Raw genomic sequence first — 72,089 nt, forward strand, 5'->3', positions numbered from 1 at the left:
TATTGGCAGCACTTGTAAAAAATACAAACGCAGAAAAAACATCATTATACCCATGCCGTTTTATAAAGGTGAACTTGTCATCTTTACTTATCAGCATTATTTATTTTAAGTTGCCCCAGACCAATCTGGGAACCCAGAGCCAATCCAGGCGCCAATCCAGGAGCCAATACAGGAAGAATTACTGATTGAGGTAAGGTGGTTAAATAAGTCCATTTGAAATACTAAACATTGCCATTTAATGGTGGTTACAAATGAAGAATACAATGTATAACACTAGAATTAAGATTGCTATTTTGTAAGATGGATTTCAATGCTCCTTTCTTAACAATAGCAACGGCCAGAACTCTCACTGGAAACGGAGCGAAGACTTGTCCTTGAAGAGCAAGTCAACACAGAAATACAGCAGAAAAGGAGGATGAGAGCACAGCTTAATCGGGAAAAGGCCAGCAAAAAGAGACTGCAAGCCAAAGTCAAAAGCCTTAAAGCACAGTAGGAATTCCTTTACAGTAGAGCTGATGTGCTTTGTGTGTTTTTATCTTAACCTTTTAGCTTAACATTCCTACTGTCTTTAAAAAGAAAAGCTTTTTTTTCTCAAGGCTTTCAGCCGAAAAGGCTAAAGCGAAAAAGAAGGTCTATGATGCCCTGAAAGCTCTTCCTCCAGTGACTGCTGAGTTCATAGACCATCAATTGAAAACCCGTGGCCGAAACCAGAGAGGAAAGGCATTCCCAACATCTGTCAAACAGCTGGGTGTGAAGATTCTGCATCACAGCCCCAATGCCTAGGCTAAAGGACACTGAGGAAGCACTTTGTCCTTCCATGCCCAACAACCCTGAGATGCTTCATAAATAGAAATTTCAGCCATTTCCATGTAAGTAGTTCAAGAATGGATCATGACAAAAGTATGTGTGTTGCAGTTCATAATAACATATCCAGTATTGTTGTGCTTTTGTTCAGCCATAACAAATCTATGAAAAAGTGTCCTTCCTGCATTGACCTTCCAGATGTTTTTGTCATTCCATTACACTAACATGCTACTGCTCCTTCGTTTTATAGCCAGGTTTCCTTGATGCTGTCCTGATCCACATGGAAAAGCTAGGGAAAATGGTAAAGCCAAGTGAGCCTGCTGTTTCCCTTGTTTTTGATGAGATGGCAATAAAACAACATGTCGACTACAATAAGGCACTGGATTGTGTAGATGGTCTCACAGCAAAAGGAGAGGTGGCTAACCAAGGCAAGCCATGGTACTGATGGCTCGAGGAGTGGCCTCGAGGTGGAAGCAGGTGAGTCGAAAGTGACCACTACACATACAAGATACAGTTCATTTCACTGAAAGGGCTCACTAAACTCCAGTGAGATTTATAGTTTTAAACTCTCTAAAGCAGGGGTTTTCAACTGATTGTGAAACAGGGACCACCACCCTGATTAAGAATCAACCTGGGGACCACTGTTTTTGTTGGGTGAGATTAAAGCTAAGATTAGTGCTTTGCTAACACTTGCTACTGTATGCATGCATTCCATGATACATCCTACTGTTTCTCAACCAGTGGTCCATGGACTACACAGACACATACAATTATATGGCCACATTTCCTAATAATGATGACTCAATCAGGCAATCCGGTGCACTTCCCCTTCTTGAGATTCCCTTTTCTGTGGAATTTCTTGACCTCCGACTTCCCAGAAACTGAAACTGAAATTGACATGTCATCATAGGTCACCAGGTGGGTAATATGCACTGTTCCATGGAACAAGAAGAAAAAAACATATTGCAACATGGTCAGGGACCACATGCAATACCTTCAGGGACCACAAGTGGTCCACGGACCACCTGTTGAAAACCCCTGCTCTAAAGGGATCTAAGATGTTGTGCTTACCTCGACAACAAGAGTTGTCCCTATCTACTTCAATGGACTACTTTGTTCGGGCTGTTTGCTGGATTCTTTTTTCTAAACGAGGCAATATTGGACACACACACACACACACACACACACACACACACACACACACACACACACACACACACACACACACACACACACACACACACACACACACACACACACCCCGTCTCGTCCCGTCCCGTCTGCACTGACACAGACTGAGTGGTTGTTTTTTTATGTGCGCGACAGATTTCAGCGGGGATTGTTTTCATCGAAAATGTACTTGAGTAAGAGTGATAAGTATCAAAGAAATCTAATACTCAAGTAAAGTACAGATCCTCAGAATATGTACTCAAGTAAATTTACTCTGTTACTGTCCACCTCTGCATGTCACCATGATGACTCAGCCATAACATAAGGAGTTCCCATGCAGGTTCAGTCGTCAGTACACACACGGGGGGAGATCGTTTTAGAAATCTTTAAGTAGCCATGATGGCGGCGGGCCTGTCTGGTGTTCTTCTGTTTGTCTTCTGTGTATTCGTCATCCCCACCGCGTCTGAGGACCGCCACTGTAAATCCTACACGGATGCGTTTGGATCCCATGATGAACTATCGTGCAACAGGGGATGTTTTTTCTGCGGAAGCAAAACCATCCCCTCATGTGACATGAGTCATGTCACCATGATGACTCAGCCATAAGTAACATAAGTAGTTCCCATGCAGGCTCAGTCGTCAGTACACTCCCGTAGGCACACAGGTGAGACTGTTTTAGGAATCTTTAAGTAGCCATGATGGTGGCGGGCCTGTCCGGTGTTCTTCTGTCTGTCTTCTGTGTATTCGTCCTCCCCACCGCGTCTGAGGACTGTAAATCCTACACGGATGAGTCTGGATCCTATCATGATGAACATTCATGCAACAGGGGATTGTTTTGCTGCGGAAGCTGCAGCAACAGATACTGCTGCGATGACGACTTTTGGCGTTTCAACGGCGATAAACAGGACGATTGTGACCGTTTTTTTGTTGCAGCTGTTGTCATCTTCTTCATCATCTTCTTCATCTGCTGCTGCTGCTTCTGCTGCTTGTACCGCAAGCTACGTTCTGTAGCCACCACCACACATACTCCTCTGTGGTGGCCCCAGCAGCCAACGGTCCATGCACCGCCACCACAGTCCTACCAGGGGACACAGTACCCAGGCTATGGAGCCCAGCCCATGCCCCAGGGCTACGGGGCCTACCAGGGACAGCCTTACCCACCTCTGTATCAGTAAGCTGCTGCTCCAGGCTACTCTCCTGCTCCGATGCCTTATAGCCAGGCAATGTATGCACTCGGTCAACCAGCATATCCTCTACAGCAGAGGTAACCAACCAGTCGATTACGATCTACTGGTAGCTCATCAAAGCCTTCTAAGACGATCGCGGGTTGGGCCGGGTGGCAGACGGCAGCCATCGACAATGAATACACAGAAATGATTTCTTACGGCGAAAAAATATTACTGAATGTTTAGCAGACATACACAAACAGCACAATCCAATCGGTAAAACACCGTTGTGGGGAGAAGTAGAGCGGCCGCGTCCCTCTCGTAACACACTGTTTGAATGGAGGAGTAGAGAGCTGCTTCTCTCTCAGTAGAGAGCGCAGCTGACATTCGTCCCCGAACCCTCGCCCCCCCCCCTCACGCACTGTCTGCGTCTCAAGTAGGCTACATAGGAAGGAAGGAATACTAACTTTGTAACCAAGCTTTGCCGTTGTCATCTTGAATTAACCAAACTAGAAATCCATGTCAGAGGGTGTAACATTAGTAGGTTAACCAGGCTACTTAAAAGCCTGTATGCGCAGTGCAAGATAATTACCAGCTGTAAACGCTTCTTTCTTTGATTGTGTGTGTGTGTGTGTGTGTGTGTGTGTGTGTGTGTGTGTGTGTGTGTGTGTGTGTGTGTGTGTGTGTGTGTGTGTGTGTGCGTGCGTGCGTGCGTGTGCGCACGCATGCATGTCTTGCTAAAATGAAACTGAAAGTGACTTGGAAGGAAGGAATGGCAGGCCTAACATTATTAATGCATTTTGGCTATGTGCAATAATGTAACTGCAGACATTATATTGCCTTTTGTTAGGCTATTCCATATTTGTTTTAATTTTTTGAATTAATATTTGTATATTTGTAATGTTTTGGGAGTGGGACATATTGTCTTTTATTTCTACACAATAGTAAATAAATAATTATACAGAATAAATAAATATATATTATAAATAACTGATCTCAATATGGACCCATAGTGATTATAAGTTTTGCCATAATCATGTAGCTCTACAACAGAGCCACAGCCATGATGACAGCAATGGAACAAAACAAATGTTTAAAAAATAATCAAAAAAGATATTTCATTTTCGGCAGGTTCCGGTTGTGCTTGTAGATCGGCTTTCAAATAGCCGATGTATATAGGTTTGAAGTGCTCGTGTGGCCTATAGTCGCTTCTTTTGGGCTTGTTTTCATAGACCTGGTTGCGTATTCCTCTCACAAAATGTGGCAACACTGATCATATGGCTTTGAAGATGAGCAGATCTACAAGCTCTCAATATGTAATGCTGCAAAGCGTTGTGGGCTTGTAGATCGGCTATTTTGATTATAATGAAACATATAGTGAAAAAAATAATAGTCTTAATTTTTATTTTTTTTACGTTCAAATCCCGTGCCATCGAACAAAGCTTCGAAGCTCCAAACTACTTGGGTCAGCTCTTTGGGTCAGCTTAGGTCAATATGTTTTTAAATGGCCCTATTCTCTAAATAAGAAAATATATATAAAAGAAACTTAACAGTCACATTATAGTGTTTTTATTTTATTTTTTTGTGCTTTATGTTAAACAACCAATCAAACTAATGGTTCTATGATTAAATGTATTCCATCTCATCCATATGAGCTCATTTTTACACGGACAAGTGACTTTAGTGCCCGGACAAGTGAATGGGAAATTTACTTCAAAAAGCTAATCTTGAGAAGGTCTCACAAAACCTCACAGACAAAACTGCTTTTCATCCCAAACAATTTTGTGCCCAATTGAACAAACTGAAATCTGAATTTGACCGTAGATTTTTTGAGGTAGGCATGAATGAGTTAAGTAGCTGCTTTTGTATCAAACCCTTTCCTCAGTATTGACATTGAACAGCTGTCAGTTAAAATGCCTTTGTCATGTCCTTTGTGTTTTGTTTTATTAAAAAAATGTTTTTTGTAAAAAATTGTATTTTTGTCCTAATATTTATATTTCTAATCGTTTTTCTTAATATTTAGGAATTGATGATATAACTATCAGTGTTTATTCTTATTTAAACTACTATGTGTCTATGTCTTTGTATGTATGCACATGCATTGAGCCTCTCAGAAATTGCAATCGTGACAAGTGTTTTTTTTAAATATATTTTAGTGGTAGATCATGGCTTACCAGTTGAAATAAAATGTTCTCTTGGGCTTGAAAAGGTTGGTTACCACAGTCTACAGCCACCTGCTACGGCCCAACCCCAGCCCAATGCACCACCACCACCCGCACAGCCACACTACCTTGCCCAGCCCGCCTACAACCCGGCCTACGCTCCACCTCCGCCCAAGACTGGCCATTAGACCATGCCACAACATCCTGTTCAATGTGCTGGACTTTTTTTTCAGATTCAGATTCACTTTATTGTCACTTAGCTGCACTGTTTAGGTATTCCTAAACTTACGCTCGGAAGCTCCAGTACAATAAAACCATAAAAACATGATAAAACCACTTAAAAACACTCAATAAAAGTAAACACAGGGCAAGAATATCTGTACAGGGCAAGAATATCGTACTGGAGGCAGCGCCTCCAGTACGATATTCTTGCGATAAATCAACATTTCCCATCTGGCAACACTGCCTTTCAGTATCATCATTTCATTTCTGCTTCTACGTCTTGGTGGCACCTCGGCCCATGATGGACTTCTTAGTGTTTTTCTCGGGTTTCAAAAGCATTATGTAACACTTTGGTCCAAACAGCGCCACCAATATCCCAAAAGTAGATGCTAAAATAGCAAACACCTCCACTACATCTGCATATTTGCCTGGAGAGCTGATATATGCTGGGATGAAGGCTATCCACACGGCACAGAAGATCAACATGCTGAAAGTGATTAACTTGGCTTCGTTGAAGTTGTCTGGCAGATTCCTTGCCATGAATGCTAAGAGGAAGCTGAGGAGTGACAGTAACCCAATATAACCCAGTAACACTGCAAAACCAACCGTTGATCCCACATCACACTCATAGACTATCTTATCACTTTGATATTGTGTGTTTTTATGAGGAGCTGGTGAGGCAGACACAAGCCAGGCTGTGCAGATTGCTGCCTGGATGGAAGTAAGAACCAGAACCGTTCCTCTCTGCTGCATAGCGCCAAACCACTTCATAATGTCTGCACCCCCGGGCTTGGAGGCCTTGAACACGGCCAACACCACCATAGTCTTTACCAGGATACACGAGACACACAGCACAAAGCTGATCCCGAACGCTGCATGCCTCAGCTGACAAGTCCAGAGCCTGGGATAGCCGATGAACAGAAGCGAACACAAGAAACATAGTTTGAGGGACAACAGGAGAAGGAAGCTGAGTTCTGAGTTGTTGGCGCGCACCATGGGCGTGCTTCGATGATAGATGAAGATGCCCAAGACGATGGCACACATAAGCGTGCCCAGCAATGATATGGTTGTCAAGGAGATGCCCAGGGCCTCGTGGTAGGAGAGGAACTCCACGCTCTTCGGGACGCAGTGGTCACGCTGGGGACTGGACCAGAAGTCCTCTGGACAGCCGGTGCACTCTGTAGAGTCTGACAAAGAGGGCAATATATTAAAGGGACAGAGAAGTACAGCCTCACTCAAGATAATCTATTAAATAAAATAACCACATAATGTAAACCTATACCAGTCTCATTGCTGATCTCTCCCTCAGAACAAGCAATGCAGTCAAAGCAGCAGACAGGTTCTCCTTTCCTTCTGGCCGCACGGGTTCCAGGGGAACAGCTCTCACTGCACACTGACCGAGGAGGCTACAGAGGAAAGGAACAATGTATTAAACTAAATTACATACACATATGAGCTCAATATTAGCTACTTTAGAAAAAGTGACCTTTGTGGATTCAAAGCTCCAGAAGATGTTGTCTTCGTCCAGGATGAGCTCTTCTTCTCCGGAGGCTGACTTCTTGAACACGCCCACATTTTGAACCTTCGCACTTCCATCTGGGAGCCACGCCCAGTTCATGACATCATAGATTGGTAAAGCGTCACCATTCTCATCAAATGTTACATGATCACCAAACGAGGTGGTGAAGTTGATCTTTTCCAGGTAATACACAAGCTAGAAATGGTGTGATGAGCAAATTTACAAATACACACTTACTGCCTGGCAACTGCTTTGACTATATATCACATATTTACATATTCATTATTATTTTACAGGTAAACTGTGAATTGATATCACACCTGCCATGGCTGTATTGTCTGCAAACTGGCACAGCTGTGCCCAGGGAAAGGCCCTCTTCCTGGCACACACTGCAACATGTCATGGAGGGCATGGGCCAGGGCATACACAGCCTTGTATATATTATACTCTGGCCTGAGGTCAGACACTTCCAACAGGGTGGTTTCTGCTGTTCCTATGTCCTCTTGTCCAGTACACACCCGTCCACCAGCATCCAGCCACTCTGACGGAAGGGGTGCAAATTTACACCCAAACGTGTGCTCCCAAAACTGCCTCACCTGAAGAATAACACCATAAACAAGAATAAATATAATGCCTTGTGAATATTTAAAACCCTATGTCAGTTTGAAATTGCTGCTTCACCCATTTAGACCGGGAAAGAATCTGTGTCATTTTTTTCTTTGACTATCATTCTTTTAATCGTGATTTTTTTTAAAATATTTTTAAAGCAAACATTTGTGACTCAAATCTTTGCTTCTGGGGATTCTACAAATGTCTTCTAAATCCTAACACTTTTCTGAAAAACGTATGTTGCTGTATAATATCAGTGGTGCTCAAACCTTTTCATGTCAAGGACCCCCAAAATGATATGTATTTGGCCGCAGACCCCCATCTGAAAATATTTTGTTCCAGTGACCCCCAGAAGCAAAGATTTGAGTCAAAAATATTCCCTTTAAAAAAAACATATTTTCATAAATTTGCACAACTTTTCAAGATTTTTCAAAAATAGCAGATCTACAAGCTCATAGCGCGGGACTCGCGCTATGAGCTTGTAGATCTGCTATTTTTGAATAGCCAAAGCATAAAATAATGGTTTAAGTATATACACAGAGTTTAAGAGTCCAAGTTTAAATGGGTTAAATACTGAATTAGACTCACAAAGGTATTTTCGTGGGTGTTGTCAGGGTCATTGTCAGGATGTATTTTTAACAAGAAGTCTTTGAGATCTGCTATCTCTCCACGACGGATGGCCAGACTCAGGACTCTGAGGTGAGGCATAAAACGAGGAGTCTGGAGTAGATGAGCTTTCATCCAGCCCACGTCTGATATCCACTGCAGACCTGTCACATTCTGCCTTACCACCTATTGATTAGGGGTGTGTGTGTGTGTGTGTGTGTGTGTGTGTGTGTGTGTGTGTGTGTGTGTGTGTGTGTGTGTGTGTGTGTGTGTGTGTGTGTGTGTGTGTGTGTGTATGTATTGTGTATTTGTTAAAACACCATTTAAAAAAGACATACATTCATTTAAACTAAAGGCAAATGAGCACAGCTATAATCCATTGTTCTATAGATTATCAAGACAAATGCAATTTAATATCAATACAATATAACAATTAGTATTGAAAGTGAGATTTGTGAATGGTGTGATTTTTTGGTACCGTACACATTTATGAACCTATAAGAATGGTGAAAATTCAGTGGTGTCAGTTCAGCAAAAGCTAAGGTATGGCAAGGTTAGGGTCGACAACTCCCAGAGATTAAAATAAGGGACACCTATCCTGGAAATTATTTTGGGGATCAAACCCCCCAAAATCAAGATTGGTCAATACAAACACAATGGTCTAAACACCTGCATTAGGCTACTATTCATATATTATTATTTTTTTCTGGAGCCAAGGTACGGCACTTGCCACACCTTGCAATACCCAATTGACGCCCCTGGATGAAATTGCATTTCACTTAATAAAAAAAAAAGTACTTGCAATTAAATTACAAACTAAATATTTTTATATATTTTCATGTCTTCACTTCAATGTCATTCCAGATTCCTTATAATTATGCATCATACCCAACCTCCTCCAGCAGACGGACCACATTGATCCCGTATATGAACTCAATGACAACGCGAGCCGTGGATTTCTTCATCACGGCGACGATCCTCTGGAGTTCGGCCGGGTCGCCGTCCCAGGGAACCACCTCCACGTAGGCCACACAGCCCAGACCGGACCGGGCCAGGTCGGCCTGGAGGATCCGGGCGGCATCGTGACCATAGTCATCGTCACTAAACAGCACTCCCACCCAGGTCCATCCCAACCGCCTCATGATGTGGAGCATAGCTCGTATCTGATTGGATAAAGAATGGAAGGAGAAGTGCTTATAGGATAGATTCTGCACATAGTGGTAAATCAATGAATCTCCTACACAGATTCCATATTGGAGGAAAGAAAAGTCTAATCATTCACTTTTGACATAGTCAGTTCCGAACATGGAACACATCTTTTAAGGTCACCTGGGATGCAGAGCTGGGGATGGTCCTGAAGAAGGAAGGAAACTGATCCCGGTCACTCAGACAGGAGCACATGGCATAGTAACTGACCTGCAGAATGGCACAAAACAAAGCAGAGCATAAGGCCTATGTCACAATTATTATGTAATCTCCTAATCACCTTTTTTTTTTGATCATCGCAACTGCTTTGCATAATCGTCATATTGTTTCCATGTTGAAACCATTTTCATTCATCTACATCAGGAGTGGGCAACTGTCGGGCCATTCTATGTCACACAATGTAGCAAAAATAGCAGATCTACCAGCTCAAGACGCATCTTAGCGCGACACGTTTTGAGCTTGTAGATCTGCTATTTTTGCTATTTTTGAATTGGAATCCTGAAAAGTTGCATTTTTATTTAATTTCAAATGCATTTAGTTATACATATGTTAACATATGTTAACAACAATATACATCGTTTATCATTATTTGTATAACCAAATAACCAAAACTAAGCATAATACAAAAGGGTGTTCAAGGAGAAGTCTTACCATGGGAACTTTGTACAAACCCAATATTCTAGAGATGGCGATAGAATGTGACGAGTGATCGACCACGATGCCGAGCACCGGAGGAGAGCCGACACAGCTCTCGTCCAGGTCAAAGTGCTTCTCTCTCCCGCTGGCCATGGACAACGATGCGCGGAACGCCACGCCAAGCGTGTAGCAGGCATCGTAGAGACTGTACCCCAGGGTCACGTTGGCTAGCAGCCTGGGGTCTCTGTTGATCTCATTGATAGCAAAGGCCATGGTCTGGGCCCACCTGAATCCTAGAATGTTAAAACTGACAGACAAAAAATGCCACTAATACAGGGGTCTTCAACGTTTTCAGGCCAAGGACCCCCTAGCTGAGAGAGAGATGAAGCAGGGACCCCCTACTCTATATTGTATTTTTTTTTTAAAGTACTTAGAGGCTGCTCTTTTTTCCCTCTACACCTCTAGCCTCTTTGCCAAAAATAGCCGATCTACAAGCTCTCAACGACTCGCAGCGCGAGGCGTTGAGAGCTTGTAGATCTGCTATTTTCGGCTAATGTTCCCCTCAGAAAAGGAATTCTAGGGTTCTAGGTGGTTAATGTAAAAAAAACTAAATCCTATCACACAAAGAATTGGCGGACCCCCTATAGTAGCTCTGAGGACCCCCTAGGGGTCCCGGACACCCTGTTGACGACCCCTGCACTAATATTTATCTTTGTATGAATATATGCAACTACTCCTTATGGTAATAATATCTATGAAAACAAGCTCGATGTTTTCTTGTTTGTTTGATTGATTGATTTTATAAGGCAAAAATGTAAAGAGAGCACAGCACAGTTACATTTAAAATACTTTGTCTAAAAAACGTCCGTTCAAAAAAGTCCTTGCGATCTTGTTTCCATTGAGGTCCTTGGTATTCAATTCATAGTCATATATAGTGGCACCAACAGTTCAAATATCATCACAAAAAAAAATACAGATAAAAAAAGAATATTACTATATTATGTACAAACAAAAGCAAAACAAAAAAAGCAGGGGGAAAACAATAATACAGTATGTACAAACAATCTTGTTATTTATTTGTTGTGTGATATCTGTGTGTACTATATGGACCCCCTGTGTGTCTGGAATGAAAGTTTGAATTGAATTGCTTACTGTTGTGTTCTGTGATACCCACCCGTAGCAAGTGGTGTCCTGGGGCTTGTAGGAGAAGGACAGCTCAGGGAAGACAGAGGTGGTCTGGATGGGGAACAGACCACCCAGAACAAAGTCTCCAGCCTTGTGAATTCTGTTGAGATTAAACTGTGCCTGTAACTCACAAGAAGAAGAGGAAGGTGAGGAGGACAAAGGAGAGAAGGAGGAGAACAATATCAACGTCAAGCACAGAGGAGCCCTCATGACCGTCCTCCTCTGTCTGACCCGTCCCCAAATTGCTTGTCCAGTTGCTAACATTTATACACAGGGCTGTCTGTGCCATCCCCTGTGCCATCCGCTGAGTCATCAGACCCGCACCCTTACAGGTACTCCCAAAGGGCAGTGGTGGAAAGTAACTAAGTACATTTACTTAAGTACTGTACTTAAGTACAATTTTGAGGTATTTGTACTTGAGTATTTCCAATTTCCAATACTTTAACTTCTACTCCACTACATCTCGGATCCAAATATTGTACTTTCACTCCACTACATTTATTTGAAAACGTTAGTTATTAGTTACTTTGTAGATTTTTTGTAGATTATTATTACAAAACTTACATTAACCACCTATATATATATACATTTCGGCCATTTGAAAATAGCCAATCTTCAAGCTCACAATGCGTCGCGATGCGACGCATTGAGCTTGTAGATCTGCTATTTACAAAAGATCTGCACACATTTGAAAACTTGAAATGTGACATTCTGTCTCCGGTAGGAGACACAAAGAGTCTCCTTTGTGTCTCCTACCGGATGCATTAGCATCTTTATTATTATCATCAAATTATTGGCTCAAGAATGTGACAAAAACAAAACAATCTCCATTAATTCAATGCTTCATGGGGTGTGTAATTGATAGAAAATAAGTAATTGTTTGGGTGAACTACGCCTTTAACCCTAACTCAGTAACTCATTGACATGCAAAAAAAAAAACTCCATTATTATTTTAGCCTTACTCATCCATATAGATTAAATGCTGTTGAAGAATTTAATAATGACACTCACTAACACTAACCCTAACCCTAAACCTATAACCCTAAGGTAAGTGGGGAACATAGAACCCAGGGAACATAGGGATGACCCCCCTTTCGATAACCTTTCAATCCTAACCCTTTGAGTCCGGCTAACAGCCCCTTGCCCCCACCTGGACGAAAGTGGTTTGAAGATACATACACATACAGTACTAAGTTTACATTTTGGCCTCAGGGTGGCGTTAGAATAACAGACCTCACTCAAAAAAAAATATCCGTACAACCCTTTAGCTCATTATGGAGAGAATTCCACATTTTATCTCTTATAACTGGAGGACACGTGTGCTTTAGTGTGGTCTGTGCAAACAGACACGCTTACAATTAAATTCCCTCTATACTATCCTCATTTTCTGAACTAAATATATAAACAGCTTTTGTAAATGAGCAGAAATGACAGTAGAGGTGACAGCATGTTCTGAGTGACAACCTCTCACAGGCCTAGAGGCCCATGATGCAACACTCCTGGAAGACAAAGACATCAGGTTGCTGTGGTGACTGCGACGGAAAACACAAAATAGCAGAGGATTAGGATGTTAAAAGGGTTGTTATTAGCCAGTTACCCAGTTTCATGTCCAGACCAGGACTCCCAAATGTATGTATTTGTCCACGGACCCCCATCTGAAAATGGATTTATGCCAGGGACCCCCGCACAAGATTTGTTAAAATGTTTCAAAAATATTCCAAAATGTCTCAGATTTTTTTCAAGATACATGTGTGAGCTTGTAGATCGTCTATTTTCAAATTAGAAAATGCGGGTTAAAGTGGTTGAACTGATTTTCCTGGGGACCCCTCCATGGAGCTTCAAGGACCCCTGGGGGTCTTCGAACCACACTTTGACAACCACAGAGCTAGTTAACTTGGCTGAGGTGTGTGAAAACAAGTGTGATTGTGAAGCCTAAAGGCATCGTCAACTCCCAGATGACAGTCCATCTGCCAGGCAGCTGCAAACACACAAACATGTTGTTTTTAATTAACCCAGGTCTTAGATACATATCAACAGGCCATGTAAAAGCAACAAGCCTTTAACAAACAACACCACGCAATAATACTAATTAAATATCACATGGGTCAATGCCTCGCTAAATCAGCTGTTTTGATTTGTCCCCTCTCCGCCCGGCCCGAAGGCAGGCGACTATGTTTTCCCTCCAAAACTAGCTGATCGCCGGCACCACTGGACCGATCCGATTGGCATGCAACTTTACTAGGGGCGGCAGTGGCTCAGGGGTAGAGTGGCTGGTAGAGCGGCCGAGTGGCAACCGTGAGGTTCCCAGTTTGATCCCGAGCTCCCCCAGAGTTAGTGTCAAAATGTCTTTGAGCAAGACGCTGAACGCCTAATTACTCCTGAGTCCTGATGAGCAGGTTGGTGCCTTGCATGGTTTCCTCCGCCATCGGTGTATGAATGTCATGCACATATAATTGCACCATTTAACTAGGTAGGTCAAGAAAGAACCTCTGCCCAAAATATTTCTATTTGGCCTCATGGACAGCCCACTTCACATTTTGCCTAAAACTCCTGAACCGTAGGTAATACAATCAAACCCCATGCCTTGTGTCCTGGACTTTTGTGCTCATATATGGGTATATCTGTATCTGTCTGTCTACCTGTCTCGCTTTCATGCCCATATATGGAGATATATGTCCCCGGGGCAGAGCAGATATCGAACCTGTGTGAATACTACTGTCCCAAATGTCTCAAGCCTACTGCCAGCCATTTTAGTAGAAATGTATAGATCTATTTATGTCTATTTATGATTCTGCTCCATACCATGTGATGGTTCTTTGCAAGTGTGATCATAAGTAAACCAAGAACCTATCATCAGTCTAACAGCAGAATATTAAAAAAAATCAATAATCTGTACATTGAAACAATACACACTATAGGATGCCAGGTCAACAATGAGTTTATGTTAATTACCGAGCCTAGTGGCAGAGGGGATGAAACTGGCACTGCCTTTTGTCTCCTTGAACAAAAGGGCAGTATATACCCGAGGACAAGACCAACTCTAACCTCATCCTCCTAGATCTGTTGAAACACTATGGAATGTCCCAAAAAGGAAGAGGAGACCGAGCACTAAAAGAAATATGGAGGAGAGGAGGTAAATTTAAAAACAGAAAGCGTATCCTGTAAAAAAAAAATGCCAACATGTTTCGACCATTTATCAGGTCTTCATCAGGGCGAGAACTGCACTGAACTAATGGGGATGTCCCTTGACGGCGAGGCGGGGGACACGGGGGGTGGACTTCCTGGTTGAAAATGGCAATCCCTACGGTGGTGGCGTGGCGTGTCCACGGGGCCATGCAATCATTTGGCCCTTGGTCGTTTTGTTGCTCGTCTGATCGCTGTTGCTCTTTGAGGCGTGCCGAAGGCAGCAGCTGCAGCATCACCGGCTTCCATCAGCTCGGCATAATCAGTAAGGGTCCGATTGGAGACCAACTGGCAGTGTTGATTTTAACAGCAAATTTTGATTTAGTGTTAAGTCATAGTCTTTTGAATAACATTCCATTTAGTTTCAGTCATATTTTAGTCACCTGAAATGTTTGTCTAGTTTTAGTCGACTAAATCTACAGTTGATTTAGTCCACTATAATGTATTTTGCCGGTGCCTGATGGCGTCGTAATGGCTGAGTTTACACTTGGTTGCATGCTGAAAACAGCCGATCAACAAGCAGTGCGACGCGTTGTGAGCTTGTAGATCTGCTATTTTCAGAGCGCAACACCCAAACATAAAATGACTTGTCTTTTAGTTCCATTAGATTTCTCCACTAGTCCCTCACTAACATTTTAGTCTAGTTTCGTTGAAATTTCTATTTGCTATTTTATTTTCAGCGAAAGCTTTCCCCACAATACTGATGCTGGTGTTTAGGGTAAGGTAATGTTATGTTAGGGTTACGGGCCGCTGTGCTAATGGGTCTCTCTGTCAGTCACTCATAGAAACCAAAACATTTAAAAAAATAGACTGCCGTTATCCTATATATTATCAGCACATTATGGCTGCATATTTTTGAAACTGCTGCTAAAACATAAGCTACTGGACCCATCTAGGACAAGACCCTTACTCTTCTTTACATGACATTAGTATTTTATAGTTATTGTATGTTTTTCATTGTGTGTTTTTACTTTATTGTATTATTTCACGTCCCATCAACATGTTGCTGCTGCTTGTACAAGTTAGTGACACAATTGAAACCTTGATTCCCCATTTTAGGTCTGTTTACCTCAGTCCAGCTGATTAAAGACAAGTGTATTTATATTCAAATGATTAGAGAAAAGTCATAACCTTGATTCCCCATTTTAGGTCTGTTTACCTCAGTCCAGCTGATTAAAGACAAGTGTATTTATATTCAAATGATTAGAGAAAAGTCATTGAATTTAATAGAGATCATATACCATGTGCTATTTACTGTGTAGTTTACCTCACACCTTGTGCTTTCATAAAACATAGTATAGAGTATATAAAAAAAAACATCTTAATGTTGAAAATGTGTCTAACGTTATAAGTAAAAAAAAAAAATCAATAACAGTTAGGCTAGAATCACGAAAATCCACTACCTCGCTATAAAAACTACAACTTCAGATACGATTTCTATAATCAGACTTTTATTTGGAATACAGTGACATTACAAAAATTATTACATGATCAAAAACAGCACCTTTTACATATCTAATTGAAAACAAACAAACCCCAACGTCCCCGTTCAGGCCATGTCATAATAGTAAAACTTTTTTTTTTGAATAGCTGAACTAATAGTTAGCTGATGTCAAGTAGTTTCTTGACTTCACAAAACATAACAGGATGGTTCAGGAGCATGAAGACCAACGTACTGTTAAAACAACTACCAGCTTGACTGTCTTTTCCAGAGGTTTTCCCACAGTATAGTACACAACACAATCATGGAGAATCATCATCATCATCCTCCTCATCATCAGTAGTGTCATCATCCTCAAAACCATCATTCTGCTCCACAGTTACACGGCTCCTCCTGGGCAATATCGTCAGAGGCCAATCATCAGAAGTGTAGAAGAATGGAATGAATGTGTTACTCACAGCGTAGACGAAGCAATACAGGTGTTCGTTTGCCTCAACGTCAAAGAATGACAGCTGTCTTTTGATGCAGTTCAGCCGTACTCTGATCGTCGAGATCAGAGTCTGCTCCAAAAAAAACTAGAGAGTGCCTGGCTCACTTGAGGATTTTGCTCTGTATTTACCTTATCGATATTTACCTTTTCGGCCACCCTTTTACAGCCTTTTACAGCCGCCCTTTTCCGCTAACAGTGGTCAGATCATCAAACAACACGAGACTTGGATGGCCAATGTTGCCCAGGTGTTTGGTCACATCCAGGTGTTCTGCCACGTCTATCAGTTCTACGGAGACCGGCTGTGGGTCCTGCAGTGTGAGCTGCACTCTTTCCTTCGTGGTCTTGTACTTCTGCAGGAACGAGAGGTGTTCAGCTCTCAGCTCCTCCTCTATGGCTCCGATTGTGTGTGAAAGGCTTGATATCTTTCCGACCAGAGCCTCAATCTTCTCCCTCATCATCTGACACTTCTGCTGCTCTTCGTCTCTCAATGCTTTGATTCTGGCCTCCTCGTCCATTTGTAGAACCATATGAAGCCACTTAAACTGACTCTTAATCTGACTCTCGGTTTTCTGGGTCGTGGTCTTAAAGTCTTCTAATACTTTGTCACAGGTTGTTTTGAATGAAGTGAAAACATTCAGTTTCTCCTGTAAAGGTATCAGTGATTTCTGTATTTCATCCTTGTGGTCCAGTGCAGCTTCATCTATGGGTCTGAAACTGTGCTTGGTGTGTTTTTCTGAATGAAGACACACAACACAAGATGGCTCTTGACATTCCAGACAGAAGAGTTTGAGTTCCTCAGAGTGCAGACTGCAGAGATCCTCAGACCCTGATGAAGTTCTCTGACGCTTTGAAGCTCTCTGGCGTCTCTCCTGTGTGAAGACATCACACAGGTTCTTCAGAGCCAGGTTACAGGGTGGATCCTCTGTTGAATACTTCTCTTTTGGATATTTTTTCTTACAAACTGGACATTGCGTTCCGCGCTTCCCTCTCCACCATTCCTGCTGCAGACAGGCTTTACAGAGGCTGTGGCTACACGGCAGGAGGACAGGAAAGATAAAGATGTCGTGACACACAGGACAGGAAAAATCCTCTTCTGAAAAAGCAGACTTTGAAGCCATTTTGTCTCCCGAGTGAAGCTACAAACAAGCGCTAAATGAGCCCAGTCTGTGGTGGCAACACTCCCTATAGCTTACTCTAGAATGTTCCCTGAAGTTGACTTTCACTGTGAATGCTGGTTCTTGTTAAAGTTCAGTCTGCAGTAGGTTCCAGTGGTCTGGGTCAGTAATATTCCCTCCACCTGTAGCTGTGGATGGAGAGACAGTCTGTCCTCCCTCACTGAAAGTTGTTATTCTGGTCTGAAGCCTTTATTCTCTCTGATGAGTCTGGCAGGGGGGCAGAGCGTTAACAGACAGATACACAGTTTAGTTGGGGAAACAAGAATGCATAAATAAAAGCAGTGCATTTCCTGAGGACAACACATGAAAGGCCCCCAAAGGAAACCAAATAGGAACCATTTATGGTCCATTTGGTTCCATTTCAGGGTTCATCACCATGCTGGCTTGAGGTGGACATTAGTCAAAATTCTAATTTCTGCCATGGACATACAAATATTACCAGAAACAGAGCTAGCCCTAAATGTATAGTGCTGCGGTGAGCTGATGGGTCCATTTGTACACTCTCAGGGAACCTTGAAAATAATGAACGACTGTCCTAAGTGGACTCCTAGTGCCATACATAGTGTCATAGTAAACTAGTAAATGAGTGTCATACATATTCTGAAGAAAACCTGGAGACTGAGACATTCAGTAATTGAGTCCTATCAAAAGAGGAACATTATAATGTTATGTAAAAACTAAATCTAAAATGTTACAAGCACAAGACTTGCCACGTTTGTCCGTGTATGGACACATTGATGACCCCTGTTCCGTATGCTCTCAGAGTTACAAATGACTAAAGTAGTTGAAAAGAAATACATTCTGAACATTTTTACCCAAAATGTTGGACACACCAACCCCCATTTTCACTTCAGAAGCCACTAATAGACATTAGATTTACTCCAAAAACACTTAATGAAATGAAGGGGGGTGACAAATGTTTCCTAACTTAGCATTGCTTTCCTCTCTGGAGTTACAAGTGGATAAATGAACAGCGAGGATAATAGAATAATAAAGATTAGTTTACAAAAAAATAACATGTATTAGGTTTATAATATGTTTTTATATTTACCTACTATATTATCTTTAAACATTTCTTTAATGTATAGATAGAACAGCATTTTTTTTAGGTCATTATCACAACTATTCCATATTTCTCTTGCCATAACCGATGTAAATCTCTTTTTGATATTTGTTCTAGTTGTAATAATTCCAAACATAATTATACCCCTCAACTCGAACTGATTTTCTTTCATTTGAAACGGATTCTGAATGCAGCTTGGAAGCAGTTTCTGTTGTGCTTTGAATGCTAATAAAACTGTTTTCTGAGCTACTATATCATAGACTTTTAAGGTATTATACTCAATAATACTGTCTTCATGCGCGTTCATGATTCAAATGATTCAAATCAATTCAGAACTTTTTCCAACCTCCACTAGGGTGTTGTCACTGGTAACCAAAACACTTACTTAAAGATGAATTGTCATGAATGACTCAGTGCTTTGCACAGAAGTGTCTCATTCCTCCAGACCATCAGTCTGATAATCAGGCTAACTCACTCCAGCACTATGAATATCTATAGTGTCCCAGCAACGTATCTATATAGCAATATCTATAGTGTCATCAATGTCTTAAAATGTGTGGTTGGTTGTGAGGCCTGTTCCACCAGACACCTGGATAAATCAAGTCTAGAGGTCATCATCCCAACCAGCTGGTCCACATCAGACATAACATGACCAGGGTTGCCAGATCTGCTTATTATAATTTCCCCGCAAGATTTTATTTGAAAATAGCCAATCTACAAGCACACAAATCGCGACGCGTTGTGAGCTTGTAGATCTGCTATTTTCAAATAGCTGATGTATGTGTAAAAGGATGTGGCCCATATTCGCTTCTTTTGGGCTGGTTTTCCTAGACCTGGTTGCCTGTTTCTCTCACAGAAGCTGGCAACACTGAACATGACATTGATTCAAACGTGAATGAAGTCAGTAACAAACAAACTGTCTGGTTTATGGGTCTTTCAGTGCATTTCCACATTTTAATTTTGGGGGTCAGGATGCTTTTGGTTTTGTCTTAATTTAATCAGAAATAATAATTATACATCTGAACTGAAATGAGACAAAACCAGACGGATTTAAATCTGTGATCAACATGCAAATGATTTGTTTCGCCTCACTCACTCCAATATTCAGCTCCACAGCTCCACCCTGTGGTGGGGGAGGGGAGGCATTGCTCCATTGTGCAGCAAAATGCTTCACACCAAATCCAGCAGATAATAAGACAAGAACTCCATGCTGGGACACTAGATATTCATATTCATAGTCCTGGAATGAGCCACTTCTGTACAAAGCTCTGAATCATTCATGAACACACATCTAAATCTAATCAACATGTCAATCAGTGGCTTCTCAAACATTACATTACATTACATTACATTACATTACAGTCATTTAGCAGACACTTTTATCCAAAGCGACTTACAATAAGTGCATTCAACATAGGTAGGGAACGAAACTACTAATCACCAGAAGTCCTAAGTGCATTTCCTGCAAAAACAAGCAACAAAGAGTATAAGGTAAAAGTGCTATTTATCAGCTACCTACTTTCTTAAACAGATGAGACAAAATAGCAAAATCAAAAGAGCACAAGCTAATACAAAAAGTGTATGGACTAAACAAGATCCAATAAAACAGTACAGCAATAAAACAAGAGTTCGTACAACTAGTTAACAACAAGTAAGCCAGACAAAGAGGAAGGGTAGTGTTTCCTGAAGAGGTGGGTTTTCAGCCTGCGGCGAAAGATAGGCAGTGACTCTGCTGTCCTGACATCAGTGGGAAGTTCATTCCACCACTGTGGGGCCAGAACAGAAAAAAGTCGTGACCGCGTCGATCGACCAGAAGGACCCTTGAGTGACGAGGCAATCAGTCGCCCCGAGGTGGCAGACCGAAGTGGTCGGGCAGGGGTGTAAGCATCAACCATAGCCCGGAGGTAAGAAGGAGCTGTTCCTTTCACTGCCCTATAGGCTAGCACCAGGGTTTTAAACTGGATCCGAGCTGCGAACTGTTAATAAAGTATTCAATCAATCAGTATTTTTTGGGGGGGGTGTCCAGGGTCTCCAACATTTGAGGGAAAAGGTTAAGAATTTCTGAAATTTTAATCAAAGTTGAATTGAGAGTATCTTGTCTAACCTACATGTACACAGTAAAATCCTCATGTATCCATGTGTAACTCTGAGAGAGTTACATTGTGGGAGATGTGATACATTTTCCAGCCATGTTCAGAATTGTACTATTGATTTGAGTCGGTCACGTCTCATTCATAGCAGTGAATATACCAATCAATAGTGGCAAACACCACTAGTGGAGCTAAAAGTGAATGTCTGTTGTGGCATTCCAGGACTTTTGTTGCCATAGTGAGTTCATATGTGTCATAGTTTTATTATGTGGATTTTGTCACTGATTCTCTCTTACTGTAGAAGATGTGAAAAACACTTGAGAACATTTAGAAATGTCTCCAACCACTGATAAACTTTAAGATAAAACTTGAACAGTTCAACAGTGGAGTGACATTGAGTATGAATGAAGCTTCAGTATGCTGACTAAACCGCGTGACTCCATAGGCTAAACCAGTTGTGCATGATTGGCCAATACGCTTGTGCAAGGACGCGCTGTGATTGGCCAGTAGCCACTTTGAGTGACAGTTGGGGCAAACGCTCTCACCAAAACATTATATACTATTCTGTCTCTATCGGTACACAACTCGAACGGCGCTGAGTCGACTAGCAGACCATTGGCCGGTCGACGCGGGCACTCGCGCCTGGAGGCGCTCGGGCGCGTCTCCTCGGCCTCAAGGTCTGCTGAGTCGGCGCGCCTCCGTCATGGTCCAAAACTACACTTTATCGGCGAAAAAAAAGAGTCCGCGGTTGTTTGAAAAAGGCACTTCCGCGTTGACCACAGAAGGGGGCGTGTTTATAGCACAACTGGTTTAGACTTTGTAATGTCGCGACTAGACCAGGACCATGTCTGATTTGTGTGTGTGCCTGCATGCAGACTTCAATGCGTGGGCAGCGTTGCCAACAGCCCCTACACACACGCGCACGCACGCGCACACACACACACACACACACACACACACAATCCCCCCCCCCTCTCCTTGTTCGTTTTGATCACATAACCCCTCAGTTTACACTCAGTAAAATCCTTATTTGCTGTTCTGTATTGCTTCTCCCACCCCCCCCCCCCCCCCCCTAATATGTGTAATAAGACACTGATACAATAATTGATGTACTTTTGGTGTTACAAAATACATTTGTATCACCATTTGCCCATAATAACTTTATTTTTAAATTATAGCTTATAACAAATAATAATAAAGGAACTTGGTAAATCAGGCAGTCATGCAAACTGCATACAACTTTTACCCTGGAGTTATATCACTGGTTTTTCACATGCAATAATTAAGACAATCATAATACTTGGCACCAGAGAGGGCCCCTGAACAGTCTGGGCATCAAATGCGAAGGCTTATTTTTATTATTTTATCATGCATCCATATTTGTGATAGTATGCTTTTTTTAATTGTGTTAATGTGTCTGTTAAAATGGAGGTCTGAGTCCATGACTACACCAAGATTCTTGGCTTGGGTTGTGGTTTTTAACATTAATGATTAAAGCACACTTTTACAGGTATGTCTAAACAGAGTCACTCAAGACTGCATTTGGATCATTGCACCATACCAGCCTTACAACCATTCACACAGGCTGAAGTTTTGTGATTTACATTAACCACTAAAGAGTAAAGACCTATACTTTGTCATATTATGACAACTAGCGAGAAAATAGCAGATCTACAAGCTTAAAATGCACAATGAAGCGCGGTGAGCTTGTAGATTGTCTATTTTCACTATTTTATACAAATCTTACATGAACATTTGTGAGCATCTTTGAATATTTCCCCAAATATATAGGGCCTCTTAAGGATCTCTCCATCAGTCACTCCTCATTGTGGTGGGTCTGTTCACCTCAGTCCAGCTGATTGAAGACAAATTCATGCTGAAAGGATTAGAGAAAACTCTTTGAAATGAATAGAGATCATACCATCCAGGTGTTATTTACTGTGTAGGAGTTTGCCATGAAGGAGTGTAAAACCCTACTCTCCTTCAAAACTGCCCTAAAAGAGTACCTACAGGCGGCTGACATTCGAAACTGGCCCCTGTAAAAGTCAAAACCTAGCCCCCCCCCTCTCTAACTGTTAACTGTATATATTTGTAGTTTCTTATTTTTAAACTGTTTTTACGATGTTCTGCTGCATAGTATTGTATATCTGTCTGTCATTTAATGTCACTATAAATAGAGTACAAAGGACCCCAATGGAAACAAGTCAATGGCTTTGTTTTGTTTGTATTCCTATTAGCTGACCTTGAATTGAACTGTACTTTCATGTGCTTTTTTCTACTCCTAATAAAGTATTCAATCAATCAAGGTAGTTTACCTTACAATCTTGTTTGCTTTCATAAAACATCTGTAATATTTTAAATACTGACCTCTGCAATATATATAAACATGCCATGTAATGATGTCATAACATATATATATATATATTTCTTAATCACGTTTATTTGCATTAAACATCATGAAACTGAAACTGTGGTTGGTGTGTTCTGAATGCAGACACACATCACATACTGGCTCTTGACATTCCAGACAGAAGACCGTGAGTTCCTCAGAGTGCAGACTGCAGAGATAGAGATCCTCAGACCCAGATGAAGGTCTCCCCTGCATGAAGACCTCACACAGGTTCTTCAGAGCCAGGTTACAGGGTGGATCGTCCGTTGAGGAGATCTTCTTACACTCGGGACATTCCTTTATCATCTTCTCTCGCCACCATTTCTGCAGACAGCCTTTGCAGAAGCTGTGGCTACACGGCAGGAGGACAGGATCTTTATAGACGTCACGACACACGGGACAGGCAAAATCCTCTTCGGAAAGAGATGACTTGGAAGCCATTTTGAATGAAAGCCACAAACAGTCTGCTCAAAGCAGACAATCAGCCAGTCGGTCAGTGGTGGCAATTACACTTCCTCCTGGGTCAGTATTCTCTCCTGTAGCTGTGTATGTAGCTGTGTATGGAAAGACAGTCTGTCCTCCCTCACTGACTGGAAGTTGAGTTGTGTGTTTTGACTCTGGTCTGAAGCTGAAGCTTTTATTCTCTCTGATGAGTCTGGCAGGGGGGCGGGGCGATTAAGGATGGTCTCTCAAACTGATAGTTATGGTAATTCTACTCCAGAACACACCGTAAGAGCTATAGGAGGGGAAACGGCAGACAAAACAGAACAAATATTAGAAATGATGCCTATAGTGACAAACAAAACCATCCTCCTCCAACATAACCAGGCAGGCCTTAACATGGAACCCTCAGGGGAAAAGAAAACCAGGAAGACCCAGAAACAGCTGGAAAAGGTCGGTCGAGGCGGAACTCATGGAAAAAGGAACATCTTGGAAGCAGAGAAGATTGCCCAACACTGAACTAATTTAGCTGGAGGAAATTCATAAATTACCTATGCTCCCCAAAGAGCAAAAGGGTTTAAGTCAAGTAAGACAAACAATTCTGACAAAACCCATAGCCTACTGTAAAAGGCTGAATGCTCTATATATGAAGTACAAATCATCAATTAACATTTTACAGTGAGCCTGTGAGTTACAATATTAAAACAGCATGAATTGTTTGTAAACAAAGTGACAATTTCCTTTTAGGGTGCAAACATGAGAAATGGCTAAATAAAGTAGCCTTTAAATCACAATGATAGGAACCTTAAACCTTTTAGTCGTTTTGACAAATATGAAATGTATGTTTGTACTCCATGGATTATGCTCTGTCATGTATTACCAATCTAAACCCAGGCATTTATTTGATTATATTATTCACGTTACTGAGGCTTCTCGATTGATTCTAAAAAATTAGATCGGCAGAATGACATTCAAAGTGACTTTTAACCTGGTGACAATATGCAATGGATACAGCCAGTGGTGGTTGTATGTATCCATTGTGGTTGGATTGACTCAAGTACTGTGCTTAGAACTAAATCTAAAATTTTACAAGCACAAGACTGGCCACGTTTGTCTGTGTATGGACACATTCATGACCCCTGTTCCATTTGTATGCTCTCAGAGTTACAAATGACTAAGGTAGTTTAAAAGAAATACATTCTTAACATTTTACCCCAAATGTTGGAAACACACCAACCCCCATTTTAACTTCAGAAGCCACTAATAGACATTAGATTTACTCCAAAAACACTTGGGGGTGACAAATGTTTCCTAACTTAGCATTGCTTTCCTTTCAGGAGTTACAAGTGGATACATTAACAGTGAGGATAACAACACTGTCTTCGTGTGCGTTTATGATTAAAATGATTAAAATAAATTCAGAACTTTTTCCAACCTCCACTTGGGTGTTGCCACTGATAAGACATGTTGATTAGATTTACAACCAAAACACTTACTTAAAGATGAATTGTCATGAATGACTCAGAGCTTTGCACACAGAAGAGGCTCATTCCTCCAGAGTCCAGACAGTCTGATAATCAGGCTAGCTCACTCCAGCACTATGAATATCTATAGTGTCCCAGCAGAGAGTTGTCATCAATGTCTTAAAATGTGTGGTTGGTTGTGAGGCCTGTTTCACCACACACCTGGATAAATCAAGTCTCTAGAGGTCATCATCCCAACCAGCCTCAGCTGGTCAACATCAGACATTCATCATCATGATGTGTGTGCATGGGGATCTCATCTTAAACAAGCTCAGTGCTTAATGAGTCTCCCAGTTTAGTTCCATGTACTGATGTTCTCATGTCTTACTAAATAAAGTACATAAATCAATCAATCAATCAATCAATCAATCAAGGGTTGCCAGATCTGCTTATTATAATTTCCCCGTAAGGTTTTATTAGCAGATCTGCAAGCTCACAGTGTGCTTGTAGATCGTCTATTTTCAAATAGTTGATGTATATAGATGTGGTCCATATTCGCTTATTTTGTGCTGGTTTTCCTAGACCTGGTTGCTTGTTTCTCTCACAGAATCTGGCAACACTGAACATGACATGGATTCAAACGTGAATGAAGTCAGTAACAAACAAACTGTCTGGTTTAAGGGTCTTTCGGTGCATTTCCACATTTTTATTTTGGGGTCAGGGTGCTTTTGGTTTTGTCTTAATTTAATCAGAAATAATAATTATACATCTGAACTGAAATGAGACAAAACCAGACGGATTTAAATCTGTGATCAACATGCAACTGATTTGTTTCACCTCACTCACTCCGAAATTGAGCTCCACAGCTCCACCCTGTGGTGGGGGAAGGGAGGCATTGCTCCATTGTGTTGAACTCAGCAAGATGCTTCACACCAAATCCAGCAGATAATAAGACAATAAGAACTCCATGCTGGGACACTAGATATTCATATTCATAGTCCTGGAATGAGCCACTTCTGTACAAAGCTCTGAATCATTCATGAACACACATCTAAATCTAATCAACATGTCAATCAGTGGCTTCTCAAACTGGAGGTGGAGCAGAAAATAAGTCATTTTTTGGGGTTGACCTCAATGTCAATGCTTTTTTCAAACTGTTAATAAAGTATTCAATCAATCAGTATTTTTTGGGGGGGGGGGGGGGGGGGGGGGAACGGGGTCTCCAAGATCTTTGAATATTTCCCCAAAGATATAGGGCCAACAGGGTTAAGGATCTTTCTGTCAGTCACTCCTCATTGTGGTGGGTCTGTTCACCTCAGTCCAGCTGATTAAAGACACATTCATACTGAAAGCATTAGAGCAGGGGTCTTCAACGTTTTCAGGCCAAGGACCCCCTAGCTGAGAGAGAAAGATGAAGCAGGGACCCCCTCTACATATTGTATAAAATTGCGTTTTAGATTAAACTTTTTTTGTTTACTTGGTCTGCTCTTTTTTCCCTTTATACCTATACCTCTTTGCCAAAAATAGCTGATCTACAAGCTCACAACGCCTCGCAGCGCGAGGCGTTGTGAGCTTGTAGATCAGCTATTTTTGGCAAAAGTTCTCCTCAGAAAAGGGGATGCTAGGGTTCAAGTGGTTAAGGTAAAAAAAAAATCCTATCACACAAAGATTTGGCGGACCCCCTGTAGTAACTCTGAGGACCCCCTGTTGAAGACCCCTGGATTAGAGAAAACTCTTTGAAATGAATAGAGATCATACCATCCAGGTGTTATTTACTGTGTAGGAGTTTGCCGTGAAGGAGTGTAAAACCCTACTCTCCTTCAAAACTGCCCTAAAAGAGTACCTACAGGTGGCTGACATTCGAAACTGGCCCCTGTAAAAGTCAAAACCTAGCCCCCCCTCTCTAACTGTTTACTGTACATATTTGTAGTTTCTTATTTTTAAACTGTTTTTACGATGTTCTGCATAGTAGTGTATATCTGTCTGTCATTTAATGTCACTATGAATTGAGTACAAAGGACCCCAATGGAAACAAGACAATGGCTTTGTTTTGTTTTTATTCCTATTAGCTGACCGTGTACTGAACTGTACTTTCATGTGTTTTTTTCTACTCCTAATAAAGTATTCAATCAAGGTAGTTTACCTCACAATCTTGTTTGCTTTCATAAAACATCTGTAATATTTTAAATACTGACCTCTGCTAACGTCACATTAAAATGCCATGTAATGATGTCATAACGTATACATTTTTTATTCACGTTTATTTGCATTAAACATCAATCATTCCATCATGTACAGGTGTCTTTACAGAGTGCTACATTAATCAGAAATGCCGTTTTGTTTTTGTATGCAGGATGTAAAAAATAATAAATGGTTCAATAAAACAATGTGATATTCATGCAAAAAAAGTACTGTGTATATTGTATGGAGAAGTGTAGAAATAGATTAATGGTTAAGGACTAATTAGACACTTTCAATCAAAAGCTAGTTTTATTTTCGACAAAGGACGTTTAATACCCAATACAAAAAAATGAATGAAATGAAAAAAGACAACTACTGCATCAAAAGTAATCAACAAACAAACTATAAAAACTGGTCAAACATTGGCCAAATAATATAAGAAAGAGACCTCAACTCCTAGTCTCCTACAACAACAAAAAATCTACAAAACTGAGTAATATTCACATCAAAACACTCCTAATAGTTAATACAGAGGACAAATATCACCCGTGAAAATGTAGTGACAAATACCTGTAAAAACCCTAAATGGGACTAAATGATTAATCATTTTGTCTCAACATCATCATCATCATAATTTCCCATAGTTATACAGACCTTCCAAGGTAACATCGTCAGAGGGAGATTCTCATCGAAAGTGTGAATGAATGGAACGAGTTTGTTAGTGAAAGTGTGTGTGAAGGTGTGTATGTGTGTGTCGGTGTCAGGATCAGAGAACGACAGTGTTCCTCCGTTCCAGTCCAGCTCGACTCTGATCTTCTGAGGTCGCTGCTGCAGTGGGAGATCAGTGTCTGGCCCTGGTGTGCAGGCTACACTGTATTTACCTTTGGAAAACTCTATACTCCAAGATAGACGTGGCGTGTCTTCTGTGTAATTGTGGCGTTGCTCTTCATACACGCCCACAGACCAGTCTGTATTGTCTCCAACCTCAACCTCCCAGCTGTGGGTCCCTGAGTCAAAGCGCGCTGAAGACCCGACAACCATGTGTTCATAGTCTGGTGTAGGTTTCTGGATCTCTAGATCATAGCTCAGACTGGTCAGATCGTCAGACAGGACGAGTCTTTCATAGACAGTGTTGGGGTTCAGAAGGACAGGATGGTAGGAGACCATGGCCTTCATCTTTTCCCAGATTCTAAAGGTCAGGTTGCCCAGATGTTTGGCCGTGTCAAGCAGATCCCATGGGCCGTCCCGTGGGTCCTCCAATGTGAACTGGACTGTTTCCTTCGTGGTCTTGTAGTTGTGCAGGAATGAGATGTGTTCAGCTCCCAGTTCCTCCTCTATGGCTCCGATTCTGTGTGAAAGGGTTGATATGTCTCTGTTCAGACCCTCGATCTTCTCCTTCAACATCTGACTCTTCTGCTGCTCATCTTCTCTCACTCTAGTGATCCTAGCCTCCTCTTCTTCGCGAAGGAATAGACGAAGGCTCTTAAACTCTTCCCTAATCAGCATCACTGTGTGCTGGCCCTGGCCCTTGATGCATTTTGCTGTCTTCTTGATGCATTTAGTTTTAAATTCATTAAATACCTTCAGTTTCTCCTTCAAAGCCTTCAGTGATGTCTGGATTTCATCCTTGTGGTCCAGTGCAGCTCCATCGATGTGTCTGAAACTGTGGTTGGTGTGTTCTGAATGCAGACACACATCACACACTGGCTCTTGACATTCCAGACAGAAGACCGTGAGTTCCTCAGAGTGCAGACTGCAGAGATAGAGATCCTCAGACCCCGATGAAGTTCTCCGACGCTTTGAAGGTCTGTGTCTCCCCTGCATGAAGACCTCACACAGGTTCTTCAGAGCCAGGTTACAGGGTGGATCGTCCGTTGAGGAGATGTTCTTACAAACGGGACATTCCTTTATCATCTTCTCTCGCCACCATTTCTGCAGACAGCCTTTGCAGAAGCTGTGGCTACACGGCAGGAGGACAGGATCTTTATAGACGTCACGACACACGGGACAGGCAAAATCCTCTTCGGAAAGAGATGACTTGGAAGCCATTTTGAATGAAAGCCACAAACAGTCTGCTCAAAGCAGACAATCAGCCAGTCGGTCAGTGGTGGCAATTACACTTCCTCCTGGGTCAGTATTCTCTCCTGTAGCTGTGTATGGAAAGACAGTCTGTCCTCCCTCACTGACTGGAAGTCAAGTTGTGTGTTTGACTCTGGTCTGAAGCTGAAGCTTTTATTCTCTCTGATGAGTCTGGCAGGGGGGCGGGGCGATTAAGGATGGTCTCTCAAACTGATGGTTATGGTAATTCTACTCCAGAACACACCGTAAGAGCTATAGGAGGGGAAACAGCAGACAAAACGGAGCAAATATTAGAAATGATGCCTATAGTGACAAACAAAACCATCCTCCAACATAACCAGGCAGGTTTTAACATGGAACCCTCAGGGGAAAAGAAAACCAGGAAGACCCAGAAACAGCTGGAGGGGGGAAAAAGGAACATCTTGGAAGGAAGCAGAGAAGATCGCCCAACACCGAAATAGCTGGAGGAAATGCATAAATGACCTATGCCCCCCAAAGAGCAAAAGGGTTTAAGTCAAGCAAGACAAACAATTCTGACTGAACCCAGTCTACTGTAAAAGGCTGAATGCTCTATATATGAAATACAAAATCATCAATTAACATTTTACAGTGAGCCTGTGAGTTACAATATTGCTCAGCATGAATTGTTTTTAAACAAAGTGACAATTTCCTTTTAGGGTGCAAACATGAGAAATGGCTAAATAAAGTAGCCCTTAAATCACAATGATAGGAACCTTAAACCTTTTAGTCGTTTTGACAAATATGAAATGTATGTTTGTACTCCATGGATTATGCTCTGTCATGTATCAAACCTAGGCATTTATTTGATTATATTATTCATGTTACTGAGGCTTCTCAATTGATTCTAAAAAATTAGATCGGCAGAATGACATTCAAAGGGACTATATATATATACATATATATATATATATATATATATATATATATATATATATATATATATATATATACATATACATATACATATATATATATATATATATATATATATATATATATATATATATATACACACACACACACACACACACACACACTTTGGCTATTTGAAAAATCTACAAGGCTGTGAGCTTGTAGATCTGCTATTTTTAAAGGATTTTTGTATACATTTGAAAACTTGTGGAATGGGACATTCTGCATAATGACTACTTTTACTTTTGGTACTTTAAGTACATTTTGATGCCAATACTTCTGTACTTTTTCAAGTATATTTTTATGGTTCACATGACGCTCGTCTGTCACAAGCGTCATGGCGCTAATTGTTCCTGGTTTTGAAACTTTCTCCATTTAGAACCCGTACATCTATATAAACCATCAAATTTCAAATATAAAGTGTTTACCCCACGGCCAGAGATGTAACAAGTAGAAACGCTTGGGTCTAAGTACCAGTATCTTCCGTATTGTTCAATAAAAAGCATTTTAATCCGATTGCCGGCCATTTTCTCATAGCGTTATAATGTATCAGAATGCAATACACCTACCAACCGATAGGGTCGCGTAATTGAAAGCATATGAAGGACATCTTGAGAAAATGGCCACCAATCGGATTAAAATGCTTTTTTTATTGAACAATACGGAAGAACCGGGTACTTAAACCCAGGCGTTTTAACTTGTTACATCCGTGGCCGTGGGGTCATTACTTTATATTTGACATCTGAACGTTTATGTAGATGTACGGGTTGTAAATGGAGAACGTTCCAAAAACAGGAACGAGTTGCGCCATGACAGTCATGTTTCAGGGCTATAAAACACAATGCATGAAATAAAACATATATTTGTACCCTCAGCGAGGTGCTTAAACCAAATAAACCTTTCTGTATGAACACTGGTCTGGTCTGTTCTCTTCTTACCGTTGTTTTCATAGACATAAAAATGTTCTATGGTTGTTTTCGTTCATTTAGTTTCATGCTGCCGTGCTTCTTTTTCAAAGACGCACTAAAAGCACTAGATGTACACATCCGGATTACTTCCTGTATCTGCGTGACGTTGGTGGACCGCCTTTTTATGAGAGCGGAAGCAGGTTGGACTGAGTTATAAAAAATTAAAAAAAAAGCTGGTCTAAAGTAACTAAGTACATTTACTCAAGTACTGTATTTAAGAACACTTTTGAGGTACTTTTACTCTACTGGAGTATTTCAGTAACCTGTAAAATGATTGTAAGTACATTCTGTATAGTAGTGTGTATATCTGTCTGTCTCTTATATGTCATCATGATTTGTGTGCATGGGGATCTCATCTTAAACAAGCTCAGTGCTTAATGAGTCTTCCAGTTTAGTAGACCTTGTATTGTGAATTTGTACTTCCATGTACTGTTATTCTCATGTCTTACTAAATAAAGTACATCAATCAATCAATTCCAATTGTCTATATTTTTTACTTCTACTTCACTACTCAGAGGCAAATATTGTACCTTTACACTACAATTATTTGTTAAATTTAGATACTAGTTACTTGCAGATATTATTACATTATAAAATATACATTAACCACTTTAGCCCTATTTTATACCTTGAAAATAGTCAGATCTACAAGCTCACAATGGTGAGCTGACTATTTTCAAACATTTTAGTACTTTTGGTTCTTTAAGTACATTTTGATACCAATATTTGTGTACTTTTACTCGAGTACAATTTGAATTCCGGACTTTAACTTGTAACTGAGTACTTCTACATTGCAGTATTGATACTTTTACTTAAGTAAAACATGTGAGTACTTTTCCCACCGGCTGAAGTCCATCTGCAGTCTGACAGACGGACGATAGAGGGCGCTCGGGATGTATCCTGAAGCTCAGACACATTGGAGTGTTGTTGTTGTTTCCTGCGAGCTTTACTATATGGTAAGCAATAAAAGCCTGGAGTTTAATTACATATCTATTACTATGTATGTATGTATGTATGCGTATGCTTCTACACAACATTACACAACGGGTATAGCGTCGTTTTTGAGCTATCTAACGAATGACGCAAAAAAACAGTCCAAGAAACTTTGTCATGTAAAGAAAGTTATTGATTATAGTTTTGAATTCGCCTACTGATTCAATGCTGCACTTAAGCGTAATAATTGTTTTACAACCGTTCTTCTAGTGATCTATTGTCGACATAAGCTGTAGAATACAACCCTCGTAGACGTATTTATGATTCTGACGTTTTCAATCTACGAGAGTTGTAGGGTTCACCCCCAATGGACACAGGCACTTTCAGCACTATACCCCGTAGACACTCCAAACATGTACACATTGAAAATAAAGGTGCTTAACCCCAAGCCCCAAATGTTAACTCTCGCTACGGGGTAGTAGTTTAATGTAATAATCCATATCTTTCAATAAAGAAGTGTTTTAATGCCGTCTGTGGCCGATTCTGTCGGAAGTTCCCAATGGGCGGTAGTGACGCGCCCCATCTGGTGAAACCCGGAATTACACTCAATGTAAACAGGAAGTAAACGAGGGTGGAAAAATGTCGTTCGGCCACAGACGGCCCCTTATTCTTAGCTTGATTGATTGATTGATGTACTTTATTTAGTAAGACATGAGAACAGTACATGGCAGTACATAACAGTACATGGAAGTACAAATTCGCAATACAAGGTCTACTAAACTGGATAGCTCAGTTAAGCACGTAGCTTGTTTAAGATGAGATCCCCATGCACACAAATCATGTTGACATATAAGAGACAGACAGATATACACACTACTATACAGAATGTCATACAATCAGTTTACAGGTTACTGGTATGAAGTATGAAGGGTGAAAAATATGTACAAAAAAGAAAGAGAGGGGGGGGGGGTAGGTTAGGTTAGGACATGGGGTAGGTTAGGACTTGGACAGGGGCCATTTTTGAATTGCAGCCTCCTGAAGGTGTATCTTTAGGGCATTTTTGAAAGTAAGTAGGGTTTTACACTCCTTTACTCCTTTTGGTAGGGCATTCCACATTTTAGATGAATAGCATGAGAAAGAGTTCATTCCCTTTGTTGTGCCAAATCTGGGTTGAACATGGTTTGTGGAGCTGCCTCTGGTGTTATGATCATGGACTTGATTAACATTTTGGAAGTATTTTGACAAATACAGGGGGATCCCAATGTTGTGGTGTATCTTAAAGACCAGGCCCATAGCAAGTTGCTGTACTCTGTCCTCAACCCTAAGCCATCCAAGCCTAGCAAAATGGGCATGGGTTAGATGGGCTTTGTAATTGAGGCCAAGAAGTAGCCTTACAAGTTTGTTTTGGGATGTTTGGAGCCTTGTTTTTAGGGCCTTGGAGGTGTTGTGATACCACGAGGTGCATGCATAATCATAATGACCTTGTATGAGGGCCCCTACAAGAATCTTCAGAGTATTCTTACTGACTTTACGAACAAGCCTCCACATCCTCCGTGTTATTTTGTGGACCTTTTTGATCGTCTTTTCAGCGTTTTTGTCACCTGAGAGGTTTGCCTCCAAGATGGAACCCAGGTAGGTAATTTCCTCCTTTCTTGTGATAACATTTTCACCCACTTTGATCGTGAAACTCTCAGCCTTTCTAAGGTTAGGGTTGGACCCAAAGAGGATGGATTCAGTTTTACCCAGGTGTAATGAGAGTTTGTTGTCGGAGAGCCAGATGCAGATCTTGTTGAGTTCAGTGCTGAGAGTTTTCTCAACCTGCAGCCTGTCCCTGTCCGAGACCAGCAGAGCCGAGTCATCTGCGAACAGGAACAGTTTGCAGTCGCAAGCTGAGGACATATCATTCACATATATCAGGAACAGTAGTGGTCCTAGTATGCTTCCTTGAGGAACACCACAAGTCACTGGGAGGGGAGGGGACTGGGTGCCGTTTACTTCCACCACTTGCTCCCTCCCTTCCAGGTAGGATCTCATCCAGTTCACCGACGTGTCATCAAAGCCTATTGCTTTGAGCTTATTGATCATAATTGGGTGATTAACGGTGTCAAAAGCCTTCTGGAGGTCCAGCATGACCATGCCGCAATATTTGCCCTTGTCGACATCTTGTTTGATAGAGTCGTTCAAATAGAGAAGGCATGTGTCAGTGGAGTGGTTTGTTCTGAAACCAGATTGGAATTCGTAAATTAGATTTTTTTCGGCAAGGTACTTATCAACCTGTTCATAGACTATTTTTTCCATGACTTTCGAGATGGAGCTAAGAATAGAAATAGGGCGGTAGTTGCCAGGGTCTAATTGGTTTCCTTTTTTGTACAGAGGGGTCACTCTTGCTTTTTTGAAGTCGTTAGGGACCCGTCCCTGTATGATGGAGAGGTTTATTATGTGGGTAATGATTGGGGCAATGGAGGCGGCTGAGTCTTTTAGAAATTTAGCGGGGATGTTGTCGGGACCTGTGGCTCTGTGTTGTTGGAGTGCACTCAATTTTTTAAACACCTCATCTGTTGACACAGGGGAGAGTTTAAAATCATCTTTGCGTACACCCTGTTTATCGTAAAATGAATCAACATACTCTCCACCATGACTCCCAGAGTGAGGGGGTAGTTTTTCAACTAACTCTGAGGCCACGGTCGTGAAGAATATGTTGAGGATTTTACTCACTTCCCGTTTGGATGAAATGAGAGTGTCATTCACCTTGAGGTTTATGTTTGTAAACCTGGTTTTCAATTTCTTGCTGCAGCCTAGTAGGTTGTTGAATAGCTTCCAGAGCTCACGTGGTTTGTTTTGATTTTCCTCAATTTTGCCATCGAGGTAGCTTTTTTCTGCTAACAACAGCATGCCATTAACCTTGTTTCTTAGCATGTTTTTCTCTTTTTTGAGTTTCGCTACGTGGGATTCGAGACCTTTATTGAAGCTTTTGGCAAGTTTGATCCTACTTTTATGATAGTCAGAACACTTTTTGTCTCTGACTTTCATGGTAGCAAGGATATCCGAATTCATCCATGGAACCGAGCGGGTTTTGACCCTGATGGTTTTCATGGGAGCCACACTGTCCAAAATTTGAATGAATTTGGTTAGCTGAGAGAGAGATGAAGCAGGGACCCCTTAGCTGAGAGATGAAACAGCCAGGGACCCCTTAGCTGAGAGAGAGATGAAGCAGGGACCCCTTAGCTGAGAGATGAAACAGCCAGGGACCCCCCCACAGCCCACTACATTGTTTACAAACGTGTTGCAGGTTCAACCATTTTCATAGATTTCATAGATGGCTTCATTGACTATCATCAGTGCTGTGTAAATGTGTAAATGTATGTTTTTTTGTTCATTTCAGACATTTAACTACTTAAACCTTCACTTCTTATTACTTGATTTGCTCCTTTTCCCCCTCTACACCAAACCTCTTTGCCACGAGGCGTTGTGAGCTTGTAGATCTGCTATTTTCGGGCTAATGTTCCCCTCAGAATAGGGATGCTGCTAGGGTTCAAGTGGTTAATGTTAAAAAAACATCCTATCACACAAAGATTTGGCAGACCCCCTATAGTAGCTCTGAGGACCCCCTAGGGGGTCCCCTGTTGAAGACCCCTAATGTACAGGATTAACTGCTTAAAGCCCTATTCATAAAGAAAAATACAATAGTCCCTTTGTCAATACTCATGAGTATTGGTATTAAAATGACATACATGGACATAACATAAGTATCCTACAGCAGTGGTTCTCAAACCTTTTCAACTTTTTGTCAAGGACCCCCAGATTGACACTTATTAGCCTGCGGACCCCCATTTGAAAAGATATGCCAGGGACCCCCACAAGAGAAGATTTTTACGGTAGCAGTGATTCTCAACCATTTTGATTTCAAGGACCCCCTGTTTGACATGCATTATGCTACAGACCCCCATTTAATGGCATTTCTATCTCTGAGACCCCACTTTATGTTGTAAAATCAGCTACAGAGTTACAGACCCATGAAGGTCTATTTGGTTCCTAATCTATCATTTAGCTGGGGACCCCCTGGAACTCTGTCAAGGACCCCTGGGGGTCCCAGGACCCCACTTTAGAACCAATGGCCTACAGTAGGCTGCATCATTTTGAATGGCTATAGTGAGAGTGGTGGGTGAAGTTGAATGGCTATAGTGAGTGTGGTGGGTGAAGTTGCAATCTGTGTTTCCCCCCACAACCAAGAGCGGAGATGAACGAGGACGTGTTTGAGGTCCCAGAGAGGACAGAGTACTGCTACCTGGTCCAGGAGGAAGGAGAGGAGGAGGAGGTGCAGTATGTCCACCACAGACAGAGACACTACGTCAGCCCCTTCCTCGTCCTCTCCAGACGCTGCATCTTCCTCATCTGCATGGGGGTGATGTCTCTGCTCGTCCTGGCGGGTTACCTGGCCTACGTGGCCCAAACACTGCCCCCAGGCCTGGCCCAGGTGGTCACCGACTGTGGAGAGTACAGAGGACGACATGTGAGTTTTACACTCTTCACACAATTATCTCACAATACAAGTGTCTAAAGATTTTGGGGGCACATAAGGCGTTTTCCTAGGGAGTTGAAGGCAAGGGGGCCGGGGGGCGCCTGCTTAGATGCTCTCAGCATTAGGAGCAATATTCTCACTAAATAAGTGTAGAGGAGTGGAGTTTCTGCTACAATGCATCCCAGAAATATATAGCTTAAAAGGATTTGTAATTTGCAATTTGTAAGGAAATGTAAATATGGCAACTCATTTAGATGTAGGCCTATGTAGGTTTATTTTTTATGGTTTCCCAAGGACTATAGCCGTTTCACTCATGATACAATTTCTCTTTCATAACAGATACATACATGTGCCTGATAATCCCCACACCGAGAGAGTAAAAAAAGAAAAAACGTTTCAGTCATTGATTGATTGATTGATTGATGTACTTTATTTAGTAAGACATGATAACAACAGTACATGGAAGTACAAATTCACAATACGAGGTCTACTAAACTGGAAGACTCATAAAAGCACTAAGCTTGTTTCAAATGAGTTCCCCACGCACACAAATCATTCAGTTCGACTTCACTGTAGCCTATAGTAGCCTTTTCATAAATGATATTTGTACTTAGGCGTGATAGGTTTATAATATTTAGAGAAATGTAAAGTTTCAAATACAAAAGTAGTAGTAGTAGTAGTTGTGAATTAGCAAACTGGACATTTAGACTGAATGTTTCCTTTATCCTCATCTTGCGCTAATGCATGCAACTGTTTCACCAGGTTTTATTTTTGTTGTTTCTCATAAGCGTGCATCCGTTGTCCGTCAGCAACACAGCCGTCTGTGCTTTGATTTATTTGCGCTGACTCTCTCCCCACCCGCATAAAAAGCATTTCAACAACACGATATTAACAGCCTCTGATCTTAGAAGCATTTTGAGATTTTGTCTGACTCTTGACTAAAGGCCTTTGCAGACAGGGTGCGATTTTTCGCACATGAAAAAACGTATAATTAATATATATAAATATATATTTTTTAAAGAACACATGGTTCTCTATGACCTCATGCACACAGCTCCGAATTTGCCGTGCGGCAAGTGGCTGCGACGATGTGTTTTTTTTTCTCAATCGAACCCAGTTCGATTCGTGCGTCTTTTCACATGTGGTTAAAACTGCTGGTTAAATCGTACCCTGTCTGCAAAGGCCTTTACTCCAACATATCATGTGACCTGTTAGTCCTATATCTGCTTGTTTGGCATTTCTGTGACGCTATATGACACTGTCCTCCCTTTCCCAGATAAACGGCGCTTACTCTTTCAAGGGCATTCGCTACGCGGCGCCTCCCACCGGCGACCAGCGCTGGGCCCCGCCGGCTCAACCGGCGTGCTGGACCCCCGGCGTCGTCACGGACGCCGCCCGCTTCGGCAGCATGTGCCCACAGGTGCGCCCGCTGTCGGAGACGGGGACGGTGATGGGTCAGGAGGACTGTCTCTTCGTCAACGTGTGGACGCCCACGCTGAACGCCGGCGCCAAGCTGCCCGTCATGGTCTGGATCCACGGAGGCTACCTGCACATGTGGAGCGGGGCCGAGGAGGGCTACTCGCCCACCGAGGAGCTGGCCGCCGAGACGGGCATCGTCTACGTCAGCTTCAACTACAGGCTCAACGCCTTCGGCTTCATGGCGCTGGAGATTCTGAGCAACGGCTCCCCCACCCACACCTCAGGTCAGTCCTCTGCACTGTTAACCCATTAAGACCTGAAGCCGATTCTACAAATGTCTTCTAAATCCCAACAGTTTTCTAAAAAAACTTATGTTGCTATATACTGTATCAGGGGTTCTCAAACTTTTTCATAATTGTCAAGGACCCCCAAAATTATATGTATTTGGCCACGGACCCCCATCTCAAAATATTTTGTTCCAGGGACCCCCCAGAAGCAAAGATTTGAGTTAAAAATGTTCACTTTATGAGAATATATACATTCATAGATGTGCACACATTTTCAAAATGTTTCAATAATAGCCGATCTACAAGCTCATAGCGTGGCACTCGGTGCCGCGTGATTATGGATCCCACCAACGCTCCAGGATATAGACCCGCCTTACCTGTCTGATTGGCTCCCTGGCAGGCATAGTTTTACTGAGGTTAGGGTTAAGGTTAGGTTTAGGCATAGTTGCAAAAACGAGAACTGTCAAACACAGCGACTACTGACCAATCACAGCAGGGTTTGCCAAGAGCTGGCGTGGGATCCATAATAACGCCTCGTGCCGTGCTATGAGCTTGTATATCTGCTATTTTTGAATAGCCAAAGTGCAAAAGAAGGCTTTTTTTGCTCAAATCTAAAAATGACACAGATGAGTTCCAGTTCTTAATGGGTTAATGATATAACAGTGGTATTAACTTTTGTGGAAGTCCAAGTGTATGCAGCTTTTCATTGCAACAAAACCTTTCATACACTAGAAAGGTGCTCTCAGTGGAGCGCAAATGTACAACGAGGAGGCATGCCCCAACAGTAATACTCACACAGGGAGAACTTAAGTCATTATTGTAATCAACTGTGGGTAGAGATGGGCTAGAATGAAAACCTGCCCATAGAGGTTAGTTAGACATCCAGGGTCCGTAATTGAATACCACTGATTTTGTTACTTCTTGAGGAGTGCTAATGAGACACGGTAAAGCCTAATTTTATTACAACACGTTAGCTTGTAGATCAGTTATTTTTGGCAAGCAACAGTATCATGCAATGGAGTATAAATTAGAGCTTGTTTAAAGGATTGTTAACCTCTGCATTACATTGAAACACACGCACGCATGCACGCACGCACGCGCGCACGCACGCCCGCACACACACACACACACAGACTAAGTGGCATGTGTTTGAAGTTGAAGTTAAATGTAGCGTACAGATCCCCCTGTAACCGTGATATGAAATTAGTCATGAAATCTGATATCTTTCCTTGCATGGCACAACGGCTCGTGAAACCACTGTTTTCTCTCTGTACACCCCCTCCCTCTGTCTGTCTGTCTGTCTGTCTGTCTGTCTGTCTGTCTGTCTGTCTGTCTGTCTGTCTGTCTGTCTGTCTGTCTGTCTGTCCGTCTGTCTGTCTGTCTGTCACTCAGTCACTCAGTCACTCACTCACTCACTCACTCACTCACTCACTCACTCACTCGCTCGCTCACTCGCTCACTCACTCACTCACTCACTCACTCACTCACTCACTCACTCACTCACTCACACTAACACTCACATGCCTGCACACGCACACACACACTTTTAATTTTCAATATTTCTGAATGTGTGGCCTGTTCCCATGTGCCTCTGTTTTTCAAATGAGGTTTTGAGTATTTCTGGAACGCTACAGTAGCTGGTTTTGTGGGCCATAGGCAGAACGAGGCCATGTTGGTAATTGCTGTGTAACGTCGCTACTCGCTGCCTCTCCCCAGGGAACTACGGCTTCATGGACCAGATAGCGGCTTTGCAGTGGGTGCAGAGAAACATCCACGTGTTTGGAGGTGACCCTGCAAAGGTCACCATCTTTGGACAAAGTTCAGGTACGAGATTAGATAGAGATGAAGAAAACCGTGTAGAGAGAGTGGAGATGACACGAGTGGATTTGAACCCACAACCTCATGTTTGGGGATCGTTTCTGTTCAACCCATTGAGACCTGAAGCCGATTCTACATGTCTCCTAAATCCCAACAGTTTTCTGAAAAACGTATGTTTCTATATCAGTGGTTCTCAATCTTTTTCATGTCAAGGACCCCCAAAATTATATGTATTTGGCCGCGGACCCCCATCAAAATATCTTGTTCCAGGGACCCCCAGAAGCAAAGATTTGAGTTAAAAATGTTCGCTTTAAAAATATATATATTCAAAGATTTGCACACATTTTCACGAATTTTCAAAAATAGCAGATCTACAAGTTCGTAGCGTGGCACTCGGTGCCGCGCTATGAGCTTTTATATCTGCTATTTTTGAATAGCCCAAAGTGTAAAATAATGCTTTTTAGCTCAAATCAAAAAATGACACAGTTCCAGGTCTTAATGGGTTAAGAGATAGTGGGCGGTCGACTTCCCCTTTTGGAGTTCTTCTTCAATGAAGGTACAATATGTAACGTTTCTACTGTTACTAGCACAAATAAACTAGAAATGATCTGCAGGAAAAGTAAAAAATGTTCTCACCACTATTGTACCATATAACTGAGATGTTTGTGAAGAATTCATTCTGTGACGAAATTTGGCATTCAACTTCATTCCATCTCCAGGTATCTCCGTCTTTTAAAAGTACATGCAGTGCTTATCCTCGTGTTTCTTTTAATGTTGTTGCATTTTGGCCAAATTAGACAAATTTTATCTGATGGTGCTGGGCATTTACCACAGGATTCTGCCACTATATTGTCAGGTTGACGGGTTTGTAAACACATTCCATCACTGGGGTGAATATTTATATTTAATATATACACTTGTGTTGAGTGTTGAGACTAAAACTATGACGTAAAAGGTTGGTTGACTACCTTTCTTCACTGACGACTAAGCTATGATGACTAAAACGGAGACTAAATATATTGATATATATTATTTATTATAAATATATTTCGTCAACAAATAAAAACTAGAGTAAAATGTTACTGAGGGACTAGTGGAGAAGAGATCCAGTAAGACAAGTTGGTTGCGCTCGGGTGTTGCACTCTGACAATAGCAGATCTACAAGCTCACAACGCGCCGCGCTGCGACGCGTTGTGAGCTTTATATAGATCGGCTATTTTCAGCCAGCATAAGTGTATAATCAGCCGTTACGACGCCATCAAGGCGCCGCCAACGTACATTTTAGTCGACTAAATCAACTGTAGATTTAGTCGACTAAAACTAGACTAACTAACTAAATGGACTTGCAAAAGACTATGACTGAAACTAAATACAAATTTGCTGTTAAAATCAACACTGCTGTTCATCAGAAGCTTGGTTTTAATATTGAACCCGTCCGTGTAGGCGGGACGTCTGTGTGGGCCCTGATGATGTCACCCCTGGCAAAGGGTCTGTTCCGCGCCGCGGTGGACATGAGCGGCTCATACGTGTTCAACGCCTCCCTGAAGCAGGCCGAGGCAGACAACCTGGTGTTCCTGGAGAAGACGGGCTGCAAAGACCTGGCCTGCCTCAGAGGGCTCCCCATCAAACACATTCTACAGGCAGGACACGCACACGCACACGCGCACACGCACACACACACACACACGCACGCACGCACGCACGCACGCACGCACGCACACACACACACACACACACACACACACACACGTCATGTGTTCATCCTATATTCAAATTGGTTAATGGGAGGGGCCAGCTGACGGACCTATGACTCAGACATAACCATAAACGAACCCGATACGCCCATATAGGCATGTATGGCCGAGTCATTCGGATCGGCGGTTGTCCGCAAACTGCCGATCCAACCGATATGTATATCCATATATAGGCATACATGGATATCCAGTTGTCCAGAACCGCCGTTCACCTGTTTCCTAGGCTGTGTGTTTTCCACTTCCTGTCGATTTGATCCAATGAAATCGACAGGAAGTGGAAAACACACAGCCTAGGAAACAGGGCATTAAAGGGACATAGACTGACAGATACAGGGCACAAAACGGACACAGACAGATGGGTACAACAGGTATCTGACGAGGCACCCCTCACTATGACTTAGACAAACCGGTCGGATCGACAGTGCGACTTAGGTGTGAGGGCTGCATACAGTGCATAGCGGCCCTAGGACTTTCACCAACTAGTCGACTAGTATAACCACTAGTCGACTAGTATAACCACTAGTCGACTAGTATAACCACTAGTCGACTAGTATAACCACTAGTCGACTAGTATAACCACTAGTCGACTAGTATAACCACTAGTCGACTAGTATAACCACTTGTCGACTAGTATAACCACTAGTCGACTAGTATAACCACTAGTCGACTAGTATAACCACTAGTCGACCTTGTTGGTACTAGTCGAATAGTTGAAAAAATAATTCCCATTGTTTTAATGCCATAGTAATGGCCCATTACTATTATTATTATCCTCCTGCCTTTATTTTGATCAAAAGGGGGTCAAAAGTATGGCCAATAGTAGCCTATTATTGGGCAATAACCCCCTTTTGAGGATCCTTGGAGATGCTGCTGTGCCAGAAGCGCTTCCCTTAAAACGGCATAAAAATAAAGGTAGGAGGATGATAATAATAGTAATGGCATTAAAACAATGGGGGTCTAGTCTAGTCGACTAGTCGACTACCACTGGGTCAAATTAGTCGACCAGTAAAAATCTCTAGTCTTGAAAGCCCTAACCTCTAGTTTAACAAATGTAGCCAAATGGATTTTTGCCCATTTTGTTACATTTGTACACTATCAGAGTTACTAATAGAAGAATTACAAATGATTTTACTGCATGGCACAAACCACCATTATTAGTGTCACTATGGAGAGAGTAATCTGTTAACAAGCGGTTTTCCTCAGGCCATCCCATGGCAGAAGTATCCGTCATGGGCAGCGGATGACCTGGTGGATCTCCCCACTAAAGGGAGGTTCTTCGGCCCTGTGGCGGTGGTGGACGGACACGTGCTCACTGCCCCGCCTTTTGAGACATGGGAGACTGCAGGGGGAAACTTCAGCGATGTGCCGTTCGTCATAGGCACCACATGGCAGGAGATGGACTTCAGGTGACTCTGCTCTGGCCAGGTCAAAATGTAGTCACAAAAAGTTTCACTATTGTTGTGTATCGCAGTGTTGATTTTGACAGCTAATTTTGATTAAGTTTTAGTCATAGTCTTTTGAATTCCATTTAGTTTTAGTCATATTTTAGTCACCTGAAATGTTTCACTGTTAGTCTAGTTTTAGTCGACTAAATATCATAAGATTATAGTCGACTAAATCTACAGTTGATTTAGTTGAATAAAATGTATTGTGACGGTGCCTTGATGGCTGATCTTACACTTGGTTGCATGCTAAAAATAGCCGATCTACAAGCTCACAACGTGTCACGCTGCGACGCGTTGTGAGCTTGTAGATCGGCTATTTCCAGAGCGCAACACCCGAGCGCAACCAAACATAAAATGACTTGTCCTTGGATATCTTCTCCACTAGTCCCTCACTAACATTTTAGTCTAGTTTTTATTTGTTGTCAAAATTGTCAATATATTTAATCATAGCTTAGTTTTTATTTCGTTTTCGTCAGTGAAAAAAGGTAGTCGACGAACATTTTTCGTCATGGTTTTAGTCGACGAAATCAACACTGGTGTATTGCAATCCCAACAGTTGATCTGCGTTTCCTTTGTAGCCCCCCGTATGAGAACATCTCCACGTGGACATGGGATGATTACCGCTGGTTTGTGACAGGTGAGAGATACGCTATGGACAACATTCTGACCTCTAAGATTGAAAGTATTGTAATGATGCTGACACCAGAACCGCTGCACAGGTGAACTGCACCATGTCAATGTTGCCATGCGCAGAATAATATATAGCGGGTGCAATAATTATACCTGGGCCCCCAATTCATTATTATGAGTAGGGGGGGTCCACAACAATTCCGTCACCCAGGCCCCTTGTGGAAGACTTGCGTACCACACTGGCTAAATTACTTTGAGTTTATTCATTTTTTAAATAAAAAATAATTTTAAATAACACACACACACACACACACACAGGGCCGAGAGGGTGATATCTGATTATCCCAAGGGCTGATATGATTGTAGCTGTCATGGCCGCCATGTTTTCTGCATGCTGTTTCCGCCTCGTCTTTGTGACTAAATAAGGTAGTGTCATGTGATGAATTAATTATCACATAAAATGACATTACATCTATATAGATACTTACTTATTGTATTGTATTCATGTATTTATATTTCCCCTTCTGTGTGTGCTGTGTCCAACTCAGACAAACTGAGGCCCTTTGGTGAGGACCTCCCTGAGCTGGCTTTGGAGCTGTACCCCAGCTCTGCTCCTTGTCCCACCATAGACCGCTGTCCTGAGAGGATGTACACCACCATGGTGACAGACATGAGGTGGACCTGTCCCAACAATGACCTGGCGAGGAGGGCTGCAGGTACGCTTGCATACATAACACTGATTTAAGACCATGGTTCTCAAAAGGTGTACCATGGACGATGCAAAAACGTTGATCCACGCTTTTGTTTTCTCTGGGCTTGATTACTGCAATGCACTTTACTCTGGCCTGCCAAAGAAAACAACTGACAGATTACAACTTGTTCAAAATGCGGCAACCAGAGTTTTAACTAAAACTAAGATGAGAGAACATATTACTCCAGTTCTAGCTTCACTGCACTGGCTCCCGGTTGCTTTTAGAATTAATTTAAAAAATATTTTACAAGTTTATAAAGCTCTAAATGGTCTGGCACCTTCCTACCTATATGACTGCCTGCCTAGATATGTTCCAAACCGCCCCCTCAGGTCTTCCAAGTGCTGACCTGCTGGAGGTGCTGCCTACAATGACTTATAAAAAACACAGCATTCTGCTTCTACGGACCGACAGCGTGGAATAAACTCCCATTACACCTAAGACAGGCAGCCTCTGTCGACCTACTTCTTCACTCTTGCTTTTAGCAGATTTTTTTTGGTTGATTTTTAAATCTCTGTGTTGTTGTCCATGTCATCACTGTATTGCCCGATTCACTGCCCTTTGCTATTATTTTAATGTTGTTTTATGCTTCTGCTTTTCTTTTCTGCTTTATTGTTAAATTAGTTGAAACTGTAATTGTATTCTCGCTCTGTAAAGCACTTTGAGCTGCATGTCATGTCATGAAAGGTGCTATACAAATAGAGTTTATTATTATTTTTATTAAGTGCAGGTGTGCCTTGGGATTTTGTGACAACCACAAATTATTACAAATCATTACATTATTATGAGCTTGTATATCTGCTATTTTTTTAATAGCTCAAAGAAATCTAAAATGACACGGATGCGTCCCCGGATTGAAAGGGTTTAATAAATCCATCTCTGTTCCCAGCGGCCTTGCGCAGTCCTGTGTATCGGTACGTGGTGACACACACTCCGTCCGGCCCGGTCGACACGTCAGCTGCTGGCGGCCTCTTGAGCTTCCCGAGCCGCTTCTCCTTCCACATGCTGGATGCGGTGACCTTCTTCGGCAAGCTAGAGTCCCTCCTGAAGAAGACCTTCTCTGTGGAGGACAAGGCCTTCCAGCAGCTGCTCACACAACAACTTGTCAACTTCGCCAAAGAGGGTAAGAGGACACAAACAGGCTGATTACCGTGTGTGTGTGTGTGTGTGGGGGGTGTGTGTGTGTGTGTGTGTGTGTGTGTGTGTGTGTCAGGAATGGAGAGACGCAGAACTATTAGTGTAACTCAGTGGTAACCAACCTTTTCAAGTCCAAGACCACTAAAATATGTTCCAAAAGAACCCACTTGTCACGATTTCCATTTCTGACAGACTCAATGCATGTGCATAGTGCATACATCCACACAAAGACTAGTAGTTTAAATAAGAATACACACTGATAGTTATATAGTCGATGCCTAAATATTAAGATTAGAAAAATAAATATTAGGACAAAAATACAAATAAACTTCTGTGTTGATTTTTTATTTTTTTATTAAACTAAACACAAAGGACATGAAATAGATTGCTTTTACAGATGTCTTCTTCTCTTCAATGCACAATATTTAGTTTCTCAGTTCGATGAATTTTAACATTTACAGATATTCTGTTCAAATGACAAAAATGCATACATGACCATATATTTGCACATATATGGTGCCAGATCCAATACTCTCAGGGTCAGCCCACCTTTAATGAGACTTCTGTGACTGACTGCACATTATCTGCAAGCCTTTTGAAATCTGGTTGATAGTTAGTGATTGCCAGTCTGAGGCAGTCATTAAGATGTGAGTCAGTCATACGAGTTCTAAACTTGGATTTGATTATTTTCATTTGTGAAAAGGCCATTTCACATAAGTAAGTGGAGCCAAAGTATGCATGCAGCTTAAGTGCACAAGACACAAGCAGGGGATACTTCTCTCTGCTCACAAGTGACCAAAAGTCCTGGTTTCTAGCTCTGCTGCCCACCAATAGATGGTCATTTACTAGTACGAAAATCTCTTCTTCAACACCTGTAGTTAATGGAAACACGTCCTGCATTTTAACTGACAGCTCATCAACGTCAATGCTGAGGAAAGGGTTTGACACAAAAGCAGCCACTTGACTCATGCCTTGCACCTCAACAAATCTACGTTCAAATTCTGATGTCAGTTTGTTCAATTGGGCACAGAATGGTTCGGGTTGAAAGGCAGCTTTGTCTGTGAGGTTTTGTGACACCTTCTCAAGATTTGGGAAGCGTGTCAGCCTTGCACGTCGTATCTGAGAGCCCCACCAATCCAGCTTCATTTTGAATGCGTTGACTGCACTGATCATGTGACCAATGCCTCTGTCCGGTAACCGCCCAACTCACTCCAAATCCAACTCACTCCAAATCGCGCCCAACTCACTCAAGACATCTCACTCCACACACTTGCCCAACTCACTCCACACACTTGCCCAACTCACTCCACACACTTGCCCAACTCACTCCACACACTTGCCCAACTCACTCCAAAAATTATTATTGAGTACAATATTGAGGAATTAAGTACAATATTGAGGAATTTGTTACTTTTAACTCTATTCTGTTTTAGGCTTGGTTAAAGTTTTAAATACTGTCTCTACAAAACAACTTAATGGTTCTGTGGGGGGGGGGGGGGGGGGCACTTTGGCACTTGGAGTCCAGTGTTTGTTAGATGTCTTATTCTATTGTTGGTCAAATCAAGAGGTGTTGTTATATTCCTCGTTAAGGTTTTGGCCCTCCTCCACTGAGTTCACCCGCATAATCACCCTCCACCCAGGTTAGGGTTAGGGTTTAGGGTTAGGGTTAGGGTTAGAATGTAAGAGTCTCCACCGATTCAACCCACACACACGCGCACACACACACACACACACACACACACACACACACACACACACACACACACACACACACACACACACACACACACACACACACACACACACACACTATAATATTATAATTTATAGCTGCAAAGTAACTAGTAAAACAAATACATTTAGTGGAGTAAAAAAACAATATGTGGATCCAATATGTAGTGGAGTAGAGGTAAAACCATTGGAAGTTGGGAATACTCAAATAACGCACAAATACCCAACATTGTACATAAGTACAGTACTTAAGTTAATGTACTTAGTTACTTTACATCACTGACACATTGAACCAATATTACACTGGTGACATTGCATGGAGTGAGTTGGGTTTGGTCCTGGAGTGAGTTGGCTATGGTCCTGGAGGGAGTTGGTCTTTGGTCCTGGAGGGAGTTGTCCCAGCCCTGGAGTGAGTTGGGCGAGCCCTGGAGTGAGTTGGGCAAATATTTCTTAAGTCTTCATGGAGTGAGTTGGATTTGGAGTGAGTTGGGCGGTATTCCTCTGTCCTTCCCTTGCAATTCTCGGTTAAGGTCGTTTAGTTTTGCTGTCAGGTCCGTAAGAAAACCCAAGTCCAACAACCAAGAATCGTCAGACAGCTGCTCATACTCCTCGTCTCTCGACTTGAGAAAAACGATGATCTCTGGCAGTAAATCCAGAAAACGCTGCAGCACTTTGCCCCGACTGAGCCACTTGACGTCTGCGTGAAGAATCAAATCTCCATATGCAGAGTCCAGTTCATCCAATAAAGACTTAAATAACCGGTGCTGTAGCGCTTTTGCACGAATTGAGTTGATTATTTTAACAACAACAGTCATCACATGTGACATGTCAATTGCTTTAGCAGCCAGTGCCTGCTGATGTATCACGCAGTGGTAGTTTACAAACGGCGGAAAATCTTCGTCTTTTCTGCACAGTGAAACAAATCCTGATCGAACGCCAAGCATCGCTGGGGCCCCGTCTGTTGTCATCGATACGATTTTATGAATGGGAATCTTGTACTCACGCACGTAATCCTTGAATGCATTGTACACATCCTCACCCCGGGTCCTTTGCTTTAACGGAATAAGGGCGAGAAATTCCTCTTTGATGGTAAAATCGGCGAAAACCATTCGGACAAACACAATTAGCTGGGCTGTGTCAGTGGCATCAGTGGACTCGTCAAATTGAAGTGAAAAGTATTCACAGTTTGACAAGTCTTTGAAAACTTGCTGGGATACATCTTCAGACAGCGATTCCACTCTCCTGGCTACCGTAGGTGCACCAAGCGACAACGTTTGTATCAATGCTTTAATTTCGTCCTTGTTTTTAAGGTTAGAAAACAAGCTGTCAGCCGCGGCATTCAGCAATTCTTTAACCATCTCCCCGTCCTGAGCCAAAAAATGGCTAAATCGTAACGATGCCTCTGTCGCCAGCTTGTTTTTTGTTGTTGTTGGCAGCGCAGTAAACTGCCGCTGCTGTGTTTGGAGACCACTTTTCAGTTCATCAATTCTTTTAGATCTTTTTGCGCTCTTCAGTGGATAAAGGTCTTTGTATTTAGCATGCATGGTAGAATGATGGCGTTCCAGGTTGCCACGTTTTGGCAAAGCTAACGTCTTTTGGCATACGAGGCATATAGTATTCCCATGCGCTGACGTGAAAAAAAAATCATGCTCCCATTCCAGGTGGTAATGGTATGTTTTCGGTTTCTTTTTCGCCGGACCTTCCATAGCTTGTCACTGCTTGCTTGTGTGGGTATAGTAGTGTGTGGTTCTTTTGCTCTCTGTGGGTTTTTATACTGATGTAGTTCTGTTCTGATATGCATATGCAAAACACGGGGGATACCGGAGACAATAGAACAATAGAACAGAGGCATTCCACAGTGGATGGCCCCAGACATGTCCGTTTGGTAAACAGCTAGATGAGCTACTCTAAATACACAAACTCTGTGTATTGTCGATGGCTGCCCGTCTGCCACCGGGCCCGCCCCGCGATCGACTTAGAAGGCTTTGGTTGATCTACCGGTAGATCGTAATCGACTGGTTGGTTACCCCTGGTCTACACTATATCTTTATAGTTATCCTTGTAGTTATAGTGCTCGGTGTTGGTCTTGTTTCAGTACTTTTACTAGTTTAATTAACGCCTTTTCTGAAACTCTTTCTTCCAGGTAAGATGACGGACCAGTGGTCAGAGTACCCTACAGCCATTGCCCTGTTGTCCAACGACTTGTCTGCAGTCCACAACGACTCTGCTTTCCACTGCCAGTTGTGGCAGGACAGGGGTTTCTACCCCTACGCCGTTATCAACTGACCCCACATGTCCTCTCCCCCCGGGTGTCATTTGACCATTATTATTAACCACTAGTCTTAACGGCTCTGTTGCATTGAGGTAGCACCCCATAGAACAGTGGTTCGCAAACTTGTTCATGTCAAGGACCCCCAAATTGACACTTATTAGCCCGCGGACCCCCATTTGAAAAGATATGCCAGGGACCACACAAGAGAAGATTTTTACGGCTCTAGCTAATTTCAAGGACAACCAGTTTGACATGCATTTAGGCTACGGACCCCCATTTAATGGCATTTATATCTCTGGGACCCCCAATTTATATTTTAAAATGTTAATGTAACTCAGAGAGTGTACAAATGGACCCGTAACGGGTCCATTTGGTTCCATTTGTACACTCTCTGAGTTACAGACCCATAAGGGTCCATTTGGTTCCATGTGTACACTCTCTGAGTTACAGACACCATAAGGGTCCATTTGGTTCCATTTGTACACTCTCTGAGTTACAGACCCATAAGGGTCCATTTGGTTGCTATAAGTGCTAACTATACATCATTTAGCTGGGTACCCCCTGGAACTCCTTCAAGGACCCCTGGCCCTGGGGGTCCCCGGACCCCACTTTGAGAACCAATGCCATAGAACCTAATGAGCCCATGTTCGTGGCCATTTATGCCAGGACCAGTATTTATTGAAGTAGAAAAGAGCAGCGTATGAAGAAGGCTGAAAGTGAATGGTTGTGATGTGAGGATTCAGTGTTTTTTCTTTCTTTCAGCTGCAGTGTTTATGCAGAGTGAATGTGGTTTGTGTGTTAGTGGAATAAAGTAGGTTGAATTGTGTATGTCGGTAAGTAAGTTTATGTTTTTATCCACCTGTTTCTTGACTGTGTGTTTTCCACTTCCTGTCGGATTTCATTGGATATCATTAGTCATCTGACCGGTTTCATTGGATTTCATTGGATCAAAAGACAGGAAGTGGAACACAGTGAAAAGCCTAGGAAACAGGTGGATAGTTTGACCCCATTTTAAAGTCAAACAATTCTTGTGACCCCAGGATTTAAAGCACATGGAAGTATGTATGTTTACCTTTCTTTTCTGGAAGTCAGGTGGTCTGACTTAATTTACCACTTAAGCCCCAAGGTTACGTCTGATGATGTTTTGTACTTCATCATATGATGGTGTGGTGCTGCAAAAATAGCTGATCTACAAGTTGACAACACACTGTGTTACGTTGTGACACATTGTTTATGGGCAAACTTTCTTTTTTTTTTAATGTTTGCCTATAATGACATGCCCCAAAATTGGGACACCAGGGTTAAAGTGTTTAACAGTATTGACTTGTTGTACAATGACATTACTTATAACTGAATGCTAACACAGCCAATAAAAATACATTTCTTCCATTCGACCATCAAAATGTTATGTTTTTTCAATTGTTTGTGTATTTTTATACAGATGTATTTTCCCCACTGTATGGGATAGTAGACAGCCACAGGTTAACGTAGCAAAGGGATTTTTTTTTAATCGAGACAGCGTTTAGTATAGCCTACATGGGGTTCCTAACTCCAAAATGGGGGAAAACTTTATAAGTGAAAAAGTAAGGATTTATGATTTTGTCTTGTTGTGTTACCTTAAATGCGTCCAAGTACGTTTTAAAGGGAAGGTATCGCCACAGGATGTATATTCCATGAAGTACTGCTGATTGCACCAAGTCATTTAACAAACATGCACTGCTGACACTGCTAAATAAGTGCACTCTCTGTGATGTGAAGGGATTTAAATTTTTATGCATTTGTTTTATTTTCTGACTGAAAATCAACATTTTCTTTTACTCTGATGGACTCTTATCATGCAATGATCAAATGAATTGTTATCATTTGCTTTGAATATCTTCAGTAAATGATCATAAAGGGAATGAATGTCTCCTAATTCGTCTGTTCATTCACTGCTCATTGTTTGAAATGTCCAAACGCAGTTAGTCCTCCCATTTAACTTCAAGATCAAAAGCCACACGGCCCGGCAGCAGATAGAGCCAGAATCACACTTAAATGGGGTACCGTGATGATTCTGTTTCTTTGTAGACGATCTGTCTAATAATCAGAAACTTACATCTAGGGTACCTTATGGTCTTCAGTCTACGATCCCATCGCCTATCTGTCCCTTGTCATAAGATGTTCTAAAAAACAGATACACTGATATTCTATGTGAATATAGTACATGAAATCATTATGAACATATTAAAAATTAAATAAAAAGAAAAATATAATTTTCCATTATGAACTGTCTTGGTTGATAGTGTATGATTTGGGATAACATGCGACGCACAACCAGGAGAAGGGAGGGTATTCTGGTGATAGGCTTTGGACTTTTTACAGAGACAGTAATAAGAACTAGAAAACTGATTACAATCAAAACAATGTGAAGATGTCATCAATAGAGGCATCAATAATACAAATGACATGGCCAATATAAACATGCAAAAGGCCCAAATTAAGTGAATGTATAAAACTTGCCAAAAGTCCACATGTATTTTATATTAGAAAGTCCAATGCCATATTATCCTTGTTTAGGGTGACAATAGTGCCGTCTTCTGGCCAGGCGGTGCATCTGGTGGACCTTTCTTTCTTATGGAAAATTACACTAAATTCTGATGACACTTTTGCATGTAACCCAGTGCTTAAATGGTTAACTACAGGAGCTTATATATATATATATATATATATATATATATATATATATATATATATATATATATATATATATATATATATATATATATATATATATCATATGAACAACTCACAGTGAATGACATGTAACTTATGTAACTGAGGACATTGTATTTATATGCATCATAATACAGGGAGCAGTACAGTGTTAGACTGGCTTTACACTGTGTTAACTATAATAAGTGTTATATAACAACAAACATACATTATTTCCCCAAATGTGTATTTTGAGCTGAGAAATGGTGCAAATCGTCTGTCTGTCAATTTAGTCCAAACTGAGTGTCTTCTCAGCAAACCCCAGGGAAGTGTTTGTCACAGCTTCCACAGTATATATTCCCCAGAGGATCGATGACAAAATCCACACGATTAAAAGCTGACAGATATGGACTCAATCACTATGGCAACAAAGGTCGTTGGAATGCCACCACAACAGACATTTTCTTTCAGCTCCAGTAGTGGTGTTACATTTGTTTGACAAAAAATATTGATATTTGTCTTATATTTCATTTGACAAATGAACTATGTGAAATGAACAGAGGCTTGTTTTAGCTCCAGTATAGTGTTACATTTGTTTGACAAATATTATTGATGGATATATTCACTGCTATGAGTGAGAAATGACCAACTCAAATGAATAGTACAATACTGAACATGATTGGGAAATGAATCAAATCTCCACTCTGAAATAAACTCACATATTATGAAGGGTTTTCATGCCAGCCACACAATTAAACTCTCTCAGAGTTACAAATATATAAAATAACAATAAGGATTTTACTGTCTACATGAGGGTTAGACAAGATATGATTTACAAACTAAGTAATTTGATTACAATAATTTAAAAAATAGATTCTGAACTTGTTTTCCCCAGATACTGGACACCGCCTCAACCCCCCAACCTACACTTTGAGTGGCCACTGATAGAAATGTTGATTAGATTTACAACCAAAACACTTGCTTAAAGATGTGTGGCCATGAATGATTCAGAGCTTTGTACAGAAGTGGCTCATTCCAGGACTATGAATATCTCTAGTGTCCCAGCAGGGAGTTCATTGTCTTGCACCGGCCTACTCTGTAACGATGCACGTCAGGGACAATGCCAGGTGGAAATGCACGCCCCACCCGGTTATGGTAGGGCACAACCGGGTGGGGCGTGCATTTCCAGTTGCACCTCAGAAATTAACATGACACACACACACACACACACACACACACACACACACACACACACACACACACACTATTTATTGTACAGTAGACAGCTTTGTCTCACAGGAACCATGCTGTAGTATTACATGTGTGCTTTACATTAAAGGCATTGTAGGGAACATTAAGCCTAAATTTAAAATATATATATATATATATATTTTGCATTTTTTCCCCTCTATCAGCCACTATATAATTATGCTGGGGTGTTTATATGCATTGAAACACAGTCCTCCTTCTGAAATCCGTATTTTCCCTAATGTTTATGTGTTCTATGTTTACTACCGGGACGTAAATTAACGCACGCATGTGCGCGTCCGTGCGCGTCCGTGTCCGTATGAACGTTTACTTTCGGTTTTAAAACGCTCTCAAACTTCGTTTTTGAGGCACAGAATTTAATTGTAAGATAGCGTGTGGATAGAATTTAGTTGTTTAACTTCATATATGTGGTCAATTTATCATGAAAGAGCCTATTTAAAAATAAAAATTCAGAGAACCAGCAGGGCGGGAATTTCCGCATATTGTATCCCAATAAAGCAACCTGTTTTCGGGCACCATGCCTACAAAAGAACCTCTCTATGGAGGTCCCTCCTGTGTCACCCCCTGGTGGTCGGGGAAAAGTACTGCTGGTGTGTATTTACCTCTGAACTCCCTAGTATCCCTTTAAAACATGAAAGTGTTACGAAAGATATTGTTGTTTTACTGTGAGTTATTTACAATAACCACATAAGACTTTGCCATAATATGACACATAGCGAATAGCTGACCTACAAGCTCACAATGCCATCACGATGTGTTTGTAGATCGGCCATTTTCACTATTTTTGAAAACCTTTACAAGAAAACGTGTGGCCCTGGTGGCCAAAGATAGGGCCACCAGGTTTAATGTTAAGAGCCCCATGTATGTGCTGTCAGTCACTCCTCATTTTAGGTGTTCACCTCTGTCCAGCTGATTAAAGACATATTCATACTATACTCAAAGGATTAGACTACCATCTGTTTACCTCACACATGTTTTCATAAAACATCTGTAATATTGTAAATGCTGACCTCTGCTAACATCACGTAAACTGCCATGATGTATGTTATTTCATGTTATTTCACAAGAGTTGTGTGACAGGATGTCAGAAACATATAAATGAAATGGTTCAGTGAAACCAATTTGATATTCATGCAAAATGGTAGCCAGCCTAGTAAACCATACCGGTCGCGTGAATTCACATTTGCATGTGTCTTCTGCAGACCGCAGAGAAAATGTCGATTCGCACGACCGGGATTTACCAGGCTAGCAAAATGGTACAGCGATAAAAGAAATTACGAGGAAGCCATGTAGAAATAGATTAAATGAAGACACTTCATTTAGTAGCCAAATCAAATCAAAAGTAAGTTTTTATTTTTTGACAAAAAAACAGATCATAACAACATGGCATCATTATCATCATTGTACGGACAGGTAGATGACATTGCAGATCAGTGTTCCTCTACAAGACACATGATTATCACACAGTAATATTCCCCTTTAAAGACTCTGATAAAGACATTTAACCCCTATATAGCTGCTCCCTGGGCACTGTAATAATAGCACCCACTGCAGAGACAGTAGTTAATGCAGAGACAAATTTAACGTATGTGCAAATATTACAGTGACAAATACACCAAAACATCTAAATAGTTTTTAGTTTTTTATCATGTCCTACCATCAACGTTCAAGATCATCAACATAATCATCATAATGTTCCAGTTACACTTACCTTCCCTGGCAACAATTTCAGAGGCAGAGTATCAGCATTGTAAATGCATGGATGGAGCGTGTCAGTGAAAGTGTGTGTGAAGGTGTGTATGTGTGTGTTTGCATCGGGATCAGAGAATGACAGCTCTCCTCTGTTCCAGTCCAGCTGGACTCTGATCCTCCGGGGTTTCTGCTTCAGTTCGAGAAGTTCTGCGCAGCCTACTAGCGGGCAGTAGGCTGTGTAGTCGCTGTTATCGAACTGCAGACACCAAAACAGATTCTCTGTTCTTTCCGCAATCACACCCACTTTCCAGTGTCTATTGAGTCCAACCTCAACATCCCAGATGTGAGTCCCTGAGTCAAAGCCCTCAGAACCCTTTACATAGAGACGCTCACGGATTTCATCGTCAGATGTAATATCAAGGATCTCCTGCACACAGCTCACACTGGTCATATCAATAGACACCATGTGTGCTGAATGGGCAGTGTTGGGGTTCAGGATGACAGGATGGTAGGAGACGATGTCCTTCATCTCGTCCCAGACTCTGAAGGTCAGGTTGCCCAGGTGCTTTGCCACGTCTAGCATCGTCCCCGGGATCCGCTGTGGGTCCTGACGCGTGAACTGGACTCTTTCCTTCGTGGTCTTGTAGTTCCGTAGGAATGAGACGTGTTCAGCTCTCAGCTCCTCCTCTACGGCTCTGATTGTGCGTGAAAGGGTTGATATCTCTGTGTTCAGACCTTCAATCTTGTCCCTCATCATCCGACTCTTTTGCTGCTGTTCCTCGATCACTGCATAGACCCTAGCCTGCTCTTCCTCCTGTAGAAACTGACGGAGCTTTGTAAAATGTTCCTTAATGTTAGTCGTTGCCATCCGGGTCTGGGTCTTAATATATGCCGCCACACCGTCACAGTTTGCTTTAAATGTCTTGAAGACCTCCAGTTGCTCCTGTAAAGAACTCAGTGATATGTGGACTTCCTCCTTGAGGTCCAGTGCAGCTTCTCTGATGGAACTGAAGCTGTGGTTTGTGTGTTTTTCTGGAGGAAGACACGCAAGACACACTAGCTGTTGACATTCCATACAGAAGAGCTTGAGTTCCTCGGTGTGCAGCAGACTGCAGAGATCCTCCGATGACGTTCTCTGACGTTTTGGAGCTCTCCGTTGTTTCTGCTGGTTTCTGATGGTGTCGCACAGGTTCTTCAGAGCCAGGTTACAGGGTGGATCCTCTATTGAATGTGTTCTCTTACAAACTGGACATTCGTTTATTTCCTTCTCTATCCACCATTTCTCCAGACAGTCTCTACAGAAGCTGTGGCTACATGACAGGAAGACAGGATCGTCAAAGATGTCGTGACACACGGGACAGAAAAAATCCTCTTCTGAAAAAGAAAACTTTGAGGACATTTTGTCTCTGAGGTGAAGCCACAAGCACTATGACTGCCCAAGACACAACCTGATATCAGTCAGTCAGTCAGTGGTAGTTACACTAACTCCTCTAGAATGTTCCCTGAAGTTGACTTTCACTGTGAATCCTGGTTGTTGTTAAAGTCCATTCAGCTGACAGAGTCAGTCAGCAGTAGGTTCCAGAGTGGTCTGGGACCTGCGGGTCAGTATTCCCTCCTGTAGCTGTGGATGGAAAGACAGTCTGTGGTGTCCTCCTGGTGTGTCTGTCCACTTGTTGTCTGGAACTTGTGTGTGTGTGTGTGTGTGTGTGTGTGTGTGTGTGTGTTTGGTCTGAAGATTGAAGGTGAATCTTTTATTCTCTCTGATGAGTCTAGCAGGGGGAGGGGCTTTAACACACAGCATGCAAAATTTGCTGTTGCTCACACACATGCCGCACAGGCACACACACACACACACACACACACACACACACACACACACACACACACACACACACACACACACACACACACACACACACACCCATCAATTTATCCCTGAAACTAATACACACTTAATGTGTAGGCTACACACACATTTAATTGGTTGAATGAGATTGATCAAAGTCATGACCAATGACCATGTTTACATTTAAATCCAGTGGAAAGCTGGACGGTCACTCTCCAGTCCAGGCTCAAAGTTAGTCTGGCCGAGTGGGATGTCTCAGAGGTTAAATCTGACCGTGGTCTCTGCCTGTGAGCATGTTTTAATGCTGGAGGAACAGAACACCAACTTCCTTAAACAAGTGCCAGAGGTCACCTCTTGAGGGCGCTACAACATCATTGGACTCAGTTGAAACTATATGCCTCCCTGAAGCAGATCACTCTGTCTACCATGCAGTGTGTTCAAGTTTCTTTTAGGATAAACCCCTTGAGATGTACCATCTCATTTTCGAGGGGGTCCTATTAACATAAATACATGTCACAATCGTTACATGTATACAGAGTAGACCAAACAAATCATATATACTGTACACACCTACATACATGGACAAAACACATACAATAACCATTGTGAACCTTGAAAAACATCACAGCCTTCTTGGGACAGGGGTCATCAATATGTCTGTACATGGATGGACAAATGTGTCTGCGCTGCGGAAACACTTGTCCTTGTCCGTAGCAAAGTTTTACATAACATTATAAAGTTCTTATTTTGACCACCAGACCTAATTACTGAATATTAGTCTTCATGGTTTCTTCAAAATATGATTTACTATGACTCTATGGCACATAGGAGTCCACTAGTACTAGTGGTTCTCAAATGTTTTACTGGCAAGGACCTCCTTAACTCTGAGAGTGTTCAAATGGAACCAAATGGACCGTAAGGGTCCATTTGGTTCCATTTGAACACTCTCAGAGTTACAGACCTGCTATGGTCATTCAGGGCTAGCTCTCTATGTGTTTCTGGTAATATTATTGTCTACTCATTTTGTATGTCCGTGGCAAAAATAGAATTTTGACAAAAATGTCCACCACAAGCCAGCATGGCAGGCGGTGACCCCTGCCTTAGGATGGCATACAATCCAACAATAGAACACATTTAGAAAATGCTCTGTTCAATACAGTGAGTGCAAAAAATATATATTAGTATGTCATGATGGTATGATGGCAGGTTTACCGATAACAAGAACATACAACCTCAAAGTAATGAAGTGTTTGAAGGCAGTGTTTAAAGTGCAGCTATAGTATAGGCGAGGCTTTGTGAATTGAATTGTAATAGAATTGTGAGCCAGTAGTTCAGCTATTTTCAATATTTTTCTGTGGAACCGAGCCATACTATAATGTAATGCCTAAAACTCCTACAATTCCATGTGCTTGTCAGGGTGGAGGAGGGTCCCCAGTTCAAATATTTCCATATAATGTGAAAATGTATAAACCATCCAGATCTCTCAGTGGTGGAAAGTAACTAAGTACATTTACTTAAGTGCAGTACTTAAGTACAATTGAGGAAACACATCACATGGATGCAACTGGGACGTATCATCAGTGTTGTAGCCTGGGGTCATAGGGTGTTTCGGGTCTCGCAACATACACCCTCGCCCAGGTGACCCAGCCAGGGTTGATCAAGCCCCGACTTACGTCCCAGTAGCTACCCACGGTCAGTCCTACAGGGCAAGACAGGGCCACTCAGTCCGCTTCTCCGGAAGTACTCTGCCGGGACTCGGGGAGGCTCTGGCACGTGGAGGGACTAGGCTCTGTGGGTTGACTCCTGGCCGGGCTCCTCCTTCGTCTCACCAGGTCCAGGACCTGAGCGCTGCGCCAGATCCGCTGCACTGCCCCGATCCAAACATTTCCTTCTGGCGTGATGGTTCCTTGTGGTACTGCAGGCTCCACTTGCGGATTGATTGAATGGCCCTCCTAAAGGCCTCACCGCGGGTTTGTTGGGCTTCTTCCTCACGGAAGACACAGCATGGGGCGCTAACCCATACTGCTCCCGGGATGCCGTCTACATTCCGGCTGTCACCAGTCTCTCCTGTGGTCACCAAACTATTCCTGGTTGTCACATAGTCTATTCCTATGAGCCACTATAAATAGAATTACTAATGAGGAAAAACATCACATGGATGCAACTGGGACGTATCATCAGTGTTGTAGCCTAAGTACAATTTTAAGCTATTTGTACTTTACTTGAGTATTTCCAATTTCCAATGATTTTACTTCTACTCCACTACATCTCAAAGGCAAATATTGTGGCCTACTTTACTCCACTACATTTTTTTTTTTAAACGTTAGTTACTAGTTACTTTGTAGATTTGGTTTATTATTATACAACATATATTCGCCCTATTTGAACATTGGCTATTTGAAAATAGCTTTGTGAGCTTGTAGATCTGCTATTTTCAAAAGATTTGTATACATTTTATTTATTTGAAACTTGTGAAATGGGACATTCTGCATAATGTGTAGGCTACTTTCTACTTTTTATAATGCATAATGTGTACTTTCTACTTTTTGTATTTTTACATTGCAGTAAACATGTGAGTACTTTTTCCACCACTGCTGCACTGCATAACCAAAAATAAACGTGGGGAAGAAGCCAGTTTTGTTTTTATGCTCCACATATCTGGAGCAGACTCCCAGAGAACTGCAGGTCTGCTGACACTATTATTTCTTTCAAATCACAACAAAGATGTGTGTTTGCTGCTGCTTTTGATTGAGTTATTTTTCTTTTTCTTTCTCTTTTGCACTGTAATTGTATCTGTTATTAAAAAGCACATTGAATTGCCTTGATGTTGAAATCTGACATGTCTCATATCTTAATAGCATATAGCATAATTATAGATCTGCTGTTTTGAGAGAGAGAGAGAGAGAGAGAGAGAGAGAGAGAGAGAGAGAGAGAGAGAGAGAGAGAGAGAGAGAGAGAAAGTTAGGCAATTTACTTTGCCTACTTGTGCTATACATTTTGGTACTGATCATTCCAGTGGTAAGTGACATTAGACATGCACACGCGCGCGCACACACACACACACACACACACACACACACACGCACACGCACACGCACACGCACACACACACACACACACACACACACACACACACACACACACACACACACACACCACACACCACTGGTTCCCAAAGATTGACAGCAAAAAACTAGCAGACACATTTTGGAATACTATAAAATGAGTGTAATGAGACCCCTGTTACTTAACAAACACTGTAGAGATGGTTGCTATCAGAATATAGAGTTTTAACCTTTTTTTTAAAAAGTTTGTTTACAAAACTAAAAGTTAACAGAACTCATAACAGCACCTTCAAAAATAATTTAAAAATACTCTGAACCTGGCCTGGAATTTCGTCATTTTAGGGGCAAGGCCACTTGGCTTTTGGTGGCACAAAGGCCAAATGCCAGGGCAGGAGGGCCATCAAATAAAACGAGATTTGAGTTGAATTGAAAGAATAACATTTAGGGGTTAAGGATGATTTTACATTTTATATGTAGACTATCTGCAGTGAAATAAATAAATGATGCTATTTACAATCTGATACAATCTTAGCCCTGCACTAATCAAAGTCACAGGATCGGTTTAAAGATGGAGACTCAGGGATTCAGAATCTCAACAAAAGACACTGTTGTCTACATGACCAGAAAGACACTGGTGTCTACATATTGACAGGAAAGCGACAGAGGAGAAAGTGGTACCGTCAGCTGGGGCATTAAGAGCACTGTGTTCTCAGGGCATGCCATTTTCTTTGAGCGGCACAAGGCCAAACTGAAGGATAACGACGGCCATGACCTTCGTAGGCTCCCTGAAATTCCTGCCCTGCTCTGAACTTCCCCCCACAAAATGCTGAGACCCAACCCCCACCCCCACTCTGACAAGCCACTGATAGACATGTTGATGAAACTTACACTAAAACACCTCATGAAAGGGGGGGGGGGGGGGGGTGGCAAATGTTTCAGAGCTTCCTACAGGGATGGCAAATTGCTTTCCTCTCTCATAGTTCTACTATATTCCAGGACTTTGAATATCTAGTGTTCCAGCATGGAGTTCTCATTGTCTTACTATCTTGGTGTGAAGCATCAGGCTGAGTTCAACACAATGGAACAATGCCTCCCCTCCCCCCACAGGGTGGAGCTGTGGAGCTGAATGTCTGAGTGAGTGAGGTGAAACAACTCACTGCATGTTGATGGCAGCTCAGAATTTTCATTATTATTTCTGGTTAAGTTAAGACAAAACTAGAAGCCTCATCCGCCAAATAAAAAAAAACGAAACATGCTACACGTTCGACGCTCACTTGCAGCTTGATCTGTAAATGCATGGAAAGACCTAGCTTTGATACAAGACTGTCATATGACCGATGACCGTCTTCACCCAAGGCTAGGAAAGACCCAACACCCCCAAGCCGCCCCCCACCCCCACAAACACACACACACACACACGCACACGCACACGCACACACACACACACACACACACACACACACACACACACACACACACACACACACACACACACACACACACACACACACACACACACACACACACACACACAGACACACACACAGACATTTCATTTGTTAATGACTTTCATGCATGAATCAAAGTCACTTTGTCAGTGTGAGAATGATTTGCATTCACACAAGCACGTTTGCCTGTGAATACCAGCAGGACCATATCGTTCTAGGCCAGGTCTCAAATCCTCATTAAACTTCATCTTGTCTTTTGTTCTGGAGTGGCGGCACCTTGTCTGTAAATGCAAAACTTGAACTCCACGTTATATTTTAGCCTATAGCCCACATTATTAGTTCCATCCTGCCTACTAATAAACCAGTCGTGAAAAAATAATCAATACCACAATGAAGGCCAATGAAATAGGCATGTGTTCAAAATGAAGAGTAAAAGTACAAAAGCATTGGCATCAATACACATACTGTAGGCTTAGGCTACAAAACATTGCTGTAAAGTTTAAATGATTTGAGCAGAATTGCATGGTACATCATTCAGACTTAATTTCACCCTTGGACTTCTTGTTTATCCCCAAAATGACATTGCGGGTTGGGTAGCAATCCGTAGTTTGTGTAAATATTAGGCATTAAATGTAATTAAATATAGGCCTATATTATGTAGGCTATGTGGGCCCTCGTTTGTAAAATAAATGTAGATATAAAATCATATGCATATTATGTAATAGTTATTAGTGGTTAAGTAAGTATAGGCCTTGCTGAGCCATGAGCCTATCTTCTGTTTCTGTAGTGTGAGGCAGCTTGACCTGGACATGATACTGTAGTATTCTCAGGGCCTTACCCCCGATCCAACCCTTGATGCTGAATGCCAAGCAGGGAGGCACTAGGTCCCATTTTTACAGTCTTTGGTTGTATGAACGGCCGGGAATTGAACCCCGATCTCCCCGTCTCAGGACTAACACTCTGACCACAAAGCCACTGAGTTGATGCATGTTTCATATCAATAATCTAAATGTGCAAAGTATATTTTGCCTCAGAGATGTATAATGGAGTAGAAAAGCCTTGAATTTTTTTTTAATACTCAAGTAAAGTAAAAGTACCTCTAAAGTGTACTTAAGTACAGTACTTTCACTAACTACAATTATGGGAAATGCATGTCAAATATGATAGGCTCCTCTTCACAACATCACTTAAACTCCTTCTACCTTGAAATGGCATATGTGCACGTCACCAAAGTCATAATTAAGTTGTTCATCTCAATTGCTTTTTTTGTTTGCTTTTTTATTTTTACCCAAAAGGAATGCCAGGGTTGAAGTGGTTAAAGTACAATCTAGTTCAACTCCAAATGGGAGCTGGCCTTCAGTTTGTTGGCATCCCCTGCGTGTTGATGTTCTCTAGGCTCAAGGTTCAACATTTCTTCATCAGTAGTTGTACCCAGTGCTAGGGTAGATTTGTTGTTTTAAAAGTATCAAGTAGTTCATAAAAACAGTATCCACTTATTCAATTATAAAAAGAAGAAAGGTCATGCTTGACACACACACACACGCGCACGCACACGCACGCACGCACACACACACGCAGACACGCAGACACACACGTATTTTTAGGCCTAAAGATAAGCTCACTATAGGCCTAAAGATAAGCTCACTATATAGGCCACTCGACAAATATTGGTTTAGAGATATTTTCTTTTCCAGGGACATGTTACTAAACACATTCTTGTTCCTGAAGGTCAATTTGTACAAGCTCACAAAGTGTCGCATTGCGACGTGTTGTGTGCTTGTAGATCGGCTACTGTTGCTATTGACTACAACTACGGGTTAAAACTGAACCGTTAAGTGGTTAAAGATCATAGTCTGAGATCTGAAATCTATGCCACTGGTTCTCACTGTGGGGTCCAGGGACTGCCAACGGTCCTTTGGGGGCATTCCAGGGGGTCCCCAGCAAACTGTAGCCTCTTTCCCAGCCTTTACTCATCAACAACTTTAACCCTACTTCAGCTATTCCAAAAAAAAGCTGATCTCACAACATGTCACACTGCAAGTCATTGTGAGTTGCAGATCTCCTGTTTCCAAATCGAAAGTTCTTTAAACATTGTGGAATATTTGGAATCATTTTGAAAAGTTTTAACAGCACAAATCTTGTCCTGTGGGGTCCCCTGGCAAAACATATTTTCAGATGGGGGTCCGCAGACATGAAAATGTTTGAGAACCACTGAACTACATGCTCATATCCTTTGTTTTGGATGTGTGTTTTGTTTAGCTCCAAGAAATATTCATATCCATGCCATGGCATATTAGGCTAAAGTAAAGGATTGTAAATTATATTCTTATCATTTCTGGTAAAGTTAACACAAAACTAAAAGCCTCCTACTCCAATTCAAATAAAACTAGGCTGCATGTTTAAGACAAGTTTGTGTACATCCATCCATGGTTCTGTCCTTGGCCTACTAATTACTAAGCTTATTGTAGCTTATTAATTAATAAGCTACAATTACGGGAAAAGCATGTGAACTATGATAGGCTGCACTTCACAATATCACTTTAACATAACCTCTTAGACCCTGACATGGTTCAAAATGTGCTCGTCACCAAGTTGGTGTACAGAGTATATTAGGCTAGTAAAGTAAAGGAGAGAGAGACCAGCTCAGTCTTGTGGTAGTGTTTGTAACTAAGTAGTACATTTACTTAAGTACTGTACAATTTTGAGGTATTTGTACTTTACTTGAGTGTTTCCAATTTCCAAAACTTTTACTTCTACGCCACTACATCTCAGAGGCAATGTTTTTACTCCACTACAATTATTTGAAAAGTTTAGTTCCAAGTTACTTTGTCGATTTTGATTATTACTACAAAACATTAACCACTTCAGGTAACCCTATATACATTTCGGCCATTTGAAAATAGCCGATCTACAATCTCACAATGCATCGCGATGCGACGCATTGTGAGCTTGTAGATCTGCTATTTTCAAAAGATTTGTATACATTTCAAAACTTGAAATGGGACATTCTGCATAATGAGTGCTTTTACTTTTGGTACTTAAAGTATATTTATTTGTATTTAGTATATACATTTTAGGAAAATATAAGATAGGGACATTTTTATAGGGAACATAAATCAACCAATTAATCAATCAATCAATCAATCAATCAATATATGTAGGCACAAATTATACCCAACTATGCTTTACATGTCCCTCATCCTAGCAACGGGCCAGATCTTACATTTTTAAAGTCTATACCCAGATTAACATCATTTTATTTTTAAATACATTACCTTTAGGGGAAAAACATTTAAACATGTGTCATTGTATTCATTTTCCATATTGTATTTTCACATTCCATTGTAGGCCTATGTTGACATGGAGTGTTTGAGAAATAATATATAAGCCTAGCCTACCCCATATTATTTGCAAATAAAGTTAAAAGGGCAAAACAAAAGACCTGCCAGTGATGCTGATTGCTGCCCCCTCCCATGCATACGTATCTAAACCAGAGAGTTAAAAATAAGATCTAAACAGGCCGCAGTGAAATGCACCGTACTGGCCCCTCCTACTGAGGTCGCAGTCAAAAGCACTGCATTGGCCCCGCCCACTGAGGTCGCAGTCGAAGGCAGAGTGCTCGTCACTAGTGTTGCCATGTCTACTTATTATAAGCAACCTTTTGGGCTTACTTTTCTGTAAAGTTTTTGGGCTTCTTTCTAAAGTGTAGTTGCTTATTTGGGCTTTTTTCCAAAATATTTGAATTTATTATTTATTTTAAACCAGTGATTCTCAAATATTTTCATGTCAAGGACCCAAAAATTGTATTAGTCCCCCTAGACCCCCCGGCCCCATCTAAAAATGTTTTGTGCCAGGGAGCCCCACATACCAGATTTGTGTTGTTAGAATGTTTCAAAAAATCTTCCAAATATTCCACAATTTATATCAAGAGAATAACAGATCGGCTATTTTCAAATAGCCAATATAGGTTTAAAGTGCTTGTGTGGCATGTTCGCTTCTTTTTGGATTGTTTACCCCAGGGGTCTTCAACAGGGGGTCCGGGGCCCCTAGGGGGTCCTCAGAGTTACTACAAGGGGTCCGCCAAATCTTTGTGCGACATGATTTATTTTTTTTACATTAACCACTTGTCTTGAACTCTAGCATCCCTTTTTCTGAGGAGCACTTTGGCCAAAAATAGCAGATCTACAAGCTCGAGCTTTTTAGACTTCATCTCTGTCTCAGCTAGGGGGTCCTTGGCCTGAAAAGGTTGAAGACCCCTGGTTTACCCAGACCTGGTTGATTATTTCTCTCACATAATCTGGCAACACTACTCAGTACGCATTTTCCTCATCACACTGGCCCCTCCCACTGAGGTCGCAGTAAAAAAAAATAATCAGAGCACGCACTTCCATTTATATCGCACTGGCCCCTCCCACTGAGGTCGCTAGCCCCAAAAAAACAGAGCACGCGCCCCAGGCAGCCTACGCACTTCCTTCCCTTATCGCGCTAAGCCCCTCCCACTGAGGTCCGCAGTCAAAAGCAGAGCACGCAGCCACGCACTTCCTTTTCCTCCCGCAGTTCCCTCTCACTCGACCGCACAGCAAGACGTTTATCATCGCAGTCTTTGCGAAAACGAATTAAAAGGTAATTATTTCCGCTTTCTAAAACCTATGCCGTATTCATACGTCGCCTTAGTATGAGATAATTTGAGTTTGTATTTCTGTAAATCGTACTTAAAGCGTGTAAATATTAAAAGTATCGTCGCGTCCTCCACGGCACGCGCGCGCCACTCGGGGAGCTAAGCTAGGCTAACAAGAATGACTAGGTGTGGGGGGAACGTAACGTGCTGTCGTCGGACTTATCGTGGTATTTAGGGCATTTAGGCCTGTTGTAACGCCGATACTACCTATATTTACACTTATGTAGCGTCCGAGGCTGATTAAGGCATTGGCGTAGCGGCCTTTAGACTATTTATAAGGTTATAAACACAGGGAAGTTCTTCTCTTTAAAGGCCGCCCAGTGAAGCCTGTTCGTTTGTTTCCCCACCAGACCTCGGCAGCCCGCCATTACAACAATAACGCAGTCGCACAGCTTACGTCATCAGCCTGTGTCATCATGACTCTCCTCTCTTAGGCCATGATGAAGCAATCCAGGCTGCGCAAACACTTAGCTGCGGATATCCTCCATTTAGAGCCTCTCCTACTCCGCTTTACAGCTATTTTTCTTTTTAAATCTATAGTTTTAACAGTTAACTATTTTAAACTACAGTTTAACTATTGTAATCCTTTAAATTAAGACGTAATCAGTTACAATTTAACTGATTGTGATTGTTTTAATTTAAAGTATCCACAGTTATTATACCCCCATTTGATATGATTATGATTATTTCTGGGACCCCCTTGTAAAATCCTTAGTCAGTGTATCTGAGACTGTACACATGTAACCAAATGGACCCTGTGGTACAGGTCCATGAGGTTCCATGTGTAGTGCTCATTACAGGGTCCATGAGGATTCATTTGGTTCCATGTGTTCAGAGTTACAGACCCACAAGTGTCCATTTGGTTATCAATAATTTACCTGGGGATTCCCTGGATAAGCCACCCATGAAAATCAATGCACAATGAACCATCTGGTTTCTTAAGCATTTAAGCCCATGCCCTACTAAAAGATGGATGGTGTTTATTTATGTAATGCTACAGTTACATAACTGTAGTTTGACCCGCTTATGTAAAGCACAATTTCGCACAATGAAAGGGGTTGATTCAGAAATGTGACCGTTCTTTTGTGTGTTTCTCTTTATCTTTAGACCAAACATGTCGGACGAGGGTAAGCTGTTCATCGGTGGGTTGAGCTTCGACACCACCGAGGACTCGCTGGCGGAGGCTTTCTCCAAATATGGAAACATTGCCAAAGGTAAACATCTTGTACTTTAAACGACTCACTCCATATGAGCAGCCACAAATCACACATTCATGATTTAATTTATCGTCAATGTATTCATCTTCTCTGTTTTGTGTCTACAGTTGATGTCATCAGAGACAGAGAGACAGGCAGGTCTCGTGGATTCGGCTTTGTGAAGTACGACAGCACAGATGATGCAAAGGAGGCATTGGAAGCAATGAATGGACAGGTGAGTTGCCGAAATGATCATTAAATCACTGATGGCTTGCTGGTAAGCCATTTTGTAAGGCTACCTGGTGGCACAACACGGTACTGCACCGAATACAACAACACAACCTGAACAATGACCTAACGTTATGATTTATTTATTGATATCATTTCAGAGTCTGGATGGCAGGACGATCCGTGTCGATGACGCTGGAAATGGCCGTTCCGGTGGCGGAGGAGGCGGTGGTGGCCGCGGCTCCAGGGGAGGATATGGAGGTGGTGGCGGATATGGTGGCGGACGAGGTAGAGATTTGAGTTTTAACCCATTAAAACATGAGGCCGATTCTAAAAAATGTTTTCTAAGTCCAAAAAGTGACACGGATGCGTTCCAGGTCTTAAAGGGTTTTAATCAGGCTTTTCCCCACCCATCTCTGGCACATTTATTCTTGATGGATGTCATGTTAAATGTATTTATATCTCTGGTGTTTCTGCAGGTGGTGGCGGATACGGTGGAGACCGCAGCTACGGCGACAGGAGCGGCGGAGACCGAGGATATGGCGGCGGCGGAGACAGAAGCTATGGCGGTGGTGACCGCAGCTACGGTGGCGGCGGATACAGGAGCGGCGGTGGCGGCGGCGGTGGCTACTCTTCCGGCGGCAGGGATAATTAGTAAGTGGAAGCCTTACATTTAGGAATATTTAGTGAATTGAGCACCTGTGTTATAGACACCGCTCTCATCCCACTGGTTTTAATGATTGTTTTCTTTTCAGTTAAAGGTCATCATTCCTCGGGAGGATCCCACAGCGACGGATATGACTGCTAATGTAAGTATATGTAGTGTCTGTTTAGTAGTGTTAATGCTGCTCAGGTCCCCACTTACTTATACATCTTCATGGATCAATTATTGAACCAGGTTGTTGCAGCCCACCCCTGACATCCATATTTTGGGCATTCCTCTGTATAGTGTGGCGCTGACACAATTTGTAGTCTTATTGCAAGCGCCATACAAAAAAAAATTCATCTCCAATAATCATCACTAACTTAAACAACGGCCTTCTGCCAAAGAATGTTTTTTTTCTGTATATTTTTGGATGAGTAGGATGTCAAACTTGCCTGAACTTCAGTGTCTTTACCTGTGTACCTTCCCACTTCTTGTCCTCAGCTGCAAACAACTAAAAAATTCCAGAAAAATTCCTGAATTCAAGATCATCCATTCCTTGGCTGGCTGTTTAAAAGATGACTGACTTAGGCTGCTTTTTTTTTTTTTATACCTATTGCATTGCATTTGTGGAATAATTCTCGACTAATAAATGTTTTTTTTACATTAACGATTGTAGTATCTATTGCTTCTACACATTATTGTATTACAAAGAATATTGTGCGGTTTAGACAAATTAGATGGTGAATGACAGTGCAGTCATGTCAGTGGGATCGGCTGCACACAGTTGCAATTGTAATTGGTGTACTGACCAGCCAACTAGCCTGACCTAAGTCCCACAGAATCTGTTGTGTTAAGAGGAAGGTGTAAGACCAGCACGTATGAGAGTTTAAAGGGCAAGACTACTTCGGTTTTGATTTGTGTGGTTACCATGCCATGATGTAACTCCACAGGTGGACAAGAAATCTAAAATTGCTCCAATGATTTGAAATTGATTATTCATAACATGTTCCTCATTGAACTTCCTGTAGACTTACTATTTGAAGATCCGGATCCAGTCTGGGTTAATAAAAATGGTAAAATTAACAGGAAGTTGACAATTTCATTTAAAAAGCAAACTACTGGGTTTGGTGATTGGTCTAAATCAACGTTTATGTGCTAAAGAGTGGCTTTGAAACATACATTTCTAACCAATGTAGCAACTATTTTTGATAACATTTATTTGCATTTCCTTCACGGCAAGGTAACTACACAACCCAAACATCTACCAAAGTGGTCTTGCCCTTAAAGGCTTTTTTTTTTAATATGTATTTTCATGAGGTGTCTGACATGATCAAGATTAAAACCAAGCTTTTAAATATCTGATTTACAATGAATCTAGAATATATTAACTTTTTGAATTATATTGGAAGAAAAATTATCCTACAATATTTACATTTTTGAGAAGGATCTGTAAGTCTCTTCAGAGCATTTGGATCACTGCCTTACACCAATTCACAGGCTATAGTTCTGTGATTTGCAATAACCACTAAAGACTTGAACTTTGTCTTATGACAACTAGCTAAAATAGCAGATCTACAAGCTTAAAATGCGCAATGAAGCGATGTGAGCTTGTAGATTGGCAGGGTTAATTGTTGTTGAGGATCTCTGTCAGTCACTCCATTTTGTGTCTGTTCACCTCAGTCCAGCTGATAAACACTCGTACTGAACAGATTAGAGAACTCATTGAATTTAATTGAGATACCATCCAGGTGTTACTGTGTAGTTTACATCTTATATTAACTACTATCCTCTGCTCATATAACAATGCCATGCTGTATGATGTCATACGTATTTATATCACAAATGAACTCAAATTACATAAGAGTGTGGCAGATGTTTATTTGAATTAAACCTCATTCTATGTAGAGATTACTTAACAGAGCTCTACTTTAATTTGAAATCAGTCTAAAATAAATCTATTTTGCTGAATTATTTTGTTAACAGCAAAATGGTACAGTGATTATAATTTTGGGAACTGTGTACCCAAAAGGTATAACGCACGCACGCGCACACACAGGTCATAACTACAGGGTGGTTGTGTTCCTGGTGACGCTATAACAGGACATTCTGAAATTTCTTACTCGGCCTAGTGTGCGTGCAAAACCACACCTTTGGCCTGGTGGAGGCGAGATAAGAAAGCGCTTGTGCACACAGGACAGAAATAGAAGACTGAAAATAATAACCATGTGTCTTCCATGTGGATCTCAGACGCCATGAGGCCAGCGTCAGAACTATCTATGACAGTGGTTCTCAACCAGTGGTCCGGGGACCACCAGTTGTCCTTGAGGGGGTTCCAGGGGGTCCCCAGCCAAATTAATAGTTAGAAACCAAATTGACCCTTATGTGTCTGTAACTCTGAGAGTGTACAAATGGAACCAATTTTTTTATTAACTTGGATCCATTTGTACACACTCTGAGTTAAATGAACACTGATGATGATACTACAGTGTAGATTGGGACCCCCGAGAAATCAAAATGGTTGAGTCCCTGGCATATCTTTTCAAATGGGGTCCCTGGGCTAATATGTGTCAATTTGGGGGTCCTTGACGCAAAAGCGGTTGAAAACCACTGATCTATGACATCAGTACTATAATATATGTAATCTCCATATTTGGGCAGGTTCAGCCCAGTCCGACCTCCATTGATTTTTTTCCAATATAATTAAGTTCATAAAAAGTAAAAAAGTAAATACTTTGCCTTGTACTATACATTTGGCACTGATCATTCCAGTGATTAGTGAGATTAGCCACACACCACCACCACAAAAAATAATGAAATGTCTTTCTTGGTTGGTGATGGTGACCCACCTGAAAATGTGTTTTCTGTTTATTAAAGAGCTGGAGAGACAGGGAGACCCCCCATTACTGAACAAACACTGTAGAAATGGTTGCTATCAGAACATAGAGCTTTAACGTTTAAACTTTGTTCTTGAAAAAAAAAGTGTGTTTACAAAAACAAAAAGTTAGCAGAACTTACAGCACCTTCATAAACAATTTAAAGATATTCTGAACTTCCCCCCACAAAATGCTGAGACCCAACCCCCACCTCCACTTTGAGAAGCCACTGATAGACACGTTGATCATACTTACACTAAAACACTTCATTAAAGTGTGTGTGTGTGTGTGTGTGTGTGTGTGTGTGTGTGTGTGTGTGTGTGTGTGTGTGTGTGTGTGTGTGGGGGGGGGGGGGTCAAAGCTTCCTACAGGGATGGCAAATTGCTTTCCTCTCTCATAGTTCTACTACATTCCAGGACTGTGAATATTCTAGTGTCCCAGCATGGAGTTCTCATTTTATTGTCTCACTATCTGCTGGATTTGGTGTGAAGCGTCTTGCTGAGTTCAACACAATGGAACAATGCCTCCCCTCCCCCCACAGGGTGGAGCTGTGGAGCTGAATGTCTGAGTGAGTGAGTGAGG

The 72,089-nt window shown here is 41.8% G+C and overlaps 5 protein-coding genes across 9 annotated transcripts in view; 2 read left to right on the top strand and 3 right to left on the bottom strand.

Annotated features, from left to right (window-relative positions):
* Nucleotides 1–5,797: 5,797 nt before the first annotated feature.
* LOC311045175 (extracellular calcium-sensing receptor-like) lies at nt 5,798–14,704 on the bottom strand (the record flags this gene model as incomplete). The annotated part of the gene is made up of 10 exons (XM_084056986.1): nt 5,798–6,711; nt 6,807–6,930; nt 7,011–7,238; nt 7,364–7,639; nt 8,241–8,444; nt 9,152–9,421; nt 9,588–9,674; nt 10,116–10,407; nt 11,275–11,405; nt 14,591–14,704. The coding sequence occupies 10 exons, from the start codon at nt 14,702–14,704 to the stop codon at nt 5,798–5,800; spliced, it is 2,640 nt and encodes an 879-aa protein (XP_083913112.1).
* Nucleotides 14,705–27,804: 13,100 nt separating this feature from the next.
* LOC311045176 (E3 ubiquitin-protein ligase TRIM35-like) lies at nt 27,805–29,250 on the bottom strand (the record flags this gene model as incomplete). The annotated part of the gene is made up of 1 exon (XM_084056987.1): nt 27,805–29,250. The coding sequence occupies one exon, from the start codon at nt 29,248–29,250 to the stop codon at nt 27,805–27,807; it is 1,446 nt and encodes a 481-aa protein (XP_083913113.1).
* A 2,830-nt stretch (nt 29,251–32,080) lies between these two features.
* LOC311045355 (para-nitrobenzyl esterase-like) lies at nt 32,081–51,870 on the top strand. 2 transcript variants are annotated; one of them, XM_084057201.1, is made up of 10 exons: nt 32,081–32,137; nt 36,345–36,624; nt 37,910–38,336; nt 40,056–40,163; nt 41,601–41,797; nt 43,115–43,317; nt 43,935–43,993; nt 44,535–44,702; nt 45,625–45,858; nt 49,747–51,870. In XM_084057201.1, exons 2-10 carry the CDS (start codon nt 36,352–36,354, stop codon nt 49,887–49,889), a joined length of 1,812 nt encoding a protein of 603 aa, XP_083913327.1. In that variant the 5' UTR covers nt 32,081–32,137; nt 36,345–36,351; the 3' UTR covers nt 49,890–51,870. The 2 variants fall into 2 exon arrangements, with proteins under 2 accessions (XP_083913327.1, XP_083913328.1); XM_084057202.1 differs by having other exon boundaries at nt 43,115–43,309; nt 43,933–43,993.
* A 3,363-nt stretch (nt 51,871–55,233) lies between these two features.
* On the bottom strand, nt 55,234–56,926 carry LOC311045177 (E3 ubiquitin-protein ligase TRIM35-like; the record flags this gene model as incomplete). The annotated part of the gene is made up of 3 exons (XM_084056988.1): nt 55,234–55,276; nt 55,547–55,551; nt 55,748–56,926. 3 exons carry the CDS (start codon nt 56,924–56,926, stop codon nt 55,234–55,236), a joined length of 1,227 nt encoding a protein of 408 aa, XP_083913114.1.
* A 9,466-nt stretch (nt 56,927–66,392) lies between these two features.
* LOC311046055 (uncharacterized protein) overlaps nt 66,393–72,089 on the top strand; it is an 11,856-nt gene continuing 6,159 nt past the window's right edge. The window contains exons 1-7 of one of the 4 annotated variants that reach the window (XR_014600826.1): nt 66,393–66,506; nt 67,670–67,778; nt 67,889–67,995; nt 68,150–68,276; nt 68,468–68,642; nt 68,744–68,797; nt 69,136–69,301. Coding sequence is in view for 1 of the 4 variants with exons in the window: in XM_084058167.1 (XP_083914293.1) it covers nt 67,679–67,778; nt 67,889–67,995; nt 68,150–68,276; nt 68,468–68,642 (509 nt within the window). In the remaining 3 variants the exon portion in view is untranslated. Of the gene's footprint in view, nt 66,510–67,669; nt 67,779–67,888; nt 67,996–68,149; nt 68,277–68,467; nt 68,647–68,743; nt 68,798–69,135; nt 69,302–72,089 lie in introns of those variants that run through there. The other 3 variants (XR_014600827.1, XR_014600828.1, XM_084058167.1) reach the window with 3 other exon arrangements.

This window comes from Gymnoscopelus microlampas (genome assembly GCF_963454915.1).
Source record: "Gymnoscopelus microlampas genome assembly, chromosome: 5".
Classification (NCBI taxonomy): domain Eukaryota; kingdom Metazoa; phylum Chordata; class Actinopteri; order Myctophiformes; family Myctophidae; genus Gymnoscopelus; species Gymnoscopelus microlampas.

Bases quoted from the DNA above. Each gene is read 5' to 3' on its own strand.
- LOC311045355 (XM_084057201.1), top strand. From the start codon at position 36,352: ATGAACGAGGACGTGTTTGAGGTCCCAGAGAGGACAGAGTACTGCTAC. The intron at 40,164-41,600 runs GTACGAGATTAG...CCGTCCGTGTAG, and splicing joins CATCTTTGGACAAAGTTCAG to GCGGGACGTCTGTGTGGGCC. The intron at 43,994-44,534 runs GTGAGAGATACG...TGTCCAACTCAG, and splicing joins TTACCGCTGGTTTGTGACAG to ACAAACTGAGGCCCTTTGGT.